Below are 72,089 nucleotides of genomic sequence, written 5' to 3'. Positions count from 1 at the left end.
GAGACAAGCCTAGTGCTAGGTATGGTGCAGGATTTTAGGCTGGCAGGGTGGGCCTGATTCTAGAGTGCACCTAGAGATAGAGTATACAGGGCAGACCTGGAGCCAGAATCTGTGGGGCTGGTCAGACCCTGGAGTGGGCCTGTAGCCAGAAGCTACAGGGGCCAAGCTGGTGCTGGGCCAGTTGGGAGCCTGAGGCTGCTGGGGTTGGCCTGAGGTGGATGGTCCTGGAGACTGAGTTTGCCAGGCAGGCCTGGAGTCTGAGATTGCAGAATCCAGCCTGACAACAGGGCAGGTCTGATGGCTCAGTCTGAGGGTAGGAGTTTGGGGTCTGGGGCCTTGGGGACCTGCTTGGTGCTGGGCTTTACTGGGGCAGGCCTAGTATTGGAGTCCAAGCCAAAGTCTGGTGCTCACTTTCCTCTCCTTCCCCCAATCAGACAGTACATCTCTCCACACTATGTCTGAGTTTGAAGGAGGGAACATGAGTAAAGTAAAACTGCCCTTCCTACCCTCTTCAAAGACTCTTCTCTGATTTCTGTGGTACAGCTAGGTACTGTCATCTATCATCTGGTTTCCTTAGTGATGATGACTGTGTTTTTGTGCACGAATAGTTGTTCAAATTGATGTTCCTGTTGCAGGAATGAGCACTGGAAAGTCCTATTCCACCTTCATGCTGACATCCAGTGAGCAGATAATATTTAAAAGAGTAAATAATATGGATACTTATTCAAATTTAATGCATAGTATAGATGTTCAAAACACTACTTCAATGAACTATTTTTCATTTATAAATAGTGGATAGAGGTTACTTTTTATTATAAAAAGTTGGGTTGGCAGTTCATGCTCTTAAGGCTGCTTTCAAGCATCTGTGATGCGGGCCCTTGTATGTGATTATTTTGCTTTTCTCAACTCATGGCTTCCACCTCAAGACAGCTATTATTTCCAGTCATTGTTTCAATGAAATTAACTTCTAAAAACCGTTTTATAGTAATATCAAAATATACAAATAGTAATAAAATAAAATACAAATGAATTGAATGGGGATGTTCAAGACTTCTACAATAGCCATTTCAAAACATTGCTGAGAGAAAGGTAGATATGTGAAATGGTAAAACTACTTTATTAATCAGAACAACACAATTAAGTATTTCCTCAGGAGAAATATAAAAAGTTGCCTAGTGATTGTTTATAGCAACTCTATTTATAATAGTCAAAGACTGGAAATAAACCCAGTGTCTATGACCAGAATATAAATAAACAACCTGTGTTATATCCTCACAATGGAATATTATTCAACATAAAAGAAAACAGATTGCTTACACACACAATAACTTGAATGAATCTCAAAAGTATTATGCTAAGTTAAATAAATCAGACTAGAAACTACATAATGTGTGATTCTGTTGATATAAATTCTAGAAAATGCAAATCAATATATGGTAACAAAAAGCAGACAGTGGTTTCTTGGGACAGAGGTTAAGGAACAGATAAATTTCACAGGGACAAGAGGTAACTTTTGAAGTTGATGACATTTTTTGTTATTTTACTTATGATGATACATTCTCAGAAAAAAAAATATGAAATTTCTCAAATTGTGTATTCGAGTAAGTATAATTTATTGAACTTCAAATATACTCCCCAAAGTTGTTGTGTATGTATGTGTGTGTTTGTATATTTATTGCAAAAAATGAATCTATAATAATGAATCTACATATAGAATGAATAATATTTATGTGTTAGAATGAATATTATTTATGTGTTAGGGTTCTCCAGAGAAACAGAACAAATAGGATATCTGTGTGTGTGTATATATACATACATATATACACATGTATATATACGCAAGTATATGTGCACACACACAGATATCCTATTTGTATATATGTATGTATATACATATACACACATAGATTGACATGTGTATGTATACACACATACACACACACACACACTCATATAGATTGATATGGTTTTGCTGTGTCCCCACCCAAATCTCATCTTAAATTATAGCCCCCATGTACTGTGGGAGGGTCCTGGTGGGAGACAATTGAATCGTGGGAACTGTTACCCCCATACTGTTCTCCGATCATTCACTGCTGGTAGTAAATAAGTCTCACGAGATCTGATGGTGTTATAAGGGGAAGCCCCTTTCACTTGGTTCTCATTCTCTCTTTTGCCTAACGCCAAGGTAAGGTGTGCCTTTCACCTTCTTCCATGATTGTGAGGCCTGCCAGCCACTTGTGAGCCTATTTACCCTCTTTTTCTTTAAAAATTACCTAGTTTTCAGTATCTTTTTCAGTGCATGAAAATGGACTAATACATAGATATATATCAGGAAAAGCTTATTATAGAAATTTGCCCACTTGATTATGGAGGCCATGGAGGGACTCATCCAAGTCTGAAAGACCGAGAACCAGGATTATTGCTGTTGTAACTCCTAGTCCAAAGCTGAAATGCTAAGAAGTGATGAGAGGGTATTGGAGGGAAAGGCACTGGACCAAATCCCAGAGTTTGAAGTCCTGAGAACCAGGAGCACCCATGTCCAAGCACAGGAAAAGATGGATGTTCCAACTCAAGGAGAGAGAGAGAGAGAATTCACCTTTCCTCTATCATTTTGTTCTATTTAGGCTCACAAGGGATTGGATGATGCCTGCCCACATTGGTGGTGGTAGATCTTCTTAGTCCACTGATTTAAATTCCAGTTTTATTCAGAAACACCCTCACAGACCCACCCAGAAATAATATTTTACCAGCCATTTGGGCATCCCTGAACCCAGTCAAGCTGACATTTAAAATTAACTATTACCATTTATTTCACAGATTTGTATCAATTATCTGTTGTTCAATTAGTTTTATACTGCTAGACTTTGAGGGAAAATGTGGAGAAATTCTTTAAAAATTATCTACTTTCACAAGGTTTTCAATATTCTTTAAAACTATATATAATTAAATAATCATTAAGATTTATTATAATAATTATATGAATAACATGCCAGTATTTATGAGAAGACTTAGAAAAGACATCTACTGTTTTTAGTACATTATAAATCACTTCTCTAAAAAAGCATATTAGTAGTAGTTAGTAATATGCTAAGCCTCTAAGTATAAGAGAAGCAAGGTGCTTTTTAGAAATTTATCAATCTCCTCCTGCTTACATTTTAGCATGCAAGAGAGCTTTAGGGGACTATGTGCCTAGAGAGGTTGTCTGGGATCGGATAGGCCATGAAAAAAGAAGATTAGATATTATCCAAACTAGAATCTTTAGAAAGAACTCATATTGGGCAAGATATTGATGCTTTAGGCTTATTTTTATGGCTGCACTATAGAGAATAGATAGGAAAGTGTAAGAGAATGGGGATAATATCTAGTTTGCCAGACATTTTGCAGTAATATAGGTAAGAAATGTGGTGTCTTGAACTAATCATTATTGTGTATATCAAAGAAGAACAAAGCAGAGGAATTATGGAGACATGTAAGCGGTGGTAGAATTGGTAAAACTGGTGATTGATGGAATATTAGAATTGAGGGGGAAGGCAGAGACATAGACTCTGAATTTCTGGGTTTTAGATTGAATAGATGGTGCTGCTACTCCCTAATATAGGAGAAAACATCGAAAGAAAGGGTGGACAGGAGAAGAGAAGGAAAGCAAATGCTTTTGAGGTGATAGACAATCCAGATCTGAGTATTTTGAGTCTAAGAAGCATTGAAACTTATCAACATTTTCTTTAGATAGTTTGACTATTGGGAATTAGAGGTGAAATGAACAAGAAAAAACAATGGACATACAGTATGAAAATTCAGTTTACGTGTCAGGAAAGTAAAAGGATTAAAGTGTTTTGTAAAAAGTAGAGTTGCTCACAGTGACAAAGGCTTTCATGAGAATTAAGATTCTAGAAGAGGGAGATGGAGATATGTAAAGTTAAATGTAGATAAAATGCATTGGAAATCTATAAATTTCAACATTTAAATGTTGATTACTATGAATTTATTATGGTATTGCAAGTTTCTCTGTATGCTTTCCTCCAGCTGGTCTCAGAAGTCTTCATGATAGAAGAGAAAACCAAAACCTAAATGAAAGTTGTGTGTGAGAATGTATGTGGGTGTGGGCTGGTGTGTTTGTCTAGAATTTTATGACAGAAACAGTAGGTCGAAAAATTGTGAAGATTGTCAAGAGTCATGGAAAAGTTGAGCCATAATACGATAATTTGTGCCATTACACAGAGTTCTTGGTTTCAAACATCAGAATGGAATTAGGCATTACATTTATTAAATGATACATCATACCTCATGGACTCTCTTAAAGTACCAGAAGTAACTCATGAGTAAGTTACTCAACAAGGAAAAGCACATAGAACAGCATAGAGATTGGCTTAAGGAAGAAGCTACTGCTGCTGGCATTCTGCATTGGGAATCTCATCAAACACATCATGTGTATTATAGATGAGCCAAGGGACTGGATAGTAGAAGCCCTGACATTGTTGTTCCCCTAAAGCTTGATATCTCCAATGCCTAAAGAAAGAATGAATTTTGTGTACCTCTGCTTTTTCATTTCTGAATCATAGAATTACATATATCTGCTAATTAGAAAGGTAAGTTTTGACTTCTACATTGATAAATGTGAATCATAACAGGATAAAATTCTCAAGCCAGAAAAGGAGTTCAAAAGATGCTTAATGACTACTATATGATAATTTCTATTCTACATTGATTTCTATGTAATTTTGTGAATTTACTTTTATTTCTTTCCATATATTGATAGGAAGCATTGCCTTCAGAATAATGAATTAATATTTTCACCCTTCGTAGGACTTGCCACACTGGTCTTTGCTAGCACCAGTGCCTGGAATGCAAACTTTGAGTCCCTTGTTAGTAGAAAGATGCACAGATGAGGCTATGTTGACTCAGTTGTTTAAATACATATTGCCAAACAAAATATTTGCAGCACTGATGCCAAGTTCCTCCTGACATTCACAATAATATTGAATTTGACTCAACCAAACAAGTACAACAATATGTGGAATAAAATTTCATCTAGGTTTTATCTGGCTTCAAGCTCTTTTAGGTTTAACACCTTTTTTGGTTTTCAATTTGAAACAGAATTTGGCTAAGTTTTGGTGATTGAAGCTGTAGAACCATTAAATTGAAAAGGTATGCTACTACTATTTAAAGCATCGTTTAGCTTAGTGCTAAATAGTCCTTAAAATTGTTCCAGTTTAAGTCTGCAAAAAGCTATACAAAACGCTCATTTTCTGGAGATCATTTTTCTTGAGGGTTGAAACTAAATTACTATGAAAGTATCTTCAATATTATTTAAATAAAATCTTTAGAACCTCATGGAATGTGTGTGAGTAATTCCTATATCTCTTCATTACATAATAACACTTAAACAGAAGTAGAAATTTTAATGATGTGACTTTTCTTTTCTTTTTTTTTTTTTTTTGAGATAGGGTCTTACTCTCTTGCCCAGGCTGGAGTGACACCATCTCGGTTCACTGCAACTTCTGCCTGTTAAACTCAAGCGATCCTGAAATCTCAGTCTCCTGAGTAGTTGGGACTACAGGCATGTGCCACTATGCCTGGCTAATTTTTTGTATATCTGTTAGAGATAGGGTTTCACCTTGTTGCCCGGACTGGTCTCAAACTCCTGGGCTCAAGTGATGCACCTGCCTCAGCCTCCCAATGTACTGGGATTACAGGAGTGAGCCATGATGCACAGTCAAAAAAGTGATTTTTATCTCAAAGTAATAGCTTTAGGTAAGCACACACAGAAACATACTTAGAAAAAATAATGAGATGCTAATAAAACCTATTTTCCCTACTTGTATGTATTTTCGTTACAGCATTTAAAGAAAAATATATCACAATCTGTTGTACACAGATATCACTCCAATTTGGACTCTGAATGCTTTGATTACACCTGTCTTTATATTTGTGCTTTCTACTACCTAGTAATATATCTCATAGTTAGTGGGGGTTTCACAAATGTTAAAAGAAGAGAGTCATGGAATAAAATGGAATGGAGGAGGAGCGTAAAGGAGAAATGCAAGGAAGCAACCTAGGAACAAATACATGTTTTAATATTTTCTCCCATTCACCATATAGAGAGTTAAGTATGCTAATTGTGTCATGGCAAACACTAATACCAGTATGTTATTATGGTATTGTAAATTAACAACTTTTTTTTTTAAGATATAAACCTGTGACACATATTTCCATATTTATATATTCAAAGTGAACCTAAGACTTGATATACAAGTTCACTTTGATTGGGGTTGGGGGTGGGCAGCCTGTAATCATTGGCTTAATTTATAGCCTAAAGAATGTGATTAGAGTGATAAGAAAGTAGAAAATATATGAAGAAGCAGGGCATTTAAATAGAGATAAGAAATAAAAGTGGAACATGATCATGATTCTCTGTGTGACATGGAGGGAATAAAGTTAAAAATACATCAGCTCAAAAAGTAATTATGTCACTATCTCGTTGTATGACCTTGGGTATATTACTTAATTTTCTAAATGGCTTTTTCTTCTTATATAAAATGCTGTTGCTAACACAATCTTCAAAGTGTTCTGAGAACTAAGTTAAAAAGCAGGCAAACAGTTGCTGATTACCATTTTATGTAGGAGCTGACAATTTTAAGATAGTTTTCCTTATATACCTGACTTTATCTCAATCAGTTTAGACTTAGTGATCTCTATGATTTTGGGGTAGAATGCCAGAAACAAAAAGAAAAAAAAGTTTAAACAGATACATCTCTAGGAACACCAATGAAAAAACAATAGGCTTCACCCCTATATTATTTAATTAATATTCATTTATTACCACCTATTACACTCCAGATTCTATTCCCATTATTTAGAATATATTACTGAACAAAGTAGCACAGATATCTGTCCTATCTGTTTCTATCTTTTAATATAGAAGTAAGGGATGAAAGTCACAAGTAACCATAGTAGATAGGTAAATTATACATTGTTAAAAATGGAGATAGGAGCAGTCTAAAGGAGATTTAACATGGTGTGTGTGGGGGAAGGAAATATGTAGTATTAAGTAGGTCAGGCAGGATTAGACCTAATTGAGAAGATACAATTTAAACCAAGAGTTAAAGAAAATGATGGAGTTAGTCAAATGAATACCTAGGGGAAGAGTGGGCCAGTCAGAGGAAATAGTTGGAGAAAATGCATTAAGATGAAAGTATTCTTAGTATACTGTGGTTACAGGAAGGAAGCTAGTGTAGTTGGAGATGAGTATGCAATGGATGAGAAGTTGATGATGAATTCAGAGGTAATGGGTAAACTGTAGAAGAATCTTATAGACCATTTCAGTGACTTCAGTATTTGTGGAATGAGGAGCCATTGTAAGATATTCTACAGGGCAGTGAATTATCCACTTACTCTGGTTGAATAATTCAGAGCAGACTATAAGGGGCCAAGCATGGGGGCAGGGGAAACTATTAAAATGCAATTTGCACTGATCCAAAGGAGAACTAAGAGGATTTGGGTCAGCATGGCAGTGATTGAGTAATGAGAACTGATTGTATTTAGCATGTATTTCGAATGTTGAGCAAATATTTTCTGATATATTTGACACAGAATATAAAATAGAGAAAACAGAAATGACTTCAAAATGTTAATAGTTTATTTCAAACAAGTAGAAAGAGGAAATTGGTATCAACCAATTGGAGAAAGGTTATTGGTAGAGCAGGTTTCGGCATAAAGAGCAAAAATTACCTCTTGGCTATGTTGAGTTTGAGGTATACATTAGATATCCAAGTGGAAATGTTGAGAATGGTGAAATACAGGATACAGGATTGCTACTGGAGAAAAAAAAACTGGGGAGTTAATAATATATAGGTTGTATTTAAAGCCATCAAGCTTGATTATATCACCAAAGATACAATTCCTTGTCTGATATTAACTTGTTGGAGAGGAATATGATGGATTATATATGATTTCAACATACAGGATCTAATGCCCAAGTAAAGAGATAGGTTTTAGATAGAATTATGGGTAACTAAACACAAAGAAAGTGCTTGTAGATATTTGTACGTATAGATGCATAGAAATTATAACAGGAGTCTATGGCATTGCTTTTAATTCTCCTGGTAAAATACAAAGTTGAGGATAAAAATGTGAAAGAACATACAGACTGCTTAGAGAAGAAAAGGAGTGAAATAGTGACTCTTCACAGTGGGAGAGAGAATTAGCAAAGTATTGCTTGAGAGCTAGGAAGCATTAAGAACCAATACACACACACATATGGTTTTGTATTTTCCCTCTAGCCTTGTGGAACTGACCAAAAGAAAACACAGAGTAGACAGAATTTAGGATTTAACCAAGTGTGTAAAACCCATGGGGCGAAAGAATCTTGGTATAGGCTTAAGCAAGAGAGGATCTGTAATGATTGACAATGGAATTTACAGTGGGTAAAGAGTAGAAGAGGACATCAAGGAGCAACAGTTAGTGAGTGGAAGAAATTCCACCTACACATCACCTATATCTATATCTATTTTTCTTTTTAAAAATATATTTCATTTCCTATCTTTTTTTTCATTTTATATCTCCATTTCTATTTCTATACCATCTATGTGTACTCCATGGGATTAGACAACATGAAGGGACAAAAAGAATGTAGGGCACCCTATATTAGGTCAATTGCACACCCTGCTTTTTTCCCAGTAGTTGAGCCAAATGATTGTGAGAGGCAGGGCACAGCAGGGGTGGGGAATGAGAACTCTCCCTTATAGATTTGAGGCATTCAAAAAAGAACAAATGTTCCCTCTCCTACAGATAGGTGGAAAACTATCATGTTTTACAGTGAGAAACACTCAATACATCTAGGTGTACGGGTCTTAGGCAGTTCACCACGTTTTCTCTTAGTCGTGGTGGAAGAAGGTAGCAAAGTGAATTTCAGGGCACCTGAGAGAAGCTTTATAATTGCCATGAAAGTCATGGGCATTGAAGGAGCCTTAAAAAATGAATTGACAATTGACACAGAAAAGTAGGGTCTGATGAGCATTCTCTGTATTGACAAAATACCAGGTTTTGTTACCCATTGCTCTAAATATCCAGTTTTGTGATATTATGTAAGCTTTCATGAACCCAGATGTAGTACAAGGGAAGATTAACTGTCAATTAAAAACATCAGCATTTGGAAGAGAATTAATGTTTACTTATAGAAAACAACTAAAAATTCTCAAATAACTTGTAGAACGAAACTCATATTAATCACTAATAGTGTAAAGCACCAGTGTATGTACATCATAGATGTTCAATAATAATCAGTTTTTATGAAGTTTATAATGGTTCAGAAGAGAATGTGGTAATAATAACTAAACCTAATATTGTAAAGTTGTGTAAAAATGCTAAGTAATTCAAACATGTTTCTTCCTATTTGACCCTCTCATTAATATTATATGGTAAAAAGAGATGCTGTCAATTTTCTCATTTTACATACCAAAAAGTAACCACACAATGCACAATCTTTCTTCCCATTCCATCAGAAAAAAAAAAAGAAAGAAAGAAAGAAAAGAAATTTCAAACAACCAAAGTGTCTCCCCGTACAAAGGAAAAAATATTTCTGATGAAACTAAATTTCCTTCACAGTAATATTTCAAGTAGAAATAGCTAGGCTTTCTAACAGAAATGTTGTAGCAAAGATTTTCGTATTAGTTGATGTATTAGTCAGAATTCTCCAGAGAAACAACCAACAGAAGAGATCTGAGACAGAAAGAAATATTTATTTTTAAAAATAGTCTCATGCAGTTGTGAAGCTAGCAGTTTGAAGATTCAGGTAATAATTGATGTTGCAGTCTTTATTCAAAGGGCTGGAAACTCAGGTATAAACTCTATGTTGCAGCTTGGAAGCAGTTTTGTTTTGTTTTGGTTTGGTTTCTGGAAACCTCAGTCTTTTCTCAAGCATTTCCTCTGATTGAATTGAGGCCCACCCACATCATGAAGGGTAATGTGCTTTATTCGATGTCTACTAATTTTAATTTTCATCACTTCTGAAGCAAAATACCTTCACCTCAACATCTAGGTTAGTATTACCCGGACAACCAAACACCCTTATCTAGCTTAGTTGGCACATAAGATTAGCCATATCATTTGGAACACTGAACTAAATGACATTTAAGATCACTTCTAATTTTGTGATTCTACATCCTACTTATTGGAGAAAAAAAAAATACCTGGCGATTATGTTTAGAAAGGCTGTTTAATTGACCCCCCAATATGTAGGCTTACAAAACGCCATTAACCTTATTGAACATACTGAGGCACAAAATTAAGTTAAAAATAAGTCAGGAAGTCAGAAATTATTGTCACATTTAACCCTTTTTTTCTAATTCAAATGTTCCATCTAACCAATGGCTTTTCACTGCTTTCTTTCTTGTGGCTTTTAAATCAGCCCAGTTCTCTCTAATCCCTCAACCTATAAGTAGCTGAAGAACTACTATCATCTTTCAAGGATAATTGCAGTGGTATTTGAATTGCTTTCTCTGCCTTCAATCTATTGCAATATTCCTATCAATGTTTTCTCAACACTAAAGCAGGAATGATATTTTAAAATTAAAATTTGATCATGTCTCTTTATTACAAAAATTCAATGAAATTCCATCACTCTTAGAATAATGTGCCAAATCCCAGAGCTCTCATGATCTAAGTCATCCTTATGAACACTCTGGTTTTATATTTTATTTTGTTACCATTCAAACTCAATATTTTATATACATAGATTTATGGGCTGCTCTGTAAGATGTGCTTTCTCTTCCTTCTAGGCTTAGATTTAGGGTATTTCTTCTATTTGAACGAGGTCCCTGTCACTCCCTGCAGGCCTACTCTGACTTTGCCTAAAAAGTTCTGATTAAGTAACCCAAGAAGGAGCTGAAAGCTTAGGTGCATTTTGATTTAGTAGTTTATATGATTTCTGTGACTGTTCTTTACTAACCTGATTTATTTTTTATTCAGAGACAGAAAAACAATGTTTTACTTGCCAAAAAAACTGCTAGGTTTAGAGGAAAAAGATCCACTAATATCAACAATATTAATCAAATGTAAGTTATCTGTGATGAGTTTTCATTGAAGATACTTTCCCCTTCTGTTTTGAAACATATATATCCTCTTATGAAAGAAAAATGGACTCAAACCCAATCCCCAATTAGGAAATTATTGGTAAAATATACTGGAGTTATCTTGGCATATGCTACGGTATTTTATGTGAAAATTATTAGAAAGAAAACACTGAAAATACAATATTCTTTTTTGCGTGGGGAAAAGTGATTTCAATGACAATACTTTCAGTACGTTTGAATTTAATGAAAACATGTTCATTAATTTTGGTTGCTATTACTTAAATTGTCTAACATCATTTTCCTGTAGCAGAATCAAATGGGTAATTTCAGACTAAAAATGGCATTCAACACTGATCTGAGACTGGAAATAGTGCTCAATCAATTTCTTCCTAGGCTTTCAAAATCAGTAAACTCTACCGTCTTAACACTATTCTTTCTAAATCAGATAAGAAGAATGGATTTTTCTTATAATGTATGAACCAAATAAAGAACTAAAAATGTAGTCATAGATTTTCCTTTGTCAATACAAATAAATACATGAATAAATGGGCAACACTTCCAAATGAGTCCATTGCCTATAGCAGTTTCAGCCAAATCATTCCATTGTAAGAACACAGTTGTAAATATTTTGTGATCACCTTATATTATTTAGCAAAATATATTTGAGAGATTTATCTTTGCATACCCATGATCTTAGAACATCTATCTGCAATTTGCCTATTTTGTCTTAAATACATTTTCATACTTTCCCTTCTTTCTTTGCTTAGTATTTTAGGAACAACCTTATCTAAGTTCCTTTGCCCTCTAGCAATGGGAGAAACTGGAAGAATAGAGGTCAAGTGTAGAGAAGAGGTAAGATTATTTCTGTGTTCTCAGAATATGTTTCCAGTGCCCTCACTGGTATCAGCTGTTTCTTCCTTATGATTCTAGCTCCTGCAAAATAGTCCTTTTCTCTGTGGTCCCAGATCCTGCTGAGGTTTTGCCTCTGCTATAGAGAAGCTTCAGGGCTCACATAACATCACTTCTTTCATGTGTCCCTCCAGTCCTAGGAGTGGTAGTGCTTCCTGCTGTTTCTAATCTCTTACTTACTTTCTCATACACTGAGTTCCTCTGGTCTTCAGTCACCCATGTAACCAATTCTGTGTTAAATTTTCTCTGATTGAGACACCTAGTGGGTTTCAAGTTTCTCTGCATACAAATAGGTTGTTGTTTCTTTTTCGGGCATAAAAAAAAGATTAGATAAATTCTAACATGATTCCGCTCATGAGAACAAATCCCTTTGATAAAGCAGTATTTCCAACTCAACCCTCCAAAAGGGTCCCAAGTTCATGGGAATTAAAAATGTTTATGCTTTGTATTACATATTAAGAAACCTACAAAGAAAATCTCATTACTATGCTCCTGAATGACACTACTATTTTATTCTCTGTGTGTTTAAAACTTAATATTTTAACATCAAGTAATGTCTTTAACTAATATATTTCTAGGGCCTTTTGTGTCCTCTGTAAGCACCAACATATGCATGTAGAATCTAAAGATATAGGAGACACAGTTTCTGCCCTAAAAACACGTGGTGGGAGAAAAACACACATGAACAGAAAATCAAAAAACAAAACTAAAAGAAAGAAAGAAACAAACAAACAAAAAACAGGATAATGAACAGAATGGAGATTTGCAGATGTAATATAGGAACATGTAATACATAAAACACAGCCAGAAAAGGCTTATAAAGGCCTCATAAAAGAGTTAAGTATCACTTAAGAATATATAATGCTATAATCAATATATATAACCTAAATATCTGTACTTGTGAATTACCTAGAATACACTTTCAACATATTTGTATATTTCCATGGAACCCTACAATAATTCATTTATCTGTTTACCTTAGTCACATCCAGAGACTCACACCAGATTCACACTGGTTAACTATCCTGTACATTCAATTCAATGATTCCCTGTAACAAATTTGTCCATATGCTCAATATTTTTTGTGTTCCCTCCATCTTTACCCCTTATTATAACTTGACTGTTGCTTTTTCTCACAACCCATTTCCCTAAAGACCTTGTATGTGAAGGCTATACTTTTACCCCTGACACTCTTGTAGTCCAGTGACTTGGTTTTGGATATGTTCTTTTCATTTGCCTCTTTGTGGTTTCTGAATTTCTTTTCTTGTCATTTTTCTACACTCTCTTTTATCTTCAATTTATTTCTCTTTTAGATCATTTATATTATTGTAGATATATACTTTAGTATTTTTAACTTTAGAAATTCCCTCCTTAACTCTGTATTTTCCTAAGTTTACCATTCTATATCTCTGATTTGTTTCATAGCAAAATGGGTTGAAAAAGTTATCCACATTTGGTTGTCCCTGCTTCTTACTTCACAAATCCTTAAACAAATTTTCCCTCAGTTTTGTTCCTGTAACTCCATTGAGGTTCTTCTTTTAGATTCTCCTTGATTTCTACCTTTCAAAATTCAATAATGAGTTCTTTTTCATATTTTTGAACCCTCAGATATATTTGGAAAAATTGATAATTTTATTTTATTTTGTCTTCAATTACCTTACACTACCTTGATTTTTGTACCTCACCAACTGTTCTTTCTCTATGTTAGCTCTTTCTTCATTCATGATCTATAAAATGAGGTCCATTTGAGGCTGGATTTTATTATTGTATCTATATGCTGTTCAGGGAGCACTCATTTTGGCTCTTGGATTTAAAAACAGCTCTGATCTATAATTAATTTCAACCTATAAGTCTATGCTTATAATCTATAATTTTATTCTGGATCTTGCATATAGACTTTTCTATAAATGTTCAGTTTGCATATTGAATTGCCCACTTGATATCTCATATTAGAGGTTGAAAGACACCTCCAACTTAACATGGGCCCAAAAGCCTTGTTGTGAAATTTTCAAAATATGCTCCTCTTTTAGTCTGAGAATACTGCCCCTTTAGAAAACTCTGTTATAATTCATATAGTTTATCTAGTCACAAGTTCATGTATTGTTTTGGAGAACTCTTTCTTTTATCCTTATAAATCCATGAGCACTTCATTTTGTCTTTAACTCCACAAAATATCTGGAGTTTATCCAACAAATTCTATCACCTAATCCTATCATGGGAACCTCAATCCTCGTGACTTCATCTAATCCTAATTACCTCCCAAACATCTTTTATCCAAATGCCCTCACATTGGGGATTAGGGCTTCAATATTTCAATTTCTGGAGGACAAAAATATGTTCAGTCCATATCAACATATTAAACATAAAAATAAATGTACCCATATTTTTATCCTTTCCTTTACATTGTAAGTTACATGAGAGCAAACAACATGTTTGTTCAATATATATATTTATTTGGTGCCAAATAAATGTCTGCTGAAAGAGTGAACAATTTAATGAGACATTAAAGTAATGTTTGAGTCCAAAATTGTAGATTAAAGCTACAGATGAAGGTTGATGTTATAATAGACATATGATGTTGCCAAGACAATATATTTGGGAGGAGAAAAATATAGTGAAAGATTTTGCAGTGGTACAAACTGAGAACAAACAATTTGAAGATTTAATTATAAGAATGATGAGTGTGTTCTTGTTACAAAAAGTCACAAGCTTTATTATTGTTGTTATTTTATTTTACTTTTGTCCTGTTGAGGCAATATTTAAGAACAAATAATCACTTATTGAATAGGGCAGGAAAACAGCCTGCTGCATGGCATGAGTGACTATGTCACCATCTTGAGGCAAAACCACCACAATGCCCAGTGTTTGACTCCTGCATCCCACGGTGTTCTTAAGCAAGGTCTTTTTCCCCAGAAGTAACAAGTCTCAGCATGGAAGTCTGAGATGTAACTAGCTGCACTTGTCTTTACCCTAAATGCTTGCTATCTAAAGGACATTCTCTAGAGGGCGATTGCAGAAATCCACCATATCACAACCACCCAAGATATCATTTCTGTTCATAAGTCCCTATTAAATATGTATTTCTGAGAAACTGACTTTTTTTTAGTATCTTTCTTCAGCATCTCAGCTCCCTCAGCCTTTGGGGGTAGATTTGAATATACCCATCATTTTTATGGTCTTAGCATGGTCCCCATATACTTCAAGTGGCCTGTTATAAATTAGGGGATGATGCTTAGCACCAATCTTTTCTAAGTGCCATGCAAAGAGAGAATAGAATAGAAGATAAAATAAGTTCAAATGGGGTCAGTTAGCCTCTGAAGCCAGGCTGAGATTTCAGGCTTTCTAAAATGTTTTTCAAGATAAAAAATAAATACACTCTGTTTTCAACTCAGGTTGGGAATGCAGCTTTTGCATTTATCTCCTGATGTTGTCTATTAGTTGCTTTTGCAACCTGAGACCTAGAATAAAAATGTGCCCTAAGGGCCTCTAAGCTTTTCTAAGAATCTACCCATCTCTGCAATGCTACCTGCTGCAGCTGCTAACTGCTTCAGTGAGAAAAAACACACATACACACCATATGAAATTACATCTCTTCTTCAAAAGTAAGTCTTACATTTTAGCTATTCGCATTTCACAAACATCTTCGGATAAGATACTGAGTGAGCAGTTAGAAGAAATGACATTCACAAATGTACTGCTAAAAATAGTTATTGCTTCTTATAATCAATGAGATTTTATTGCATTTGCAGAAGACCTGGGGTAAGAGGGCATATTGGTCAGGCTGATGTTTTACCATTTAAGACAGAAAAATAACATGATTTAACTTGTCTAATATTCTATTACTAAATGTATTCTACTTATAAAGATAAAACAGGCTGCATTTTTACCTCTGAATGAAAACAAAATGAGTTTGACTCTAAAATGATTTATACACCAATAATGAAATGCTTTTGTTAATTAACATTGGGTGATGTGTTACTACTGATACACGAACTAGTCATCAAAATAAATGCTTCTAAATAAGTAGTTAGGTAACCAAAAATGGAAAAACAAGAACAAAAGGATACACAACAAGATCACCATAGAGATGAGTCTTCCTTCCATGTGAACCACTTGTCACGATATCAGTATAATTTGGGATGCAGATTAAGAATGAGATTCTTTATCTTAAAATTAGGACATTCTGATAATTCTGTGGGTACCCAAAATATGTATTTTTTATAAGCATTCCAGATGATTTGTGTATTTGAGTATTATTATTGTCCCAGAGCATAAGACTACAGAAAGGTACAAAAAATAAAACACAATGTGGTAGATACTGGGTTGCTCTACTCACATACCCTCTGGAAGGTAGACACACGTATCTCCTAGTTAAAGTAGATATCAACTGCTGGTCAGTTATAACTTCATCCATTTAGAATTGCCCTTATCCTCAGGGATCTGCTTAAAACAATGGATCTGCTTAAACAATGTTATTACTCCTCCCAGGGTCGCCCTTGGATAATGTCTAGATGAGGAATGCAAAGATTCATCCCAGAGTGCATTAAAGAAGTATCACAGCTCCTATGCCTTCTGTTGAGATTAACTATGCCTCAGTTGTAACTGCATTGTTGAGTAGCTTCTGCCCAATGTTTTCGTCTGTAATTTCTCTCTTTTTTTGAGACAGAGTCTTGCCCTGTTACCAAGGCTGGAGTGCTGTGGCATTATCTCGGCTCAGCACAACCTCTGCCTCCCGGTTTCAAGTAATTCTGCCTCAGCCTCCTGAGTAACTGGGATTACAGGCACATACCACCACACCAGAATAATTTTTGTATTTTTAATAGAGACGGGATTTCACTATGTTGACCAGGCTGGTCTCAAACTCCTGACCTCGTGATCTGCCAGCCTCAGACTCCCAAAGTTCTGGGATTACAGGCGGGAGCCACAACACCTGGCCTCTTCCCTAATTTCTTACAACTATGTCTCCTACATTTGTCTTCTGTACTTTGTGAAGGTCTTCATTTCAGATTCTGTTTCCAGAGAACTGATCAAATAAACTCAACATCAACAACAGTACTCACTTGACTGCACTCTCTTCTAAACAAAAGGATAAAAAGATAAAATATAAACCTGTAAAAGTTTTAAATATATTTACAAATAGCATCTCTTATGTTGAAAAACTTAGGTACAAGGATATTAAGCCTTGTATCGTATTTATTTTTTTGTCTCCGTCATTGTGATCCCAGTGTTTTCCTGTTTTTTTTTCTTTCTTCCTTATTCTTTCTTCATGTTTATTCCATCTTTCTAGCCTTGTTCTGTTTTTCTTTTCTTAATTTCTTCTTTGCTGCATTGTTTCCTTCCTTCCTTTTGTTAAAGTTTTTGAAAAGTAGAAAGAACAGTTATCCAAAAAAAAAAAAAAAAAAAAAAAGGAATCTTCCCTTAGGAGAATTGCTTGGACCCAGGAGGTGGAGGTTGTAGTGAGTTGAGATCGCACCACTGTACTCCAGTCTGGGTGACAGATCGAGACTCTGTCTCATACAAACAAACAAAACATAAAAGTAAATAAATAGGAATCCTACCTTAAATGAACTTGCATTCTGTTATGGAGAAACAGACAATAATCACACAAACAAGTCACATAGATAGTATTTTAAATTCTGCTAAGTTCTCTGGGGGAAAAATAAAGTAAATAAAAGGGATAAAAGTACAAGGTTGGATCATTACTATTTTAAATAGAGTGGACAAAGCAAGACACCTTGTTTAAAACTTTTTTTTGAATAGAAACCTGAAGGAGACAAAAGTGAGAGATGTGCAGTTATCTGAGAGAAGAACATTCCAGGTAGAGAAAACTGAAATGCAAAGGCCCTCTGTAGTGGGGCGGGGGGGGGGGGCTGCATTTTGAGTATATTTGAGGAATATCAAGGATATGGGTTTCATCAGCACAAACCTATAGAAGAGTGATTTTAAGTGAGTTTAAAGAAATGGGCGAGAAACAGAGTTCACATTTTTAAGTTTTAAGCCATTGTAAGGGCTTTAACTTTTCCTCCAAGTGAGGTAAGATACTACTGGAGTATTTTGTACAGAGGTGTAATGTGATCTAACTCATGTTTTAAACGTATCATTTTGGCTCCTATAGTGAGAATAAAATGTTCTGGGTTATTTTTTAAAGATACCACCATGAATTCGAAGTAATAGTTGTTTATATCTTCCTGAATATCAAGCATATGTTCAAAATTCACTTCTGAAAAGTAGATTTTGAATCTTCAATTTCAGAACCCTAAATGCATTTAAATGTATCCTGGCATTTTGGCTTGTTCTTTCACACAGGATGAAAAAAGTCAAAAGAGATAACAACTCTCATCCTTACAACCAAAGCAAGACAAGTAAGTGAATGAGTCATAGTTTTCCTGAACCCATGAGCACACTGAGCAAACCCACGAGCAAACTGAGCAAACTGAGTTTACAGACTCCTCAGTAAACTTGGGAATAGAAGGGACTCTCCATAGAATGAACTCGTGAGTGGACTCTCTCTAGAACGGACTCTCCCTGAATGGACTCTCAAATAGAATTCGAGAATAGAATGGACTCTCCATAAAAAAATAAGAGATTCATGGCTGTTTTCGTGCCTGGCCGAACAGCAAGAGAAGAAATAATCTACCACAGACCCAAAGGAGAAGAAATAATCTACCACAGACACAAAGGAGAAGAAATAATCTACCACAGACACAAAGGTAGAGTTAAGTAACAAAATAACTAATATTTCATCTTTCTTTCTTTCTTTCTTTCTTTCTTTCTTTCTTTCTTTCTTTCTTTCTTTCTTTCTTTCTTTCTTTCTTTCTTTCCTTTCTCTCTCTCTCTTCCTTCCTTCCTTCCTTTTCTTCCTTTCTTCTTCTTTCTTTTTACTTTTCTTCTTTTCCTTCCTTTTCTTTCCTTTCCCTTCCCTTTCTTTTTTCTTTTTCCACAACATCTTACTCTGTTACCCAGGCTGGAGTGTAGTGGTGTACACTCAAGACTCATTGCAGCCTCAACCTCCCAGGCTCAAACCTTCCTCCCACCTCAGCCCCCTCTACCTCCCAACCTCTCCAGTGGCTGGGACTACAGGCATATTCCATCACACCTGGTTAATTAAATTTTTTTATACATGTAGAGAGTGTCCCACTGTGTTGGCTAGTTTCCAACTCCTGGTCTCAAGTGATCCTCCCGCCTCAGCTGCCCAAATTGCTGGGATTACCATTTCAAAAATTCTTAAATGCGTTTGTGGTTACAACATACGAGATGTTAGAAGAGCCTTGATCAAGTAGTTCATTTTTACCCATCCACCAACTATCTTCTATTAATATACCTTTAGTCCTACAAGCAGTATTCCAGAGATTGAGAGAGGAAAGAGTGATGTCTGGCACATAAGAGGTCTACTGGCTTACCTGGTACTGAAACTGAGGTGACAAAACAAGAGACCTGAGAGAAATCAACATGTTCCCAAGTGTTACATGTGAACAATAAACCTGAGATGTACCTTCTAAGGCTTTTCCAGAGCCAAGAAAGCTCTCAACATGTAAAGAATTCCTGGACATGACTGGGAGCAATGAGAACTTCCAGTGGTCCAGAAAGTTATCAGATGCAGTGTAGAGCATACACAGATATACTATAATTCATAAAGCTGGTGACTTAGCTGTAAATCACAAAATGGCACTGGAATTACACTAGTGATTATAGCATATAGTCCAAGAAGATAAAATTTTGATCTTGTTCTTAAACTTTGTGGAGCCAGTGGTGAAATAAGTCACACAAAGATGCAACAATGATTGAATCCAGCCCTTTATAGACTAACATATTCTATCCTGTCACCACTAATATTACAATAAAAATCCAGACACATGAAGGAGCATACCTTTTTCTGAAAGTGAACATTGCTTGCCTCAATCTCGATTGTTCTTTGATGCAAAATACCCAGCATGCACTTTGAATCAATAAGACATACAAAGGAACAGAAATATGTAACCCATTCTAAAGAAAAAACAGAGACAACAAAAGTAGATCCAGAAATGGCTTAACTTGTGACATTATCAGGGAGGAGCTTTAAAATAACAATTATATAAATATAGAAATATCTAGTGGAATTGGTGTTCAATATTTATCAAGTTATAGGGATTTGCAGCAGAGATGTAAAAATGCTATTACTTTATAATTCCGTATTTTAACATAAAAAAAGAGTATGTTAAAAATAGAATTAGTAAAAAACTAGAATTCTACGGTAGCCTTAACAGTAGAATAAATTTTGCAGTGGAAAAAATGAATGGACTTTTAGAAAAGTCAATACATGTACTAAAATTGAAACATAAAACAAATACAAAAAAAGATGAATGAAATAAAAGAATACAGAGAATCCAGTATTAGTGAGAAAATGTTAAGCAATCTAAAATGCCTGTGACCAGAGATAAAAAAGAAAGAGCTATACAAAAGATTAACTAAATTGCTGAAATTTTTCTAAGAATTAAAAAAATACATCAGTCTAAATCGAAGAAGCTCATGAGCCCTCAAAAAGGATAAATATGGAAAACAACATATAGAGATACATCATGTCAAACTGTGAAAACTAAAGATAAAGATAAATTCATAACATTGTTCATAAGGAAAATATATCTTACATACGGTAAATGAAAATAGTAAGGCACAGTTGACCTCACCAGAAAAAATAATGATGAATGACATTAAGACGATTTGTTGAGTATTAAAAACTAAGAAATATCAATTTAGAACTATATATATATAATGGTGTATTCTTTTAAAATGAAGGCAAAATATAAATAATTCAAAAGAAAATAAATAGCAAGATGACATACCTAAACCTACTTTTATCAATAATCGCATTAAATACAGATGGTCTAAAGAATCAATTGAAAGTCATAGATTACCATATGTAATGAAGCCCTATGTTTCTTACAAGAACCGTAATTTAAATGTAAAGACATAAATTAGTTAAAAGGAAACATGATACTAACACTTGTCTATCTGACAAAGTAACTTTTTTCTTTCTTTCTTTTTTGGCTGACTCAGATGTCAGGTGACTACAGTAGATTTCTAGCAAAGGGTATTACCAGAAAATAAGAATCTTCTTTTACTATGACAAAGTAGTTAATTTATCAAAAGGACACATAATCCTGAAATTTAGTGTATCTAATATCAGAGATGCAAAATAGACTGAAGCAACAATAGAATTGCAAGGAAAATAGACAAATCCCCAAGTGTAGTTAAAAATTTTAATACCCTTCTTTCAATTATTTGTAGAACAAGTTAACAAAATCAACAAGAATCAAGATTTTAACATCATCAACCAACTAGACCCACTGACATTTATGTAACACTTTACTCAATAATATCAGAATCCATATTTTCAAGAGCACAAAAAACATTTATCAAGATAGACAACACTTTGAGTAGTAAAACAAGTCTCAATAAATTGAAAAGTATTCAAGTCATACAAAACATGTTATCTGACACCCATGTAATTAAACTAGAAATAAATAACTCAACAATATTTATAAAATACACAGATCTTTGGAAACTAACACAATTGTAAATAATCCTTACCAAAGGGTGTACCAAAAAGGAATTTACAATGTAAAGATGAGATAAATGAAAACAAAAACACATATCAATATTTATGGGACAACACTAAAGCTGCAAATAGGAGAGACTTTTTAACATTGTCTTTGTCCATTTGTGCTGCAATAACAAAATATCATAAAATGTGTAATTTATAAACAACAGTATTTTTTCACAGTTCTGAAAACTGGGAAGTCTAGAACTATGAAAAATCTCAAGGAATCAGTTGATTTAATATCTGGAGAGGACTGCTTTCTATTTCCAACATGGCTCCTTGTTGTTATGTCTTTGAAAGGAGGTGAATACTGTGTCCTTATGTGGTAGACAGTATGGAAGGGTAAAAAAGGAGGTCTGGATAGCTCCCCCAGGCATTTTTTTAAATGATGCACTGATTGCACATGTAAAACCAGAACAGTCATGGCCTAAATGTCCCAGTACTTACTACTATTGCACTAGGGATTAAATTTCAACATAAATTTCGAAGGGAACACAACAATTAAAACCATAGCAGCATTGAGTACCTATATTAGAAGATGAGAAAAGTATCGTATTAATAACCTCAGCTTCCGCCTTAAGAAAGCAGACAATCAGATTATTCTGAAAATAAGTCAAAGAAAAGAAATAATAAATTTCAGAGTAAAAATCAATAAATCAAAACTTACAGATCAGACATGATAGCATAGATACATTACTCAATTCTCCTCTCCACTGAGTAACATTATAAATACTGCAAATAAAGAAAGAGGCAAACAAAGTTGAACTCTGAAAGGTACTAGGAATAAAGTGAACTGAGTTGACACTCCGTGAATGGAAGAAGAATGTAGCACCACACAATCTTATATCTTCCCACCACGTAGAAGTAGGGGATCTTGACCTGATCTTTCCCAACCAGCAACCAGTCAACAGAAGGCAGCTCAAGTAAGCTTATTTCTCCCCTATTCATAAACAGTGCTGTAGCAAGGAGAGCCTGAGAGTTCTTCCACATAGTAACTGCTGACTCAGGAAGTGTTCTTCATTACCCAAAGGCAGGGAAAGGATCCTACAACAAAGAGTCTGGTTCTGGAAATCTCTTTGCCTCTACAGGCCAAATACACTCCTCCTAGAGCAGAGACTAGAACGTAGGTAGGAAGTACCAGTATGAGGTGATTCTGCAACAGTAAGCACCCATGAGGAAATGTTCTTGGGTCTCTATAGGCAAAGGTGCTTCTACCACAACAAATATTAAGCTAGAGAATCCTCTTTATCTCCATGGGCCTGCAACTACCCTTTGCTATCAAGAGACACTCAGTAACTTGGCCTAGAAAAACACTTCTGCTTCTTCAGGCAGCACTAGTAGAGACCAGTGGCAACACTAGCATCAAGAGGTAAGTCAAAGAGACAAAAATAATACCATAAAAATCTCTAAAATTTAAACTATTTAGAATGACATCCCACAAAGTAGTCTAGGACTTTAATTCTAAACATAAACAGGATGGATATCTGTTAAAATACGAGATTTAATTAGGACCCAGAGTCTTTTAACTTAATATGCCAATAGTCTGTAATGTAATTGAAAACCATCCATCATACCAAGAATTATGAAAATCATAACTTGAAAAAGAAAAAAAAGGTAGACATGAATACAAAGACAAAACAGATATTGAAATTATGTTACAGGCATTTTAAACTAGCCATTATATAAATGCCTCAATTAATCATACACCCACTTAAAACAAATGAAAATATAGAACATTTCAGCAATTTGATGGAAATAGGAGGACTGAAAAATGCAATAAAAGACATAAGTTTAATAAGAAACAACTCTCTGGACAGTAACAGAGTAAACTGGAGATTGAATAGGATAGCATCAGTGAACTTGAGAATGAATCAATAGAATTCACCTAATCTGAATTATAGAGAAAATGGTAACTAAAAAAGACAAAGAAAAAAAAAAAAGAATATAGCCTCAGTGGCCTGTGGGGTAATAACAAAAATCCAAAATTTATATTACATAGGTTCCATAATAAAAGAAGAAAGAGAATTTGTTTGAAAAAATATTCAAAGAGTCACTGAAAATTTCTCAAATTTTTAACAAAAACAAACCTACAGAACCAAGAGCCTGAGCAAAACTCAAACCCAATAAACACAGAGATCCATCCCAATGAACAACAACTTAATCTTATAAAATTTAAAAACAAAGAAAAAATATTTTGTAGACAGCCAGAGAGAAATAACACTTCATCTGCGGGGCAAAACCAATTCTGATGATAGCACATTTCTCATTGTAAACCATGAAAGCCAGAAGAAAGTGGCAAAATGTCTTTTAAGATCTAAAAAAAAAAAAAAAAAAATCCTGTCAACTATAAATTCTATGTCTGGTGAAACTATCATTTTAGAATGAACAGGAAAGAAAGACATTTTCGGGCAAAGACAAGTGTTCGATATTTGAAGCAAAACTGATAGAGCTTAAAAGGAACTGGACAAATCCATAATTAGAGTTGGAGACTACATTAGTCACCCCAAGCAATGCACTTCTAAGGGCATACAAGTTCTGAAAAACATAATCACCAGTACCTAACTGATATGAATAAAACACTTCACATAACAAAAGAAAAATACACATTTTTAGGTGCCTATGGAATATTCACCAAAATAGTCTGTATTCTGAGTCATACGACTGTCAACGAAAGCAAAATTACTAATGCTATACAGAGTCTGTTCTCTGACCATATGGAATGCAACTAAACATCAGTAACAGAAAAACAATAGAAAAATGTATTGAAATGTCTAAATTAGAAAAGTCATTTCTAAAAAAATTATGTCTAAGAGTAATTCTTAAATTGAAAATGCACATAGAACTTAATGAAAATGAACATACAGCATATTAAAATATGTGGGATGCAGCTAAAGCAGTGCCAAGAGAGAAATTTATAGCATTAAATGTTTACATTATAAACGCATATAATCTTAGACTCTAAAAATCTAAGTTCTTACATCAAGAAATCAGTAAAAGAACAGAAAAATAAACTCAAAAACAGCCATATGGAAGTAGATAATAAAAGCAGCAATCAAAAGCAGAAATTGAAAATGGAAAAATAGTAGAGAAATTCAATGAAACAAAAAGTTAGTTATTTTTTTTAAAAAATCAATAACATGCTAGCAAGTCTGACCAAAAATTTAAGGAAAAAAAGACAGAGAAGATACAATCACCAATATCAGGAATAAAATGCACTTGGACATTCATCTCAGATAAATGAACTCTGATTTTCACATTAAAAATCTATTCAGAGCAGCTTTCCTCATAATAGCTCCAAACTCAGAACAGTTCAGCTATTCTTCAACAGGTGAATGGCTAAACAAAATTTGGTAAATACTGTATATACCATAGAATACTATTCAGCAATGAAATATTGAAATACAGCAACTTTTGTGAATAAAAAGAGAATTATACTGAGTAAAAAGAGCCAATTTCAATGATTCCAGTCATATAACATTTTGAAAATGATAGTTTTAGAAGGGAACTGATTAGTGGTGCTAAGGAGTTAGGAAGGGGGTAAGTTTGGAGAGAGAGAGAGAGAGAGAGAGAGAGGATTATAAAAGGACAACAGGAGGAATCCTTAATCCTTATGGCGCTGGAATTCTTCAGTATCATGATTATGGTGCTGCATGCATGAACCTATACATATAATAAGGTTGTATAGAGTTGAATACCTACACACACACAAACATACACCACATCTCTCTCTCTCTCTCTCTCTCTCTCACACACACACACACACACACACACACACGTTAAAAAAAAAAAAAAAAAGGAAACCTGGATAAGATAAATCGGTGGTATGAAAGTCGGTATCCTGGATTTGATATTGTACTACGGTTTTATAAACTTTTATCATTGGGAAAAAATGAGCAGATTATACACAGGACCTCTTCATATTATTTGTTAGAATTTCATCTGCATCTACACTTAAACCAATACAAATGTCAATTTAACCTCAATGATATTGAAAACAGAAAACCAATAGAAAAAAATAAATAAAACTAAAAGTTGTTTTTGTGAAGATCTATAAGTTTAATAAATCTATAGCCAGATTTATCTTGAAAAAGAGTAAGATATAAATTACCAATATCAAGGATAAATGACATTACTACATATTCTGAAAAATATCAAAAGAATATTAAGGTAATAATAGTACACACAGAAAGATGTCTGTGGTCAGAGAGGAAATAACTAAAACCTTTTTTTTTTTTTTAATATTGCTGTAACTGACAAAAGAAATGCCTGACAATAGATACATAGTATCACTTGTATTTTATCCTGGTGTTAAAAATAATAGTTTTTGTGTTTGAGCTCATAGTTAGAAAGACCAACATGCAAACAAGCAATACACACAACTATTATTGATATTGAGGTTTGAAACAAAATTATTTTATTCATCAGAAAAAAAGTGAAAATGATTCTTAACAGCAATGTGACGTGAATCTCAACAATGCATTTTATTTAGCTTTTTCTTTTCATATTCCACAATGTGTAGTTATGATTGATACCAAATGATATCTCAGAATATTTTAAGTTGCGGGAAAATCAACTTGAATTTAGGAGAAGAAAAAAGATTTGGGGTTCAGCATAAAGTGACTGGATTGGAGGAGGAGACTTAAAGTAGCCTGTTGTCAAAGTACAGCTTTAACGAGTGGGCTTACCTACAATGTATTTTGGAGGTAAATTCTAAAAGATTCAGTGATGGACAAGATATGGGAATTTTAACTGAAAGAAAGTAGGAAGGATGATGCCTGCTGCTTCTTGTCTATATAACTGGATGCATGGGCAGTACCATTCATTGAAAAAGAGATAAAGAATGTTTTTAGTTAAATACAAGTTATATCACATTATTAATACAAACTTTAAAAAAAAAGTACAGGAAACATAACTTTGCTTTACTGTAGTGGATCGTTTTTTACCTGATCCCAAATAAAATGAACCTTTATAAAACATCAATAGGCATTGGTATTTTTCAATTATAAAAACTGATATTATTGAAAAAATAATAAAACATTTTTGACATTGTTGAGCTTGGAAAAATGGCACAAAATAATGGCCCTGAAAGAAAACTTAAAAATGGTTGAAAGTATAATTGGTAAATAACTAAAGAGAAATATTAATGCTCAAAATGTTTTTTAAATGTGAAAATAAAACCATTGTTCTCAGAAAAAACTAAAGGAGCAAAGTAAAATGATCTACATTTTAAGGAAAATAAATTAAGAATTTAAAAATGTTTAATAAAGTTAACTGCAAAAATATTTCTGAAAGAAAACTCATCAATGTTAATATTATTTGCATTAAAATATTTGGTTTTATAGGCATGTAGTGAAAACACTCATTAGATAGAAAATGTCAGGGTCAAAATAATAGTACTCTTCATTTACCATCATTCTTTGAGTGCCTTCTGTGTATTAAGAATTAAACAAATAATGAGGGTACAAAAGTACATTTCATAGTGTGATGGTTAATTTTATGTCAACTTGACTGGGCTAAGTGATGCCCAGATAGCTGGTAAAACACTATTTCTAAATGTGTCTGTGAGGTATTTCAAGATGGATTAGCATTTGAATTGATAGATCGTATGTCAAGAAGATCACCCTTACTGGTACTAATGAGCATTATCTAAAGCCAAAAGAGAACAACAACAAAAAAAGTTAATGTATTATTCATAATTCTCTAGAGAAAGAGACTGTTAACAAAAGCATTATTCAATGATACTTCGTAAAGCATCGTCAGGAAGACTCTATTCAGGATCACGGCAATCAATGTATAGACCACTGCAATATGATTTTGCACTCAGGAAGAGAGATTGAGCTCAACTTAAAATACAGCATGAGCATGCAGGAATTTATAACCAAAAAGTAGTGTACTGTCACTGTATGAGAAATTACTACAATGAGACATCAGGGGTAATCAGAATTCTGGCTAAGCCAACCTAACGAGATTCTTGTTGAAGATAGTTCAGAATAATCAGACATCATCTGGGGGATGGTAGAGGATGAGAAAACTGATTAGATGTAAAAATGATCAGGTATCAGAGGTTGGGGGTTCTTGCTAAACTAACATACTAGGATTGTTTGCTAAAACTATATTTTACAAGGAAGAACACAGTTGGGCTTAGGAAAATGTTCAGGAGCCTGACTAAAGTTTGGCTAAAAAAGGAGTCTTTGTCAGAACCAATAAAATGTATGTGTGATCAGATAAAAGTATCCATTAAAGTAAAATAAACTTATGTTTCTGATTCTTCTTTTTTTAAGAAAAGTTTCTATTAATGACGCAATACCACTTTTACATAACCAAAAACATATGTGGGTGCGCGCACACACACACACACACACACAGACACATAAACAGAGATTTACTGTAGGAATCAGCTTACATGATTATAGAAGTTGAGAAGTCCCACAATCTGTAATCTGCAAGCTGCAGAACCAGGAATCATTCAGTCCAGTCTGATGACCTGAGAAATAGATGGCCAATAGTGCAAGTCTTAGTGTGAGTTTGAAGGCCCATGAACCAGGAGAACTGAATTCCAAAGGCAGGAGAGGATACATGTCCCAGCTCAAACAGAAAGAGAACTGTTTCCCTCCTCTGCCTTTTTGCTCTATTTGAGCCCTTAATAGATTGTATGATGCTCACCTACATTGATAAGGACAATCTTCTTTACTCAGCCTACCAAGTTAAAAGCTAACCTCTTTCTAAAACATCCTCACAGACACATCTAGAAGTAACATTTTATCAGCTACCTTGGCATTGCTTATCCCACTTAAGTTGACACATTAACCATTACTGGTATACACCTTGTCAGTTTGGCACCCATACACTTCTTTTTAAATTATACTTAATTTCTAAATAAAGACAATAACAAGATGATATTTTTACCTAACGAAAGCTCTATGTCAAATAAACAGTAGTTATCTGTAGGTGATATCAGGACCTTGCTCCAAATGCTGAAGACCTGTATCACCATTCACCTATGAGAGCCTGTCACAGGCTTCAAACCCCTATCTGCCACTGCCAACTTAAGCACTATTGGAACAGCTGGTTCAAATGGCACAAGTGGCAGAAAGGCTTGATAGTAGCCCGGACTAGTTGGTGAACCAACACTTGTTTGGGGCCTCACTCAAATATAGTAGCTTATCAGGTTATTTAGTCAATGAGTTGGAGTAACTCAAATTAGGAATATCTTGCATCCAAAATCCACATAGACCTACTAGGCTTTGTGATTCTTTCTTGGTTGTAAGAGGAACAGATTCCACAACTTCCCCTTCACTTTAGAAAAACTGTCTCAATATTCCCCATACCTTTGAACCCCTAGAAATTTAGAACTTTCAGTGAGGTAGAAGACTTTTAATTTTAAGTTGGGTTAATTTCCCACCCTCTGACAAACAAATGCCCTCACAATATATCTGGAATAGTTGCTACTTCTCAGCCACTAGACCTAATCAACATAATCTTATCAATGTAATTGACCAGTGTAATATCTTGCAGAAGGCAAAAAGCAGAAAAGATCCCTGTGAACTAAATTATGACACAGGGCTGGAGAGTTCATATAGCTCTGAGGTATGACAGTGGAATTATGTTGCTGGCCTTGTCAGCTAAAAGCAAACTCTGGTTCGTCCTAAGGACAGAGATGGAGAAAAAGATATTTGCCAGATCAATAGCTGCATCTCAGATCCCAAAGATTGTGTTAATTTGTTCAAGCAATGACATCACATGTGGTATACCAGCTACAATTGAAATCACCACTTAGATAAGCTTATGGCAATCCACTGTTATTCTCCAAGGTCTATTTCTTCCACACAGGCCAAATAGGAGACTTGAATGAAGATGTGGTGGGAATCATTACTTTTGCATCTTTCAAGTCCTTCATGTACAATCCCTTCAGTAATTATATATTGCTTTTGATTTATGATTTTGCTAGGTAGAGGCAGTCCTAATGGCTTCCATTTGGCCTGTCTCACCTTAATAGCCCTCACTCCACAGGAAAGGGAACCTATGTGGGAATTCTTAGAGCTGCAAAGTATACCTATTACAATTTTTCATTATGGAACTGGGGAAGTAATCGCAAGATGGGTTCACAGATTCACAGGACCCATTCTGAAATGGACCAGAGTTAAAACTCCATGGATCATTTGACCTCCATAAGCCCCTCCTCTAACTGGAAGCCACAGTGATGTTTTGGGTCTCCTGGGATCATGTCAGTTCAGTCAGTGTCCAGTAGTTTCCAAAGGTCTGAATATTTTATTTCCTAATGCACAGTTCCGCTGGTAAAAGGCTATAATTCCTTTTGGGGAAGGTTGGAAGAAAAATTCAGAGTACAAATTTTTGATAGTGTACTGGGCCCCATCTCAAAGGAACCCGGCCTCCCTTTTATTCAGTAGACTCCGGTTCCAGTTCTGGAAACTAACTAAATTCTGAGAATTAATTGAGGGGTTGTGTCTTTGTTTTTATGGTTTGAGCTAGAATTTTGTTCACATAACCTAGAAGTTTCCTGTTTATACAGATCAAGTAAGAATTTAGTAGCCTTTATATCTATTTCTCTTTGAAGAACACCATGATTAATTAGCCAAAGCCATAGATCTGCACAATCTGTTCTGACTGCTTCTTTGACTCTGATGTCCATTATGGTAACTACACCCACTTTTTAGTTGGCAGTTGTCATCATGTTGTCCTTGCCATCCCAGGATCCAATTATTCTCATCTCATTTAGGTTTTTTTCTATTGAGTGACTGTGGTTCCCACTACAAGTTCTGGCCTATGGAGAAGAGTAATCATAGAGCTTTTCAAGGATGTCAGAGCTCCCCTCAGATATTTATTTCTCAAGGTAGTGGTGACAGTTATTCTTTCTGTACCTTTTCAGTGTGGGAAAGTAGGTGTTAAATGATAAATCCACTTTAAAATTCCAAATTCCCTAAGGCTCAAACTCCTTTCTTTTATGTTAAGGCAGAGGATATTAGGCATTTCCAATTCACTAATGGTAGACCATGTTTTGATCTATGTTTTAGCCAAACAACCAACTGTTATTGTCCTAATTTCTAGAGCTATAACAGTGAATGCAGAATCTCTGCCTAGTGAGCTTTATATGAATAAATACCACCTGATCCAAATTTATAATTTGTCCCACCATTATCCTGTGCCCTTCATATTCACTTTCATACATGTTCCCTGGATTTCTCCTTGTCTAATTTAGGAAATGTAAGTACTTCTTTTGGAGTGTAGCACACCTCCCCATAGGACACACTTTGTACTTTACCATTAGTATCCTACTAGGAATGAAGTGTAGTTGTAGGTCTGTAAGCAAAGAGGGATAGTTGGGCTAAATCCTGAGGAGAATTAACATTGTCTTGTATGACAATTGCTTTAGAAGAGGTCAATATCATTTCTCAGGCAATTCAGCGTTATTCCCTTGAGATGGAAGGGCAGATATCAGTGTTGTGGGGAGGCTACTACAACTAGTGATGGGGAGGTCACTTCTGATGACAATAAGAGTCTGCTTCTTCTCGGGGTGGAGATATCACTTCCATTGGCAAAAAAAAAGAAAAAAAAAAAAGAAAAAAAACACTCTAATAAAATCTCATCACAATTTACAAAATCAATGTCACCAGCCTCATCAGGGTCTTCCCATATATTCCTTTCCCAACTATATGGTTTGGATGTTTGTCCATTCCAAAATTCATGTAGAAAAGTAATTACCAATGTTAGAGGTGGGGCCTGATGAGAAGTGGTTGGATCAAGGTGGTAAATACCTCAAGAACGGTTTGACACCATTCCCTTGGTGATAAGTGAGTTCTCGCACTGTTAGTTTACACAAAATTGTTTGTTTAAAAGTCCAGGACCTCCTGACCATCACCCCATTGCTCCCGCCCTTGCCATGTGATGTGCCTTCTCTTGCTTTACTTCTGCTATGATGGTAATCTCTCTGAGCTCCTCACCAGAAGCAGATGCCAATGCCATGCTTCCTGTATAGCCTATAGAACCAGGAGACCATTAAATCTCTTTTCTTTATAAATTACCCAGACCCAGGTACTCTTTAATAGTGGTGCAAAAACAAACTAATACACCAGCTTACAGGAACCCACTGTTTTCCAATAAATGTCCTCACTCTAACATTAGGCACCCTGCAAGTCTGGGTGTTCAACTTGCACTGTAATTCAGCCAATCATGAGATGATGTCCTGTGGTTGACTGTCAGTAATTTTAACCCTGTGACAGACTGCAAGAGGGAAGGATATCTTTCAAGGCACACCTGGGAGCTCTTAGGTCATGCTTGTCTAACCCACATACTGCAGGCTGCATGTGGCCCAGGATGACTTTGAATGCAGCCCAACACAAATTTATAAATTTTCTAAAACTTTATGAGATTTGTTCTGTGATTTAAAAAATCTCATCAGCAATCATTAGTGTATTTTGTGTGTGGCCCAAGATAATTCTGTTTGCAAAATGGCCCAGAGAAGGCAAGAGATTGGACACCCTTGTGACTTAGGTCATTTATGCCATGCTTGAACTGAGAATTTGAATTCCTGAGCTCATCGATCTTTTATCACTTTGTCCAGCAACATTAAGAGTAACCAAACAATGCCATTGTATTTCTTAGCTTTTAAAAAATACTTGAAAGTAGTATATAAATGTCACTTAGCTTTTTGCTTCTTACAAGTGGTTGATTAGGAGTATTCAATGCAGGTATGGCATAACTCGATAAAAAAGTTCATGCCACGAACTAACTGTACCTTTTTTCTACTAAAAATAGAGACTTTTGATTGTCTTTAGACCAAATGAGATTAGAGAGCCAGTTCCAGAAACCCCCAGAAACAATTCAGAAAACTTATTCTTAGTTTTTTTTGCCCTAGAACTACTCTGAGTATCAAAATCTGTATTAGGGTTCTTCGAAAAAAACAGAACCAATAGAATATAGATAGATTATAGATAGATGGATGGATGGATAGATAGATAAAAAAGAATTACTGTTAGATTGACTTACACAATTATGATGGCTGAGAAATTTGCCATTTGCCATCTACAAGCTAGTGATCTAGTTCAGTTAAACCAAGAGCACAGTTTTCTCTGCTTTTTGTTATATTTGAGCCATCAAGGGATTAGATGATGCCCACCCACATTGGTGAGGATGATCTTGTTTACCTAGTCTACTCATTAGAATGTTCATCTCTTCTGGAAACACCCTCAAAGACACACTAATAAATAATTTTTCACCAGCTATCTGGGCACTTCTTAGCCCAGTTAAGTTGACATATAAAATTAACCCTCAGTAAAGGAAAGGTGAATGTGCTCTTTGCTTGGGCTGAGGAACCCATCTTCTCATAGCATCAGGTATCAGCCCTCCTGTTTCTTGGGCCTTTGTACTTGGACTGTTGCTTACACTATTGGCTTCCCTGGTTCTCAGGTCTTCAGGTTTGGACTTGAACAACACTACTGACTTTCCTCAACCTACAGTTTGGAGAAGGAAGATGGTGGAACTTCTCAACCTCCATAATGATGTAAGTCAATCCCTCAACGAATGTCTTTCTGTATTCCTATTAACTCTTTCTGTATTCATATTAATAATATTAATAGGACATATATAACAATAATAATAATATTAATAGGATATACATGTATATCCTGCAATATTAATATCCTATTAATACTGTTTCTCTGGAAAATCTTGAATAATACACAGAGCATATTATTATGCCCTAACTCAGTTTGCTGTCTATTAAAAGATAAAAAGAATATTTAATGTTTAAAAAGTATATTATTAACACAAATAATAGTCTAGAGAGCTCCCATGGAGATATATTAGAGGATAGAAATGGTAGAGATAAATTTCATAATGATATGGTAATTTTTACCAGAATGTTATTGTCCTTTGTCTAGAGTACTCCCAAGGAATTTGGGGATACTCTTAAGGCACTCTTCCATGTTGCTATGTATGCCAATATTTTCCAATACAGGACAAACTTTCCAAATAGTACCTTGTAGCAAAACAGCAAATAAAACCAAACCAAATATTAATAGCTAAATTGTAATAATTGCTGTTTTGCTTTATTATCTCTAAATCCAACTCCACATCAGCCTTCTTTTGTCTCTGTGTTCTCATCTCTACCCTTATGCACATAGTGTAAATAAGCTTGAGTAACGAAAGTTTTAGTTTGCTCCTGACAATTTTAATATAAACTCAAGCTCTCAATAACTTGAAAAAATAGACAAATATTTGTACTCATCTTATTGAATTTATTTAATCTTAGAAATAGTGGTTGCTTTATTTTCTATCAGCTAATGAGGACAGTTTTCTTTGCAACCTCAAGCCTGTTGTTCATGCAAGTAATAATAATAATAACTGGTCCACATTCTACCAGCTTGGTGCTGGTAGAGATGAGATGAGGATGAAAGAAAGATTTCCTTATGGATTCTTTCTTGTGGCCTTTATGGTTAGAAATCCCAGCTTGCAGCTGAGCCAAAAGAACAAGTCATTTAAACTTCAGTAGTTGGTATAAGGATAGATAGACAATAGAAAAATATGAATATTGTTATTACCATCATAATTAGCTATGTAATCATGAACTTTATCTATAAAACAAAATCTGAGATAATTTCAGGCCTTAGGAGATTCTGTTTCTAGAATGTCAAAAGAAGTTCTATATAAATTTACCTGATGATTTCTCTAATATCTAGGGAACAAAATAAAAATAGATTACATTTTTTTCCTCCTGTCTTTTTGTCTTGCCATAACAATTGCTCTGCCTCAAGATTACTGCTAAATATAGTTGAGACATGGCACAGACACGAGTGTGTAGTACGAAGTTGGGGCAACTTAGCTTTTGGTTTTATTGTTGCTAGATTATGTGGTTAAAAAAACAAAGGAGATCAACAGGTTGATTTTTGTCTCACCTCTAGTTTTCAAAGCATGTAATGCCAGGGATCGAAATCTAAATGGAAGAGTATGTTTCTGCTATTTGTGTTATTATTCTAACATTTCTACTTCCTCATAAAATGGCACCTATGCTGCTGTGCTATAATGAAATAATAACAAGAAAAAACGTTCACAGTCATATCACCCTACCCTACTTCCTTTTATATTGTCAGCAATTAATTTTAAATTCTCCAGGCATATTTAAATCAAACATCCAGAATATTCAGCATCAATTTTCTATCATCATCTGATCTAAGTGCTTTAAAAAGAATGATTCCACCAGCTTCATTGCACAGATACATTTTCTAAAGTACTGAGAGATAAGTATTTTGTCTAATCGAAAAAAAAAATCAAAAAAGAGATAAGATAAAACCTCATGGGCCTTGCATTGCTAGTTTATTTCTCAACTACAATTAATGCTCATAATTCTTCCAATGGCATAGCAGCTACAGATTAGGAGTGGTGGTATGGCCTTAGGAATCAAGATAAAGTCATTTAAAATGAATCTAAAACCATTCTAGATATATTGAGGGTATTGCATATTTTAGAATAGTGTCTTTCCCCAAAATATATTAGACTAAAGGATTGTTTCCTATAGTTCAAATTTTATGCATTGCCTTATATGCGTTGAGCATACGCAATTAAAAGAATAGCTACAGAAAAAAAATAAATTGGAACGTTGGTGCTAGAAACATAACTTCAAAAGTCTAAGAAATATAATGACAGAATGACAGGAAAGACATCTCTCGAGCAACAAGATTAAGATTAAGACCAAAATGGAATAAAATTAGAAATCAATACAGATAAAAAATTTTCAAATTATACAAATACGGGGAAGTTAAACAACATGCCCTTGAATGACCAATGGATTAATAAAGAAGTTCAGAAAGTAATTAAAAAATTTTTGAAACAAATGAAAATAAAAACACAACATACTACAACCGACGGGATACAGCAAAAGCAGTACTAAGGGGTAAGTTTATAGCAATAAATACCTCCATCAGAAAAGCAGAAATATTTCAAATAAATAACCTAACACTGCAACTCAAGGAACTCAAAAAGCAACAGCAAATGAAATGAGGAAGATGGAGCAAGCTGGCTAAATAAAACTATCCAGTAATAGTTCCAACCACCCGAAGAACACAAAATGAACAACTATCCATGTAAGAAAGCACCTCCATGAGAGCCAAAATATCAGATCTCTCAAGAAAGATGGATACAAACAAGGCCAGACTGCGAAGACTGGAATAAATATCTAACACTTAAATGCCCAGACTTTGATTAAGGTCCATAAATTTTAAGAATATCCAGTAAAACATGACCTCACCAAACAGACAAAATAAGGCATCAGTGACCAATCCTGGAGTGATAGAGATTTATGACTTATCAGCTAGGGAATTCAAAATAACTGTCTTGAGGAAGTTCAATGAGCTTCAAGAAAACACAGGAAAAATTCAGAAATCTATCAGATAACTTTAATAGAAAGATGGAAATAATTTTTTCAAAATCAGGTAAAAATTCTAGAGCTAATAAATTTAATTGACAAACTAAAAAATGGGTTTCAACAGCAAAATTGATCAAGAAGAAGAAAATAATCTGAGTGTAAATGCAGGCTTTTTGAAAATACACAGTCAGAAGAGAAAAAATAGAAAAGAACAATGAAAAGCACCCATGAGATATAGAATATAACCACAAAAGGGCAAATTTAAGAGATATTGTCCTTCTGTCCTTGAAGAAGACATAGAGGAAGAAATTGGGGTAGAAGGTTTATTCAAAGAGATAACAGAGAACTTTCCAAACATAAAGTTATGAATATCCAGGTACAAGAAGGTCAAAGAAGACCGAGAAGATCCCACCCAAATAAAACGACCTCAAGATGTATTATAATCTAACTATCAAAAGTCAAGAACAAAGGAAAGATTCTAAAAGCATCAATTAAAAAGAAGCAACTAACATATAAAGGAGCTATGATACATTTTGCAGCAGACTTCTCAGCAGAAACTTTATAGGCTAGAAGAGAATGGAAAGACATAATCAAAGTGTGAAGGAAAAACAAACAAACAAAAACTTTTAAGTAAAATACTGTGTCCAGCAAAGCTTGCTTATCTTTCAAGCATGAAGGAGAAATAAAGACTACCTCCAGACAAACAAAAGCTGTGAAAATTCATCAACACTAGACCGGTTTTAAAATAAATGCTAAAGGGAATTCTTCAGTCAGAATAAAAATATATTAATATGCAACAAAGAATCATTTGATGGTATAAAATGCACTGCTAAAAGCCAGTAGAGAGACAAATACAGAATGCTCTAACACTGTAATTTAAATGGATAAACCAAATATATATGTAGTTTGAAGACTAAAAGACCAACTTAACAAAAACAATAACTATAACAATTTGTTGAGAGGTAGACAATAAACTAAAATATAGAGACTACAAAAGGTCCAGGCCGGGCGCAGTGGCTCATACCTGTAACCCCAGCACTTTGGGAGGCTGAGACGGGCCGATCATGAGGTCAGGAGATGGAGACCATCCTGGCTAACATGGTGAAACCCCGTCTCTACTAAAAATAAAAAAAAATAAAAAAAATAAAAAAATAAAAAAAAAAAAATTAGCCGGGCGTGGTGGCGGGCAGCTGTATTCCCAGCTACAGGGGAGGCTGAGGCAGGAGAATGGCGTGAATCCGGGGGGCGAAGCTTGCAGTGAGCCGAGATGGCGCCACTGCACTCAAGCCTGGGCCACAGAGTGAGATTCCATCTGATTAAAAAAAAAAAAAAAAAAAAGAAAGTCCAAAAGTGGGAAGGAATTGTAGAGTTTTTAGTTTTCTCTTGGCTTTTTTTTTTTTTCTCTAGTTCTTTATTAGTTTAGAATAACTAGTTAAAATACGTTTTTGCAAGCTTCATTGTAGCCATAAAGCAATGATAACATATACATAAAAAATAATAAGGCCGGGCGCGGTGGCTCAAGTCTGTAATCCCAGCACTTTGGGAGGCCGAGGCGGGTGGATCACGAGGACAGGAGATCGAGACTATCCTGGCTAACATGGTGAAACCCCGTCTCTACTAAAAATACAAAAAACTAGCCGGGCGTGGTGGCGGGCGCCTGTAGTCTCAGCTACTTGGGAGGCTGAGGCGGGAGAATGGTGTGAACCCGGGAGGCGGAGCTTGCAGTGAGCCGAGGTCACGCCACTGCACTCCAGCCTGGGAGACACAGCGAGACTCCGTCTCAAAAAAAAAAATAAATAAAAATAAAAATAAAAAGCAAGAAATTAAAACATTCTACCAGAAGAGAGCCCGGAGATCATGGTTGACAGGAGGCAGGACTAAATTGCAGCTCCCACTTGGACGGGCAGAACAGTGTGTGGAGACTCGCATTGTGAACTTTTGCTCCAGAGTGACTGCAGGAACACATTAGGAAAGCCAAGAGAACCCACAGATCCTCTAAAGGAAGAGGATTGCTCCTACAGGACCCGGGAAATGACTGAAATATTGTAAGTGCCCAAACTTCAGAAGTGGGAAAGGGAGATCCTCCACTCCTGAACACACACCCCCAAAGGGGAACCTGAAGGTCTAGATTAGATAAGGAGAAGATTTTGAATTTACCTAGTCAACTTAGAGAGCTGAGCAAAATACTGAGGTAGTGGACACAACAGGAAAATCCCCGTGGGCTCACTGGGTCTCCTAGCAAACCATTCCTGCCTCACCTCACAGCGGTCCTTGAAGAGGGTTGCCAGAGGCACTGGGAAAAGACCACAGGGAGAAGGAAACATCCAGCTAAACTTTGTAACAATTTGAACCACTCAAGAAGTCTCCTGGCCAGAACTTGGGAGAGAAAGTGAATCCAGTGCGCAGACTTCACAGGTGGGGGAAGAAGGAAAGCCCCAGATGGGAGGCCTGGGACAAGTTCTCAGCCTTGCTCACCCACTGCCTGGAAACAGACTGGGTGCTTTTGATGGAGGCATGGTTGGGAGTAGGGCTGGCCCTTTGGGTTGCATGGGATCTGGGTGAGGCCTATGACTGCCAGCTTTCCCCCATTTCCATGACAACCTGCATTACACAGCAGAGACAGCCATAAACCTCCTAGGAACATAACTCCATTGACCTGGGAACCTCACTCCCATTTCCCACAGCAGCCACAGCAAGACCCACTCAAGTGGAGTCTAGCTCATTCTGCCTAGCCCTGCCCTCACCTAATGGTCATTCCCCACCCACTCTGGTAACTGAAGACAAAGGGCATATATTCTTGGAAGTTTTGGGGCCCTGCCCACCACCTGTTCCTCCCCATACTATCACAGCTGATGCTGTCATGAAGGTGCCATCTCCTAGCAGGAGGCCAACCAGCACAAAAATAGTACACTAAGTAACCAAAGCTAAGGACCCTCACAGAGTCCATTTCAACCCCCTGCCACCACCAGAGCAGGTGCTGGTATCCACAATTGAGAGACCTACAGAGGGTTCATATCAAAGGACTCTATGCAGACAGTCCCCAGTACCAGCCTGGAGTCTGGTAGACTCGCTGGGTGGCTAGACCCAGAAGAGAGATAACAATCACTACAGCTCAACTCTCAGAAAGCCGCATCCTCAGGAAAAGGGGGAGAGTACTACATCAAGGAAACACCCCATGGGACAAAAGGAACTGAACTACAGCCTTGAGCCCTAGACCATACCTCTGACAGAAACTACCCAAATGAGAAGGAACCAGAAAACCAACTCTGGTAATATGACAAAACAAGGTTCTTTAACACCTCCAAAAAATCACACTAGCTCAGCAGCAATTGATCCAAAGCAAGAAGAAATCCCTGCTCTACCTGAAAGAGAATTCTGAAAGTTAGTTATTAAGCTAATCAGGGAGGTGCAAGACAAAGGCAAAGCTCAATGTAAGGAAATAAAAAACAAAATGAAACAAGAAGTGAAAGGATAAATATTCAATGAAATAATAGCATTAAAAAAAAAAAACTTCAGGAAACAGTAGACACACTTACAGAAATGCAAAATGCTCTGGAAAGTCTCAGTAATAGAATCAAACAAGCAGAAGAAAGAACTTCAGAACCTGAAGACAAGGTTTTTGAATTAACCCAATCCAACAAAGACAAAGAAAAATGAATAAGAAAATGGGAACAAAGCCTCCAAGAAGTCTGGGATTATGTTAAATGACCAAACCTAAGAATAATCTGCATTCTGAGGAATAAGAGAAATCTAAAAGTGTGGAAAATATATTTGAGGGAATAATTGAGGAAACCTTTTCCAGCTTTGCTAGAGAATTAGACATCCAAATATAAGAAGTCAAAGAACACCTGGAAAATTCATCACAAAAAGATTATCACCTAGGCACATTGTTGTCAGGTCTTCTAAAGTTAAGATGAAGGAACCTTAACAGTTGTGAGGCAAAGCACCAAGTAACCTGTAAAGGAAAACCTACCTGATTAACAATAGATTTCTCAGCAGAAACCCTACAAGCTAGAAGAGGCTGGGGATCAATCTTCAGCCTCCTCAAACAAAACAATTATCAGTCAAGAATTTTGTATCCAGTAAAATAAGTATCATATATGAGGACACATACACTCTTTTTCAGAAAAAAAAAAATGCTGAGAGAATTTGCCACTACCAAGCCAGCACTACAAGAACTCCTAAAAGAAACTCTACATCTTGAAACAAGTCCTGGAAACGCATTAAAAGACAACCTCTTTCAAGCATAAATCTCACAGGACATATAAAAGAAAAATGCAATTTAAAAAGCAAACAAAAAAACAAGGTATACAGGCAAAAATAGCATGATGAATAAATTGCTACCTTACATCTCAATACTAATGTTGAATGTAAATGGCCTAAATGGTTCACTTAAAAGATACAGAATTGAAGAATAAGATAAGAATTTACCAACCAATTATCTGCTGCTTTCAAGAGACACACCTAACACATAATGACTCAAATACACTTAAAAGGCAAAGTGATGTAAAAAAGACAGATCATGCAAATGGACACCAAAAGTGAGGAGGAGTAGCTATTCTTATATCAGACAAAACAAACTTTAAAGCAACAGCAGTTAAAAAAGACAAAGAGGGCCATTATATAATGGTTAAAGGCCTTATCCAACAGGAAAAATATCACAATTCTAAATATATATGCCCCTAACACTGGAGGTCCAAAATGTATAAAACAATTACTAATGGACCTAAGAAATGAGATAGACAGCAACACGAAAATAGTGGGGAACTTCAATACTTCATGGACATCACTAAGCAGGTCATCAAGACAGAAAATCAAAACAGAAAAAAATGCATTTAAATTATGCCCTGGAACAAAGGGACTTGACAGATATTTACAGAACATTCTACCCAAAAACCACAGATTATGTATTCCATTCAACAGCACATGTAACTGTCTTCAAGATAGTCCATATGGTAGTTCACAAATCAAGCCTCAATAAATTCAAAAAAATTGAAATTTTATCAAGCATTCTGTCAAACCATAATGGGATAAAACTGTAAATCAACTCCAGAAGGAACCTTCAGAACAATGCAAATACATGGAAATTAAATAACCTGCTCTTGAATAATCATTGCATCAAAAATGAAATCAAGATGGAAATTTAAAAATTCTTCAAACTGAAAGACAATAGTGACACAACCCATCAAAATTTCTGGCATACAGCAAAGGCAGTGCTAAGAGGAAAGTTCATAGACCTAAACACCTATATCAAAAAGACTGAAAGAGCACAAATGGACAATCTAAGGTCAAACTTCAAGGAACTAAAGAAACAGGAACAAACAAAACCCAAACTCAACAGAAGGAAGGAAATAGCCATGATCCAAGCAAAACTAAATGAAATTGGAAACAAAAAAAATATAAAAGATATATAAAAAATCCTGGTTCTTTGAAAAGATAAATAAAATTGATAGACCATTAGCAAGATTAACCAAGAAAAAAAAAGAGAAAATATAAATAAGCTCAATTAGAAACTTAATGGTAGATATTACAACTGACACCACAGAAATACAAAAGATCATTCAAGGCTACTATGAACAGCTTTATGCACATAAACTGGAAAATCTAGAGGAGATGGACAAATTCCTGGAAGGATACAACCTTCCTTAGCTTAAATCAGGAGGAATTAGACACTCTGAATAGACCAATAACAAGTAGTGACATTGAAATGGTAATAAAAAAAAATGCCAACAAATAAAAGTCAAGGACTAGATGAATTCACAGCAGAATTCTACCAGAAATTCAAAGAAGAGTTGGTACCAACTCTATTGACACAATTCCACAAGATAGAGAAAGAGGGAACCCTCCTTAAATCACTCTGTGAAGCCAGTATTACCCTAATACAAAAACCAGGAAAGGACATAACTAAAAAAGAAAACTGTAGACCAATATCTCTGATGAATATAGATGCTAAAATTCTTAACAAAATTCTAGCTAACCAAATCCAACAACATATCCAAAGGTAAGCCACCATGATCAAGTGGGTTTCATACCAGGGATGCAGGGACAGTTTAACATACACAAGTCAATTAATGTGATACATCTCATACACATAATCAAAACCAAAAATCACATGATCATCTCAATAGATGCAGAAAAAGCACTTGACAAAATCCAGCATCCTCTTATGATTAAAACTCTCAGCAAAATTGGCATATCAGGGACATAAATCAATGTAGTATAAGCCATCTATGACAAGCCCACAGCCAACATAATACTGAGTGGTGAAAAGTTGAAAGCATTCCCTCTAAAAACTGGAACAAGACAAAGATGCCCATTCTTACCTCTCCTCCAAATTGGTAAGGAGAAAGTCAAACTGTCACTGTTTGCTGAAGATATGATTGTTTACCTAGAAAACCCTAAAGACTCCTCCAGAAAGCTCTAGAACTGATAAAAGAATTTCAGCAAAGTTTCCAGGCACAAAATTAATGTACACAAATCAGTAGCTCTTCTATACAACAACAGCGACCAGGCTGAGAATCAAGTGGAGAACTCAACTCCTCTTACAATAGCTGAAAACAAAATAAAACAAAACAAAAAAACTATTTAGGTGTATACCTAACCAAAGAGGTGGAAGACCTCTATAAGGAGGTCTACAAAACATTGCTGAAAGAAATCGTAGATGACATGGACTAATGGAAACACATCCCATGCTCATGGACAGGTAGAATCAATATTGTAAGAATGACCATACTGCCAAAAACAACCTACAAATTCAATGTAATTACCATCAATATACCACCATCATTTTAGAGAGAATTAGAAAAAAAAAAAATTCTAAAGTTTATATAGAACAACAACAACAAAAAGAAAAGCCCACATAGCCAAAGCAAGACTAAGTAAAAGGGACAAATCTGTAGGCATCACATTACCTGATTTCAAACTGTACTATAAGGCCATAGTCACCAAAACAGCATGGCATAGGCATAAAAACAGGCACATAGACCAATGGAACAGAATAAAGAAGCCAGAAATAAGCCTAAATACTTATAGTCAACTGATCTTCAACAAAGCAAACAAAAACAAAAAGTGGGGAAAGGACAACCCATTCAACAAATGGTGGTGGGAAAATTGACAAGCCACATGTAGGAGAATGAAACTGGATCCTCATCTCTCACTTTATACAAAATCAACTCCAAATGGGACACATACTTGAATCTGAGACCTGAAACTATACGAATTCTAGAAGATAACATTGGAAAACCCCTTCTAGATATTGGTTTAGGCAAGGATTCATGACCAAGAACCCAAAAGCAAATGAGATAAAAGCAAAGATAAATAGCTGAGACTTAATTAAACTAAAGTGCTTTTGCACAGCAAAAGGAGCAGTCAGTAGAGTAAATAGGCAACCCACAGAGTGGGAGAAAATCTTCACAATCTGTACATCTGACAAAGGACTAATCCGGAATCTACAACAAACTCAAACAAATTAGCAAGGAAAATAAACAAACAATCCCATCAAAAAGTGGGATAAGAACACGAGTGGGCAGTTCTTAAAAGAAATACAAATGGCCAACAAACATGAAAAAATGCTTAACATCACTAATCATGAGGGAAATGCAAATCAAAACCACAATGCGATACTAAGTACTAATGAAATTATTCATAGAAATAGGAAAATTTCTACTATTTGTAGAAAACCACAAAAGAATTCAAATATTCAAAGTAATACTAAGAAAAAAGAATATAACTGCAGACATCAAACTATCTCACTTCAAAATATACTATTAGGTTGGTGGAAAAATAATTGCGTTTTTTGCCATTAAAAGTAATAATAAAAACCACAATTACTTTTGCACCAACCTAATAAAAAGCTTCAGTAACCAAAACAGCATATTATTATAAAAACAGACCCATAGAACAATGGAGTGGAATAGACAACATAGAAATAAATCCACTTATTTATAGCCAACTGATTTTTGATAAAGGCATCAAAAGCATACATTGTGGAGAGGACAGCCTCTTAAATAAATGGTTTTGTGAAAACTGGATATCTATATGTAGAAGAATAAAACTAGACTTCTCTCTCTCACCTTATAAAAATAAAAACCCAAATGGACTATAGGCTTAAAGGTAAAACCCAAAACTATAAAATTACTAGAATAAAACCTAGGGGAAATATTTCAGGACATTGGTCTAGGAAAAGATTTTATGTGTTAGACTAAAAACATGTACAACAAAAGCAAAAGTAGACAAATTGGACTATATCAAAATAAAAAGTTTCTGCCCAGCAAGGGAACCATCCACAGAATAAAGAGCAATCCACAGAATGGAAAAAAATAATTGCAAAGCATTTGTCCAACACGGGACTAACATTCAGAATGGACAAGAAACCCAAACAATCTAAGAGTCAAAAAGCAACAACAACAACAACAACAAAAAACCCATTTAAAAAACAGGCAAAGGATTGGAGTAGACATTTCTCAAAAATAGACATACAAACAGCAAACAAATGTATGAAAACATGCTTAACATCACTAATCATCAGAGAAATGTAAATCAAAACCACAATGATATATAATATCACTCTAGTTAGGATAGTTGTTATCAAAAATAACGAATGCTGTCAAGGATGCAGAGAAAAGGGAAATCTTATACACTGTTGGTGTGAATGTAAATTAGTAGAGCTCTTATGGAAATAATGTGAAGATTCCTCAAAACCTAAAACTAGAACTATCATATGATCCAACAATTTTACTTCCCGGTATATATCCAAAGGAAAGGAAATCGGTATATTGAAGAGATACCTGTATTCCCATATTTATTGTAGCATTATTCCCAATGGTCAAGGTGTGGAATCAGTATAAGTGTCCATCAAAAGATAAATGGATAAAGAAAATGTGGAATATTATTCAGGCATGAAAAATAATGAAATCCTGTCATTTATGGAAACATGGATGACCCTGGAGGACATTAGATTAAGTGAAGTAGGTCAAACAGAGAAAGATAACATGAATATGGTATTTTTGATAGCTTTGGTTAGAAAAACAATTTTTTGAAAATATGTTATCATATTTTTAAATTAAACTGCAGTAAAAATATTTGTAGCTATTCAATATTTCCAATTTTATTAATTTTATTTTTAAAAACAAAAAATAAATAGTACTTTCCTATTAAAGTTGCATACTGGAGATGTTGGAAAGAACTAAATCACAAGCTTTAAAAATCATAACATTTTTAGTTTTTTCACAATGTCAAATATACTTTTGAAACCGTGTTTATTTTCGTGTACGTTCATTTTGATGTCTTTTGGTAAAGGTCTCCCTTCTGATGAACAATGGCAAATATCACGCTTAAAACTCACGAGATTAGAGAAAAGGATGGTTAATAAAAATAAATCAGGAAAATAATATTACCGATAAAGATCTGCAATAACCTCTGAGAATATGAAGCTTATACAAATTTTGTACCCAAAAAAGAGATACAAATATTTCAAATAGTTAAGAAGTAATGGTGTGGCTGCCATGACAGGAATAAAGACTCATGTAAGCTATAAACATTCCTGATCTAGAGGGTCTTTCCACACTCTAGCCCCATACCTGCCAACAAACAAACAAACCAAAAATCCACATTGAAGGAAGAGTACAAAGAAACATCAAAGAGAACAGAATTTCTTACAGTTCACTTTCGTACCTACTCTCTCGCCATGACCTCCAACAATTTCCTCCCTCTGTGTCCATGTATACGTTTCTCACAGCAACAGGTGGACGTTATTTCATCTGCTCTTGAACCTGTGCAGGCCTTATGATTGGCCTTGATAATGAAATGTGTCACAGTATGGGACTTTCCATTCCAGCCTTAAAAGGACTGCCAGTTTTCACTTCATGCCTCTTAGAACTTAGTCATCACTCTGGGAGAAGCTCAAACATATAGAGGCCAAGCAGTTAAGGACAGAGGTGTTTCATTTCACATCCCCAGTTGAGACTCCATCTAATTCTCTGCACCAACAACCAGCTGTGCGAATGAGCCATTATGGGCATTCCAGCCAAGTCACTTAGTTTACTACAGCACACAGAATCCTCACAGAATCATGAAAAATAATAAAATTGCTATTCTTTAATCCACTAACTTATGTGTTTGTAAAATATATACACCAATAGTTAACCGAGAAAATCTTCTAGACCCACCTCCTATCAGAATTCATGAGTTTCAACTCTGAGAATCGTCAATCTTAAAATTTGATTGACTTTAAAATTTGATTCCTATCAGAATTCATGAGTTTCAACTCTGAGAATCGTCAATCTTAAAATTTGATTGACCTTCTTTAGTATTCCCACAATCTAACTGAAGACATTTGCGTAGTTAAATAAAAGAAATAGGATGCTATTTGAAAGCCACTGAGCAGGGAACTTGGCAAACAGTGATACATGACAATATTTCTCTCAATATCTTTGTAGTGTTATGGAAAGTTCATTATTGTAAACACAGGATGTTTTATGCATGCATTAAATTTGTATCTTGTAAGGAGTGCAGATGTTGAGAGACGAAAATCTGAAGTGATTTTTGAAAAATGATAAATGCTACAAAATTAAATACAATTAAAATTGGCTTTACAAAGAGAAAAGGCCACAGATGTACTTGGTAACCTCCAAGTGGTTCCACATAGGGTCAATTTAAGAGGAAAGCGGTAAGAATGAAAAAATGAGAAGTAAGAATGAAGTAGATTTTGAAAGACATTGTAAACTCAACTAATACATGCAGATCTTTTTATACAGGAATTAGCCATTTTCATGTTTCAAGTAGGTAGTTGTCATATTTGAGCCTGAGGAAAAAATTATTTTGTAAGAGTAACAGTATTAAATTGATATATAGCCCTTCCACTTGTGTTCATAAGAAAGTATCAGAGTCAGGAATTACTTTTCTGATATAAAAACCTGGAAAACATGATAAAGTATGTGGGAATATATATGTGTGTGTGTGTGTGTGTGTGTATGTGTGTATGTGTGTGTGTATATATATATATATATATATATATATATACACGCCGGCCAGCTAGGTGCAGTGGCTCACACCTGTAATCCCAGCATTTTGGGAAGCTAGATGAGTGGATCACTTAAGGTCAAGAGCTCAAGACCAGCCTGGCCAACATGGTGAAACATCATCTCTACTAAAAATACAAAAATTAGCTGGGCATGGTGGAGGGTGCCTGTAATCTCAGCTACTTGGGAGGTTGAGGCAGGAGAATTTCTTGAACCAGGGAGGCAGAGGTTGCAGTGAGCTGAGATTACACCATTGCACTCCCACTTGGGCAATATAGAGCGAGACTCAGCCTTTTATATATATATATATATATATATATATATATATAGAGAGAGAGAGAGAGAGAGAGAAAATTTTAAGTTTTCTCACATACTAAAATGTTACTAGTATTTGAGGTAATATGTATGATATTTGTTTAATTTAGTCATTCTTCAATATACACACATACTACATCTTCATATTGTACACCATAAATATATAAAATTTTTGGAAAAGGGAAAATGTTGTGTGTCAATTTGAAAAAAAGTAAAAAAAAAAAATTTGCAGATATCAACTAATAAGCAGCACTAGAATAGTATTTTCTAAAATAGGGAGCATACTGAACTCAGCTCTACCATTGCCAAGACTTTCTGCCTGGAGCCAATTTTCAGTATAAGATATAGGGAAATAGAACCTGGTATGCTCACTGAATTAAAGAGACAGAAATTTGAGTCCAGGGAAGCTGAACTGACTAGAATTTATAGGGTACAATTCCAAAGAGGGGAGAGCCAGGTAGACAAGGAATTTCATAATTTGCATAGGGTTCTGTGTGAGTCTTTAGCTATATGCCAACCTGCACATGCTTAAGCTAGAAATCCATGAGACTGGGCAAAAATTTGCAGCAAAAAAGAAAGAAAAGGAAAGAAATAACCAAAAAAAAAAAAAAAAAAAAAGGAAAGAAAAGGAAGAAAGGAAGGGAGGGTGGGAAAAAAGAAAGAAGAAAGAAAGGAAAAGAAAGAAGAAAGGTAAAGGGAAAGGAAAAAGGAAAGGGTAAGAAGAAAACCATAAGACAACTCTCAGAGCATAGGACTGGCTTAGAAACAGACATACAGACTGATGGAACAGAACAGAGAACCCAGAAACAAATCCACACACCTACAGTGAACTCGTTTTTATATAAAAGTGCCAATAATGTACACTGGGGAAAAGATAGTCTCTTCAATAAATGGTGCTGGGAAAACTGCATATCCATATAAAGAAGAATGAAAGTAGACCCCTATCTCTGGCCATATACAAACATAGAATTAAAATGTATTAAATATTTATATCTAAGGCCCAAAACCATGAAAATCCTACAAGAAAACTTTGAAGAAAATGTCCAGGACGTTGGTCTGGAAAAAAATACCCCATAAGCACAGCAACCAAAGCCAAAATAGACAAATGGTATCACATAAAGTTAAAAAGCTTCTGCGCAGAAAAGGAAGCAATCAACAGATTGAAGAGACAACATATAGAATAGAATGAGAGAAAAAATCTGCAAATTACCCATCTGACAAAGGATAAATAACCAGAATATATTTTATATATATGTATATATATAATCAGGAAGAACCTGATATTTATTAAAGCTTTAATACTGAAGGTCATTTTACATAGTTTATATCAACTTCATTCATTCATTCACACATATGGAATTAAAGATGGAAAAATAGAAGAAACACATGTTTTCACTCATATGAAGGAGTTAAAAAAGTTGAGTTCTTAGAAGCAGAGAATACAATTGTCATTATTAGAGGCTAGAAAAGGTCGGAGGGAGGGAAGCATAGGAGGGGGGCATTAAAGAATACAAAATGACAGCTAGATAGGAGTATTCTATTCTATAGCACTGTAGGGTGAATATACCTTAAAAATTTTATTTCCTAATTTCCAATAGCTAGAAAAGAAAATTTTGATTGTTCCCAACACAAAGAAATGATGACTATTTGGGGTAATGAATATGGTAATTACCCTGATTTGATCAAAACACATTGTATATATGTATCAATATATCACTCTGTATTCCACAAATACATGCAATTACCAAAAACAATTTGGAACTTTGTGGTAGAAACACAACTCTAAGAGACTGAGAAATATAATCATAGCAGTGGTCCCCAACCATGGGGAGTGTTCCACCTCAGATCATCAGGCATTAGATTCTCATAAGGAGCACACAACCTAGATCCCTTGCATGTGCAGTTCACAATAGAGTTTGCGCTCCTATGAAAATCAAAAGACACCACTGATTTGATGGGAGGTGGAGCTCAGGTGGTAAGGCTCCCTTGCCTGTCACTCACCTCCTGCTGTGCTGCCCAGTTCCTAGCAGGCCATGGACTTGTACTGGCCTGTGGTCCAGAGGTTGGAGAGCCTCAGTTGCAGGATCATAGAAAAAATATTTGTCAATCAACAAGGTTCACTTTTTTCTTTTGATATATATGTTGAAATATTCATTTATATAATTCTGATTTTATGTAAAAAGACTTCTAAATGGGGTTAGTAGCTAAATCTCTTCAGCTAGTTTACTACTTGGTAAGTAATTTATATTATCAATAAAGAATATCATTTCAAACTCTACTGGAATATTAATGTCACTAATTTTTAAACTCAATGATACCCTTTGAGGTACTACAGTAGCCCCATTCTACAGCCCTACAACAGTGAAACAATTTTCCCTAAGCTCACACTGCTTGTAAGGGACTATCTTGAAGTTTGAAGCCAGATTTACTTTGATTCTAGAACCTAGACAATCTCAATTATAATATCGTTCTATCTTAAATAGTCTCAAAATAAATAAAATTGAAGCATAAACAAGTAAAGGGATCATAAGTATACCATGTAGATGTAACACAAAAGAACTGTTAAAAACGTAAAACCATGAAATACATATTGCAGGAACAAAGTTGTTCCTGACAAAGAGATTAGATGTATCTGGGAAGAAAAATAGAGCATAATGATCAGCACATTATCTTATGAGGCAGAAGTTCTGGTTCCTGAGGTTCACCAGTTAATAAAATTTAGGACAAATCAAAACATGACAAAAGGGTAAATTTCAGGAAAGCTTAGAGTTGAACCCAGGAATATCATTCTACAGATGAAAAAACAAAAAAGGTCTCTGGAAGTTAAATGACTTCTCTATCTCCCTGAATATCTTCAATAATTATGTACAGAACCACTAGGCTCAGTTCATACATCTGTAAAACAGTGGGGAAATGCTAACCCTGTTTAGGTCTCAAGCCAAGCCTTAACATATGTTTTAAAAACAATTTATGTGTCCTCTAGAATACACTTATTACACTGTAAAATTGTAGTTTCTTTTACCGAGGATAAGTTATTTCTCTTGTAGCACAGGAGAGAAAATGTTTCTTCTATTTTTCCCCTTTTTAGGTAAATGTGTGAATGAATGAATGAAGTTGATGTAAAGTAAGTAAAATAACTTTCAGTAGTAAAACTTTAATACATATCAGGTTCTTCCTATGAATCTAAGAAATATGGTAAAGACTTCAGTTGTTCCATTTCCCTTCAAAAGCATGAAAGATCTTGTATCTGGTAGAAGACCCTATGAATGTAAGAAATGTGGTAACGCCTTTGGTTTTCTATTTCCCTTGAAAACATGGAAAGAGTCAGTGGAGAAAAGCCTTATGAATGCAAACATGTGGTAAGGCCTTTAGTTGTTTCAGTTCCATTTGAAGACGTGAAATAACTAATTTCTGAGAAAAACCCTATGAATATTGGAGTGTGGAAATACCTTCATCTCTTTGATATTCATTCAAAGCTACATGAAAACCCACATTGGAGATAGACCTTATAAATATAAACACATTCAGTTAAAACCCCAGTAGAGTGAAAAATACAGGAAATTTTTCTATTATAGCAATGGATTCAAAAGTCATTGTGCCAATCCACTGGTATGGATTTCTATATGTAAATGGGAAAGCCTGATGCAAATTAATTATTGTATAATACTAAAAAAGCACATAAGTGAAATGTTATACTAGTTATAAATATATTCTATTTATGAGTGGTTCATTGTTAAAGAGAGATTCTATATTTTGATTTTCATTTGTTTTGCACAAAATCATGAGGTGAGAATTTGGTAGATTCTCTGTAAATCACGGTATACAGAGTTTAGTAGGTAGAGGTTTTTTTTTTCCTTAAGTCAGTTAACAAAAGTCTTCTCTATTCACTTAAAAGTGTATTGGATCTCTGGGTGAATTGAAATGTATTTCTAATATGTAGGTGCTTTTCATTTTTGTGTAGTTATTTAATTGTTCTGTGATTGATGGGCAATTGAAAAATAAGATTTTGTTAATTGTTGGTGAGAGGAGGTGCCCGCTGGGCTTCCTGGGTCAAGTAGGGCTCAGAAAGCTGTGAAACTCACTCATTTCCTGCCTCAGGACTTACTTCGATCCTAGAGATGAATAATATTGAAGATATATGCTTAAAATATTCCTAATACTAGGATTTGTGCATGTGTTTTCTTCCCCAGAAAGCTATTAACAGCAAAAATTTTGTTGTAAGCTTCCCTCTATCCTTCTGTCCCTCTCTCCCTTCCCTCTCCCCCAAAACTAAAGTTAAAAGGAATGTTAACTGCCCGTTTTCCTGTGACCAGCGGACCTTACCTATCCTCTCAATTCCAATTCCTTGCAAACATATTTTGTAAAGTCCTGTAAGATCCTGTCTCTTTTGCCATACCACTGCAAGGTCATAAAGTTGATAAAACCTAAGTTGCAATTCCGGTTTTCCTCAGGATCTAAGACATGTCACAAATGATTAATTGCCTTTGTTTCTTTCTCTGGTAACATCTTCTCGCCACACGTTATTTCCCGCCTTAAAGAGTTTAAAAGGCAATCACATAATCTAACTCTGACTCCCCTTTCAGGACCCCTTCCACGCTGTGGAAGCTTTGTACTTTCACTCTGTTCAATAAAGCCTGCAGCTCTCTCTCTCTCTCTCTCTCTCTCTCTCTCTCTCTCTCTCTCTCGGTCCTTGTCTCTATCACTTGCCGGGATCAGCCGCCACATCAATTCTTTGGCGTGGCTAGGCAAGAACCTTGGGCTTTACATTGGAATGTTCTTACTGGCTTTATTTATGTGTCAAATTTTGACTATCTCACTCATTATATATATTACATATATATAGCAACTCATTACATAAATTACATCTATATAATGATTATCTGTCACCCATTATATGTAATATATATTATATATATCAAATGTTGAATATCTGTCACACATTATATAATATATATTATAAATATCACATTTTGAATATCTGTCACACATTATATAATATATATTATATTTATCAAATTTTGATTCTGTTACCCATTGTATATATATAATATGTATATTACATATTATATAAAATAATAATGTAATTATGTATATAATATATATAAAATGGGTGATAGATCATCAAAATTTGATATATGATTTACATATATATATTATACATAAAATATATATAAGCCAGTTAAGAATATATATATAAAGACAGTAAGAATATATATGTACACACACATATATATAGATTTCTCAAAAATTAGTTATTTCATGTCTTTATAGGAAACTGAAACAACTAAAAGCCTTACTTCTTGTTTACATTCATAAGGCTTCTCTCCACTGGGTCTTTCCATATTTCAAGGGCTAAAGAAAAACAGAAGGCTTTACCACATTTCTTACATTCATAGGTTTTTTTTTTTTTTTTTTTTGCGCCAGATATAAGATGTTTTATGCTTTTGAACAGAAATGAAACAACAGAAGTTACACACACATATATATATAAACCAATACATACTTATGATAAATATGTATCTCACATATTACTATGTATAATATATATTACACTTTTTTAATGGGATGAACTATTCTTTTTGTTGAAAAGATATTTATTCTGTTTTCTTTGCTAATAAATGTTATCAAAAACGTTTTAAAAATTTAAAATATAAAAACAAATATTAGGTTTTTGTAAATTACATCTTTCAGCATAATGAGATGTTACTTATCATCCTGCACTTTAGTGAGAAAATTTGATTCTCAGGACTTCCTTAAGTAACAATAAATTCATTTACTTTCATGAAAGCTTTAGGACAATTAAGACTAGGATTCCTATGAAATCTATTTTGCTTTTAAAGCTATAACAAATTTTTTTTTTCATATACATAGGTATAAACACACATGGTGTAAAATTGGTAACTTATAAACTTTAAACTTATTGCAGTATATTGGAAGAAATTGTATGGACTTGAGACAAAAGAACTTGAATGCCTAGAGAGACATACACATTCAGGCATAAACACAGACATAAACAAAAATCTACCCCATCATTACAAAGTATTTAATTCATCAAGTTTGGTATATTGTATTAATAGATTCAATTAACTAATTATTTGTCAACTTCTGGTTCTATCACTTGGTCTAATTTTTTAATCACATCTATAGGCATAATGATGTAGATAAATTGCTTTATGACTTTTTTATTGACTCAGTCTTGCTCTTTCCTATTAACAAGAAGTTACAGTTCTTTTTTTTTTTTTCTTTTGGATCCTAGAATTTAGAAACAATGTCTTGAACCCTACTTTGCTAAAAGGAAAAATGAGTTAAGTGCACTTAACAGTGATTGAACCAGACAGTCCTGTATAAAATCATGGCAAAAGTGCATTCAAAATCGGTAGATAATTGTACAAGCACATTGTACAGAATACATAAGTGGAGCCTTGGTGGTCAAAGAGTAGAAGCAGACCAATTAGGCTAAGTATCCAACTAAATTGGTTTTAATTGTGTAATTGAAAAGTGATTACAAAGAATCATAAAGGTTTAAACTGAAAGAGCTTTTAATTTAAATCTGACAATAAAACTATGTTATTTAGATATGGTAAATAACATATTCTAGAAAGAAGTTTTCTAGAAATTCAAAATCTTCCTTGTGTATATATTTGGATTCTTTCTGGGTTTCTCTCTTGTTAAGCACATTTCCAAGCTTTTAATTAATAAAAGAAGCATATATATTTAAATAATATATGAACATTACAAATTTATTTGGAAATCTTTTCTTAATCACTGTGTTTCCAGTGAAATAATCTCATCCATTCATTCACTATTTTTGGTGAACAATTTAGATAATTTAAAAAAAGGAACATGAAACATTGACCTAAATAATTTCATCCATTCACTCATTGCTTTTGATGAATAATTGAGAACACTTAAGGAGAACTGGGTATCCACCTCAATGAATAATATTCATTATCCCCTCAGCTAAAATATATTACTTGCAATCGATGCTACTTACACTTCATATTTGTAGTAAGACTTGATTCCTGTGTTGATTCTGTTCAATAATATAAGACTTTAGACACTGCTAAAAGAAACTGTAGCAATAAAGGGGGAAGGAAATTGCTCTTTCAAGAACCTATTCAGGAGACCAAACCCATACTTTGCCCTTCCGCCAACCATTCTTTCAGGCATCAAGATAGCCCTTAAAATACAGACATAGAAGATCAAGAGGCACCATGCATGGCTTCATCAAAAGCATCATGCGTTCAAACTCAGCTTCTCCCTAGGCTAAATGCATTCCCTTTATGAGACTACAACTTTCACATTGGCTTTGAAAGAACTATTCGGTCTTTGGATAAATGGAATAGGGTAGAAAAGAGTAGTTTCTGTTGCTCCAATTCTTTTAGCCCCTAATTCTTTGCAAGGCTGAGAACGGACCAGAGAATGCTAGATTATGAGGTGTCTGGCTGCAGACAAAAGATGAGCCTCCTAGGCCCTAAGCAATGAACCTCCCATCACATGCACACACCCTACACAGATTGTGTTCTCTCAGTGTTTCTGGAATAATTCCATGAGGCCCTATTAAGAGTTTGCTTAATCAGAGAAAATATCAAAGCGTTTAATTGTTTGCAATTCTTCTGAAGTTGCAGAAACCAACAGCCAATTAGTACTCAAAGTTCTCTTTTCAGATGGGAAACTAATCTCTTTTTAATAGAAACTTTTCCTACTTTTTTTTTTTCTTGGAAACACACTTTGCAACCCAAATCACATTTAGAATACAATGAAACAGAATATGAAATGATATTTTTCTGCAAACTATCATCTTTTCTGGTTCATTTTCAAGATCTTTGATATTTACATATGACCTTTCCATTTTTATTAACAGTTTATTGGATTTTTGCATTCCAGCCAGCAGAAGAGAAAGGTAATTTACAGAAAGATTTGACAGTTATACACACAGCTATAAACTTCAGTCCATTAACTTATTTCTTGTGTAACCTTTAGTCAGTTCTACCAAAACATCCATATAAGCACGTGCCTTTTTTCCTTTATGTTAAAAAGGTCTCATTATAGGGCCCTATGTATACAATGTCAAAAGGAAAGAAAACCATTTTATAGTGTCTCCTAATGGTTGACAGATGTTTATGACTTTTAATTTTTAAGGAACACAAGTAAAAATCAAATATATTTCTGTGTTGCTCAGATTTCTATTCCATGCGAATGGAAACATATTTGACATCTTTTGTTTGGTTAATGTATAATTATATATTTGATAATGGTAATATTGTTTTAACTATTTAAATAGTGGCTTAGAATAGTCACATAAAATTCATTGCATTTTGTGAAGCAATACATAACGTTATTTCTTTGTAAAACATAGGAAAATAATTCTAAAAGTTTATGTTAAAGATTATATTTAAGCCTTAAACTTTGCTAAAATATGTCTTAAAAATATAGTCGTTTTTAGCTTCTTGAAACCCTCACGTTGATAAACTTTTGCATAAATATAAGGACAAAATTGCATTCCAGCAAAATGAAAATGTTGTATATTATTTGGCTTTTGCACAGAATGAATGTTTCTAATTAAATATTAATATCTAAATGCATGGCATAGCACTCTAAATGGATTTTTGTACCACTATGCCCTGAGTCATTTCTTTTTGAAAAAAGGCACCAAAGAGAAGCTGTAAAACAAAAAAGGGGAATCAGAACAGAAGAAAACTGTACTTTAAAAAAATAAGAATCTTGTTTTATTATTTGTAAAATATCATAAATTGGAGGGCTTTCTCCAAAACAATTGAAAGCCAAATACTGTATATTCATATCACCTTCACTATAGAAAAAAATTAAAAACGTAAAATCTAAACATTTATTTCAAAAAATAAGATGAACTATGTGTAGTGGCAGGTCTGTGGTCTTGGCTACTCGAGAGACTGAGGTGGGAGGACTGCATGAGTTTAGGGGTTCAAGGCCAGTCTTGGAAACATGACCCCTATGTCTTAAAAAATATGGTATGCATATATTTGAGAAAAAAATGGAATTAGTAGTAAAAATAAACTGTAAGAGATCTCAATTTGTCTCTATATCCTTTGTATGTAGGAAGGAAGTGATAACTGAAATATACTGATTAAACCTGAAAATTAGTAAGTAACTAAGTTAGATCCAGTTGAGTTTTATAAACATCGGACTAGGAAAGTGTGCACTAATAAATTGTTAGTGATCGTAGCATGCTGAAGAGTTTCTACAAGGTCCATAAAGTGGGCATAAAATGCATAAGATAGTAAATTATTTTCCAGAAAATGAGTTAAACTTGGTGCTTTCTGGAATTCTCAGGGAAACTGATTCCTGTTTATACCTTTACCTTATAGAGTTGTGAAGAAGTAAGTTAGACTGGCATATTTCTGTGTTGTGTATTAAACAATAATGCCAGTTGACCTTATGAAAGAGAAATGAGAGACACATTTACTCAAGAATAGTTTTTCACTGTACTTCATCTCTTTTATTTCTGCTTGCCCTCTTAAAGAAATGGAAAAGTTCCATAGTGCCATCTGGTGTCAATTAAGGAAACAGCTTCCTTCAAGCATTGTCTGCTGGAATATTCCTCCAAGCCCCAAGCTCAGATTGTTGTTCATAAAAGCTGAAAAGGACTTAAATCTGATTATGCAATGTATGTTTATGTTCACTTTTACCCTATTATCTTTCTCCAGAAAAATTAAATTATTTTCTTTCTCCAGAGAAGGGTATGTATACTTATTAGTTTATATTTAAGCTTAAGAAAAAACCACTTGTGTGTGTGGAGATTATATATATTATATATATATATATATATATAAAGGAATAGGACATATGTGTATGTATGTATGTCATAAATCTTTACCGAATTCCTTACTGGTGTGCTATCAAGCTTTCTTAAAAGCTATGATTATATATTATGTTATTATTTACAAAGTTATGATTTCTATATTATATTATATAAATCATACATATATATAAGACTTAGGATATATATATGTGTATATATGTCCTAAATCTTTTCCAAGTAAAGTTATGATTTCAAGATACATCCATTCAGATCTCCCATTTTAATTTTAAATTGTCATTACTTCTATGCCAATTTGCAATACAAAATTAACAACAACAGTCTCTGATTTTTTTCTACAAAGTTTGCTGTAGTGTGTGTGTGTTTGTGCATGATCATACAAATATTTGAATTGCAAAATCAAATGGAAACTTTCATGAAATGCAATAGAGTTGCAGGTATTTTACGTACTCTGTCACAAACCTCTTGTTGATTTTTATTTCAGCATATTCTATTTTTGACAATATTTATTATTGTGTGTAGAGTTCCATAAAAACACTTCTGTTGTTTTTCTTTTCTTACATTATGCTATGCTGATGTTTTCCTTAATTGCTAACCCTTTATTCTGTCTTCATTCGGGGTATCACGCGAGACTTTTTATCTACACTTTTTGTCTCACTGCCTCCCTAGTTATTTGAAGGATGTTGAGACTCAGAAAACAATACCCCCAAATGAAAGCCTCAGAAGCAAAATTTTCTCTGACCTCTGTGTCCTCCTCTCTTCCAGTTCCATTCTTTCTAGGGCCAGCCATAGAATCTAGAGTCCCTCTTCCCCAGTGTGGGTCATTGAAACTGGAGCCCTTTCATCCCAAAACAAGCCATAAAACCTAAAAATTTCACTCCAACTTTTCATCCAATTTCTACAAATTATCTGACCAATCTTGTTTGACCATAGTTCATAAGATTCCTATTTCAGAGAGGCCCTTGCCTCACACCCAGAAGGAAGTGCTTAGAGAGGCCAAGAAGAATGCAGACACATAGGCTTTGCTGGGTTTCCCAACTCGGTCTATTAACATTATACCATACTCATTTTGTCCAGTCATATTTCTACATGGTTTTCCATACTTCGCTGAAGCTAAGCAAAAATGGCCAATTTCCCCTGTATCTTTGGGTCTTGATTTTGAAGGCTCCTGTGGATACATTTTAAATAAATTTAATGCCTTTTCTCCAATTAATCTACCTTTTGCCAGCTGAATTTCAGGGATCCTTCAGAGGGCAAAGGGGAACATTCCCTTTTGCCCCTACAAGGCTAATACTCTGTTATGCATTCTGTCACTTTCTGATACTACATGCATCACAAATTAAACATTGGATATGATGTAAGTGACTTCTAAGGTTCCTTTTAAGGCTAACATTTTAATTTCTGACTTGACTTTGTCAGATATTACTAAAAAGAAAGAGTCTTCCATTTAGTCGTGTTCCATTATTGGAATGCTAAGCATGTGGGAGTTATTTATATCCTATTGCTCAAGGTCATCACCAAGGTCTGATTGCAAAAATTCAAAAAATTGCAACCTCGGGCATAAATGGGTTAAATCCAGTAAGACAGAAAACGCCAAATTCATAGTTCCTCCTGTTTTATAACATTTAAATAAAGTCACTGTTTTTCTCTAAATATAGTACTGATTTTTTTTGTGTGTAAACTCTCTAAATTTTATTACTGTTAGAGAAACCATGTAATAATTAATCATTTTATATATAGTACATACCCCTGTGTGTGTTTTATGCGTTTCTAAGAAAAAAATTTACATAAGTCAACCATAGGAAAATAACAATTTTTGCAGGCTCAACATGTTTTCAAAATTAATATTTATCTCTGGAAAGGCTTCTGACCAGTTACTTTGTAAATGTGGACTGAACCACATAAAGAGCATTAATCACTATTTGCACCTTTCTCTACATATAAAAAGAAACCACAATGGCTTATTTCAACATTGCTTAGATAAATTATATCTGAGGCTGAAAATGTAAATGAATGGTTCTCAAAACACTAACCCTCACAAGCCATGTGGTTCCTCTGTTAGTATTGTTTAGAAACCTTAAACCATTATGACCTGATCAAATACTGAACACTTAAATGAGTCAAGTGTAACTAACTGAAATATTAAAGTACTGAACAGTTATAAACTTGGCTTGCTTTCGTTTTCAAAACACCCATGGACTAATCATGCAAACCAATTAGCAAACTCCAAACAAGTGAGTAAATACTTCAAAATGAATAGCATATAATTATTTGTGATATATACTCAAATGACTCGTAAATGTCAGTAAAGCAAAATTGTGTGAGAGAATTTTTTTAAAAATCTATAAAATACTGATTTCTAAATTAGGTCTTAAATAAAGAGTTGAGCTGGGAGACATTACAAGTAGTTCATTCAAACTTGTTAAGAATGGAGCATTCAGTCAAAGCTAGATTCTGTAGGTGGGAGTACATGTAGAGTATTCAGGAAAACTGAGGAGAACTACCTAATTATAGCAGAAAGTTAATTTTAGCAGAACAACAAATGTGCTCATGTGGCGTTTCTCATGGGACCACTGAGGTGATCTGGAAAGAGAAATGACCTATTTTTCATATTTAAAATATCTTCTCTTTGTGTCCTTTCAGCAAAATAGTAATCCTGGTTGAAAGCATTTTGTCACTAAAGCACTTTTGTAGGTATGTGCCGCAAAGGCACATGCATCCCATTAAGCAGCATCAGGAGAAAAATCTGAGAGACATGGATCACAGATGTGTGGGAAGAGAAAGTTGAGTGTTGACTTTAATGGCTAGAGCTATATTTACTGGCATCCAGAAGTGAGCTGTGGGGGCTAATAGATGAAGGATAATGATCACAAGTGTTATTATAGCCCACGTATTAGTGATGACTAATCCCTGTTACTAATCTAGAGAGATATTGTATCACAGAGTGAAGTTAGTCTGTTCCCTGGCTTGCTCTTAAACAAAAAACAAAAAACAAATAAACAACAACAACAACAACAACAAGCCGTGGAACAGTTATTCAAGGACATCAATCAGTATACATATTAATACTCAATTAAGATGATTAGGATATGCAAGTTACAAATGATTAGGATATGCAAGTTACAAATCCTTGCCAAAGTTGCCACTTTGAAAAATAATAACATGTATTTTAGTACATAAGTAATTGTAAATGGTATTTTTCTGGTGAAGATAGGAATAAAATAATTATTTCTTAGCCTGTGCCAATGTTATTTCAGCACAAGGATTTATTTATGGGTACAAGGGAATAACAATGGAAGATAGAAGGTACTGGTTCAAGAAAAGTCTCTGAGGCATTTATATTTTGATACTAAGACCCAAAAATGAAGACTATATGCCAATGCTGAAAGATGTACTATAATTCACTTTAATGCAGAGCATAATGCAAAACTCTGTCTTCATATACAGAAAGTACTGAAAAATGAGGAAATAAGACTGGTGATGTCGTTGGCTATATATTTATCATTGTATTTATTAAATGAAAGTATGCAACCTTGTTAGCAATAAGGATCAGAGTCAATTTGAAAGACATTCATAAGGCAATACAAATTACATGCATATGTACATTAAAAACCAGAATCGCATTCTTTGTCTTATTCAATTGGTGAAATGTTTGTCCTTTAGGGAAATGAAATTCAAGTATTTCCATGATGTAGGACTATGCTACTCTGGAGTTCCTTTCTGATTGGAAATATAAAGGTGACAACTCTTGAATTCTAGAGAGGGTTGCACTATATGTTTAGAATAATGGAGAAGTTGTGGAAATATTCCAAATCAGCTTGGAATGTTAAAGCAACATAATTTGCTTCAAATCTCCATTATCCAAAGAATATAAACTGAACTGACAGCTGCCTCTGGAGGCTGATAAATTTTAAACTTTTCATCACTCGCCTTTGGTCCATCTTTCCTGAAATAATTCAAGCTACAGTTAACCATCCAAGCAATCATTTATATTCTTAGACTCACTCAGAAAATGCTCATGTATAATCAACCTAATTCTTAAGAATGTTTTAAAGGCATAATGATACTGAATATTTTAAACTAGATCATAATACTGTACTGTGTTGCAATGCTATAACACCTTTCAAATTAGATTCATGGGCCACTAAAACTCATTATTTAAAGATTAGAAGTCTCTGTTGTAGATCAGCGTTTTATAGATGAGGATATGGTATCAATCTAGACAAAGAAGCTTATTTAAAATTACAGAGCACTGGAAACCAAGAAGAAAAGGGTATAGATATTTTTAGAAATTGTACCTGTCCTTCAAAGTGTATTTATAATGTTTTATCTATTAACCTTATTCCCACTAAATCAAGAGGGATTTCAAACACATTTGCAACTTTCACCAGCAACTACACCTCTCGTCTTCTACACTGTGAGCCAGCATTTGCTTTATAACCTCTCAAGCCTCACATTGTGCCAGACTTCCTGTATTTCTTGGGACTTTCGCTATTGTAGACTTCTCTATGTTCCTTGATCATACCATCTCTTGAGTCCGCCTCATCATTTCTTTCTGGAAAAACAACACTTATATTTCTTCTTTATAAATTAGGCCTTCATTTATGTATTATTATCATTAAAGAATCTTCCTTTGACACTCCCAAACTAAGTTATACACCCCTCTGTAATACATTTTTATCTCAAACTGCCCCTTTAAAAACATCTTCAGGCTGGGTCTATTATAATCCCTTGGGCCACTGTGACTGAAGCAGAAATTAAGGTTTATTAATACTAGGTGAAGAAAGATATCATAGATGACTGAGATAACAAGAAGGTCAGACAAGTAACAATGATATTTTAGATGTCCTTTCTCTACTGCTTCTGTTTTGTTTCATGCTGGTGAGCTGAGGGAGAAAGCAATGTACAAGGGAGCCTACTGAGTGGGATTAAAGTTGGTTAAACACAGGGTTAAGTATGCATTTTCTTCTTTGAAGTGAAACCTACAGAGATCTTCATGGGAACTTGACACCCTTTGGGCCCATTGAAGTTATTAGTCCAGAAGAGCTCACTCCACACTAGATCGTGAATCAAGAAAGAGGAAGGCACATTTTGAGGTTTTTGAGGTTTTTCCAGGGCTGCTGTTTTTGCAGGGCTGCTGCAACATTTTCTCTGCCTAGTATTAGAACAAAGGAGAGATAATAATGGAAGTTAGACAAATGGAAGTAAAAATATTGCTTTCTTTATTAATAATTTTTTATAATTAAGCCTTAGTTTTCATAAATATTGCAAACTTCAGTTATTCAGGCAAAGGCAAATGTAATTTTTAAGTCTAGCCACAAAGACAGTACCTGTACTGTTAAGTGTAAAAGTGGCTAAGGACTGATGGAAATGCAGGCTTTTGCGGGAAAGACTTACTCTGAGTTACACATGCCTGGTTTTTCTCCCAAACTTTTCAGTTAGAATTCCTTCTCAGGTAAAAACTAAGTGAGGAAATAAACTAAGTGAGGAAATAAAGTGTTACTCCAGAAGCTTCTCTCTTCATTGAAACATGATGGAAAAGAGTTTTAAATCCCTCCCAAATATCCTTGCCAGGTAGCTCTATAAGCAGAATACATAATAAATCACACCCTTTTTCTCACCTTGGTTTCTTTTTTGGTCTATTAATTAAGGATAAGTTAGGCAGGTTTGAATAACATTCTGTATGTTTACTTGTAATAAACACTTTACATTATAAATAAAATGGAACATGATGAGTTGGAACTACTTATTTTCATTTGAAATCTTCACTCTTCTTCAATATTACAATTATTTGTGGAAGTAGCTGCCTACTGCCGATACATTTCTTTGTCCCCTTTATTCTCTGTAAAACAATTAGACCAAATGTAGATTCTAGGTTTAGTTCTTTTGTATTAGCTCTTTTGACAATTGTTTATTTTCCAGTTTCAGACCCCACAGTGCTCTCTGGAATAACTAGTGTCTGTCTGTCTGCCTGTCTGCCTCTCTTTACTTATATCTGCTCTCATTTTACAAATCTTTAAATTTCAAAAATTTTTCTGTAACATTTCCTTTGCCCTACCAATTTATTAGGTTATATACCAAATCTAGTCATCTTCTATTATTCAAAGTATATCTTTCATTACATAAGTCCACCATCTTGAGAGTAATCTTGCAAATTATAAAATATGAGGTAAAAAGCATTTTAGAAATTATCTAATCTTATCAATTATTTTTCAAATATGGAAACTGAGGCACAGAGAAAATAACTGGTTTGTTCCTTATAGTTTGGCTATTTATCATTAGTACCTAGATTAGTTGGTGTTGCTAGGATACACAAGTAACTTGAATATGCTAGTATGACTTAATTCTTGTCTATTTGTTGTAATTATAAATGTATTCTAACACTCAACTTAGTAAAATGGAACCATTCAACCGTCACCTTCAATGTAGCTTGAGGAAACTCTTCACAAACATATTAAAATGAACCATTAATTTTCTACAATTTATATATCAGTTCAAACCTTTTTCTGGTCTGCTACATTATAAGTTTTGATGTCAATGGCAAAATATTGTTTCTTAGTCTCCAAAACTACACTGAAACAATATGAAATGCATTGGTTCTTGCAGTCATTGCGGTCCAATTGTATTGCTCTAAAACCTGTCCTCTATGCTCACCATATCAGATATCCTGCCATTTTGGCACAGGTTAACTGAGCACCTAGGTGGAATTTTCTTTGCAGTATTCTTTGTGTCCTAAAACTAGAGACTTTGAACCACAGGACTTGTAGGGTCCAACCCCACAGGGTCGGTGGGTTTTTCTCCCCATGTGCGGAGACCAGAGATTGTAGGAATAAAGAAACAAGACAAAGAGATAAAAGAAAAAAACAGCTGGGCCCAGGGGACCACTACCACCAAGACATGGAGACCGGTAGTGGCCCCGAATGCCTGGCTGTGCTGATATTTATTGGATACAAGACAAAGGGGCAGGGTAGGGAGTGTGAGTCATCTCCAATGATTGACAAGGTCACGTGAGTCACATGTCCACGGGACAGGGGGCCCTTCCCTGTTTGGCAGCAGAGGCGGAGAGAAAGAGAGGAGAGAGAGAGACAGCTTACTCCATTATTTCTGCGTATCAGAGACTTTTAGTACTTTCACTAATTTGCTACTGTTATCTAAAAGGCAGAGCCAGGTGTACAGGATGGAACATAAAGGTGGACTAGGAGCGTGACCAGTGAAGCACAGCATCACAGGGAGACGGAGAGGGTTAGGCCTCCGGGTAACTGCCGGTGGGCCTAACTGATGTCAGGCCCTCCACAAGAGGTGGAGGAGTAGAGTCTTCTCTGAACTCCTCTGGGGAGAGGGAGACTCCCTTACCCAGTCCGCTAAGTAGCGGGTGCTTTTCCTTGACACTGACACTACCACTAGACCACCACGGTCTGCTTGGTAATGGGCATCTACCCAGACGCTGGCATTACCGCTAGACCAAGGAGTCCTCTGGTGGCCCTGCCCGGGCATAACAGAAGGCTCACACTCCTGTCTTCTGGTCACTTCTCACTATGTCCCCTCAGCTCCTGTCTCTGTATGGCCTGGTTTTTCCTAAGTTATAATTGTAGAGCAAGGATTATTATAATACTGAAATAAAGAGTAATCGCTACAAACTAACGATTATATTCATATATAATCATATCTATGATCTGTATCTAGTATGACTATTCTTATTTTATATATTTTGTTATACTGGAACAGTTCGGATCTATTGCCTTGGCATCTGGGTGGCAACTATTGCTGGAAATCCTTGATTTCTACAAAGTTCCGGCCTTTTTTTTTTTTTTTTTGGTCTTCATTGTTGATGTTTTCCTGGAGGAGGAGGGTGGGTGGCTTATAAAAGCATCACTTACCCCTTGCTAATTTACACACCTGAATGATGTTACCCACATAATTTTATGTATTATCTCTATAATACAGCACATTACAAAAGGCTAATAAGAGCATGGCTAATATCATTGGTGTTTACACATTGCTACATACAAGTATAATTTCTGTGATGCATTAAATTATACTCATAAACCCAACTCCATTTGGAAAACAGTTTTAATAAGTGAATAAAATACAATTAAAATTATGACAATATAATTAAACAGTTGGGAACCTGAAACTTCACTTGCCAATCTTCATCTCTATAGGCCCAATTCTCTACATCTCACTTAAGTTGCTATTTATAATTAGCCAAATGATACGTAAGAAGTGTAAGGCGTGTCCTCTGCCCACAGGTGTTATGACTCAACATTCAGATTTGCTAAATGGGAACATATCATATGGCCAGCATTCTCTGCTAGCTACTCCCCAATTCTGTTTATGTTCACAACAAAACTTCTCTATATAAAGTAGTCTAAACTCAACTCTCTCCCATTTTTCTTTTTTTTTTCCTAAGCCTCTCATTAGTGCTTTCCTCTAGCTGTTCCACAGAAAATGCTCTTGCTAAGTTTATTAATATCATTCATTTTGCTATGTCTGATGGTCAAGTCTAAGTCCTTGAAGTATTTGACACAGCTGACTACTCTTTTATTCTAGAAATACTTTCTTCAGCTGGCTTCAATATTGTATTTTATTCCACCTATCTCACTTGCCTTTTTAGTATCCTTCCTTGTGTTTTCTCAGGTTCCTATTTGTTATTGGGGTATCTCAGGGTTCAATCCCTGCATCTCTACTCTAAATTCACTTATTTTCCTGATAAAATCATTCAAGCACAGCTTTAAATATCATCTATGCATAATACTGATGGCTCCCAACTTTATATTTCCCATGCAGACATTTCTCTTCATCTCCAGACTCATGTTCAAGAGCTGATGAATGATCAATTCAGCAAATATTTATCTCTACTTCCATTCCTAAAAAGTTTCAAATGTTTACCTGTCTAAAACCAAATACATGATTCACATTCCCTAAAACCTGCTACTACAATCTTCTTAAACTATGTGAATGTTAACTTTAATATTCCTGAAGAAAAAAACCTTGGAATTATCCATGGCTCCCCTCTTTCTTTTATATGCCACATGCAATTGTCAGGAAAACCTGTGGTATCTACTTTCAAAATATATCTAGAAGCAAGTCATTTCTCACCACTACAACCCTGGTTCAAAATGTCATCACTTCTCACTGTTTGTTTCACTGAAAATAAAATTCAAAAACTTTAAAGTTACAATAAAGCCTTAAACGATCTGAATCTGTCTTAGATTTCTAACTTGTTTCTTCTTATTACTCTCTATTTTGCTTACTCTGTTTGTGTGGGTCTGAAAACTCTAGCACAGTCCCAGTTCATGGCTTTTGTACTTGATATTTTCTCTTTCTTTAACCAAAGATGGATTAATGGGTGGGTATCCAGGGCAATCCCACACAAACCCACATTTAAAAGAGGACTACCGAATTTTAGTTTAATGCTTTATGGTCCCTCTATTGAAATTGTCAATAATTGTATTTTTGAATTTGTGTTTTATAAAAAGTCCAGTAGGAAAATGGAGCAATGTTATGGTCTGGGGGTCTTGGCTTACATGAGATCCTACCTACTCCCTTTCCCCTGCAAGTAAATTCTCAATGATACACTTTTCTGCCCACACTCAGCAATCACTGTTAACTCTTTGCTTCCACTGGGGACTTGGATGGAGAAATGGGGAGAGTGAGTGCACAAAGCCAAGAAGCTGGGCCCCAGTGACCCCTGAGGGCCTATACTTGCCCAATAAGTATCTCATGCCCATAGAATTCTGTAATTAAATAGTGAATTTTAAATTGACAGACCGCTAGCAAGACTAATAAAGAAGAAAAGAGAGAAGAATCAAATCGACGCAATTAAAAATGATAAAGGGGATATCACCACCAATCCCACAGAAATACAAACTACCATCAGAGAATACTATAAACACCTCTACGCAAATAAACTGGAAAATCTAGAAGAAATGGATAATTTCCTGGACGCTTACACTCTTCCAAGACTAAACCAGGAAGAAGTTGAATCCCTGAATAGACCAATAGCAGGCTCTGAAATTGAGGCAATAATTAATAGCCTACCAACCAAAAAAAGTCCAGGACCAGATGGATTCACAGCTGAATTCTACCAGAGGTACAAGGAGGAGTTGGTACCATTCCTTCTGAAACTATTCCAATCAATAGAAAAAGAGGGAATCCTCCCTAACTCATTTTATGAGGCCAACATCATCCTGATACCAAAGCCTGGCAGAGACACAACAAAAAAAGAGAATTTTCGACCAATATCCCTGATGAACATCGATGCAAAAATCCTCAATAAAATACTGGCAAACCGGATTCAGCAACACATCAAAAAGCTTATCCACCATGATCAAGTGGGCTTCATCCCTGGGATGCAAGGCTGGTTCAACATTCGCAAATCAATAAACATAATCCAGCATATAAACAGAACCAAAGACAAGAACCACATGATTATCTCAATAGATGCAGAAAAGGCTTTTGACAAAATTCAACAGCCCTTCATGCTAAAAACGCTCAATAAATTCGGTATTGATGGAACGTACCTCAAAATAATAAGAGCTATTTATGACAAACCCACAGCCAATATCATACTGAATAGGCAAAAACTGGAAAAATTCCCTTTGAAAACTGGCACAAGACAGGGATGCCCTCTCTCACCACTCCTATTCAACATAGTGCTGGAAGTTCTGGCTAGGGCAATTAGGCAAGAGAAAGAAATCAAGGGTATTCAGTTAGGAAAAGAAGAAGTCAAATTGTCCCTGTTTGCAGATGACATGATTGTATATTTAGAAAACCCCATTGTCTCAGCCCAAAATCTCCTTAAGCTGATAAGCAACTTCAGCAAAGTCTCAGGATGCAAAATTAATGTGCAAAAATCACAAGCATTCTTATACACCAGTAACAGACAAACAGAGAGCCAAATCAGGAATGAACTTCCATTCACAATTGCTTCAAAGAGAATAAAATACCTAGGAATCCAACTTACAAGGGATGTAAAGGACCTCTTCAAGGAGAACTACAAACCACTGCTCAGTGAAATAAAAGAGGACACAAACAAATGGAAGAACATACCATGCTCATGGATAGGAAGAATCAATATCGTGAAAATGGCCATACTGCCCAAGGTAATTTATAGATTCAATGCCATCCCCATCAAGCTACCAATGAGTTTCTTCACAGAATTGGAAAAAACTGCTTTAAAGTTCATATGGAACCAAAAAAGAGCCCGCATCTCCAAGACAATCCTAAGTCAAAAGAACAAAGCTGGAGGCATCACGCTACCTGACTTCAAACTATACTACAAGGCTACAGTAACCAAAACAGCATGGTACTGGTACCAAAACAGAGATATAGACCAATGGAACAGAACAGAGTCCTCAGAAATAATACCACACATCTACAACCATCTGATCTTTGACAAACCTGAGAGAAACAAGAAATGGGGAAAGGATTTCCTATTTAATAAATGGTGCTGGGAAAATTGGCTAGCCATAAGTAGAAAGCTGAAACTGGATCCTTTCCTTACTCCTTATACGAAAATTAATTCAAGATGGATTAGAGACTTAAATGTTAGACCTAATACCATAAAAATCCTAGAGGAAAACCTAGGTAGTACCATTCAGGACATAGGCATGGGCAAAGACTTCATGTCTAAAACACCAAAAGCAACGGCAGCAAAAGCCAAAATTGACAAATGGGATCTCATTAAACTAAAGAGCTTCTGCACAGCAAAAGAAACTACCATCAGAGTGAACAGGCAACCTACAGAATGGGAGAAAATTTTTGCAATCTACTCATCTGACAAAGGGCTAATATCCAGAACCTACAAAGAACTCCAACAAATTTACAAGAAAAAAACAAACAACCCCATCAAAAAGTGGGCAAAGGATATGAACAGACATTTCTCAAAAGAAGACATTCATACAGCCAACAGACACATGAAAAAATGCTCCTCATCACTGGCCATCAGAGAAATGCAAATCAAAACCACAATGAGATACCATCTCACACCAGTTAGAATGGCGATCATTAAAAAGTCAGGAAACAACAGGTGCTGGAGAGGATGTGGAGAAATAGGAACGCTTTTACACTGTTGGTGGGATTGTAAACTAGTTCAACCATTATGGAAAACAGTATGGCGATTCCTCAAGGATCTAGAACTAGATGTACCATATGACCCAGCCATCCCATTACTGGGTATATACCCAAAGGATTATAAATTATGCTGCTATAAAGACACATGCACACGTATGTTTATTGCGGCACTATTCACAATAGCAAAGACTTGGAATCAACCCAAATGTCCATCAGTGACAGATTGGATTAAGAAAATGTGGCACATATACACCATGGAATACTATGCAGCCATCAAAAAGGATGAGTTTGTGTCCTTTGTAGGGACATGGATGCAGCTGGAAACCATCATTCTTAGCAAACTATCACAAGAACAGAAAACCAAACACCGCATGTTCTCACTCATAGGTGGGAACTGAACAATGAGATCACTTGGACTCAGGAAGGGGAACATCACACACCGGGGCCTATCATGGGGAGGGGGGAGGGGGGAGGGATTGCATTGGGAGTTATACCTGATGTAAATGACGAGTTGATGGGTGCAGCACACCAACATGGCACAAGTATACATATGTAACAAACCTGCACGTTATGCACATGTACCCTACAACTTAAAGTATAATAATAATAAATTAATTAAAAAAAAAAAAAAGGCCGGGCGCGGTGGCTCACGCCTGTAATCCCAGCACTTTGGGAGGCCGAGGCGGGCGGATCACAAGGTCAGGAGATCGAGACCACGGTGAAACCCCGTCTCTACTAAAAATACAAAAAATTAGCCGGGCGCGGTTGTGGGCGCCTGTAGTCCCAGCTACTCGGGAGGCTGAGGCAGGAGAATGGCGTGAACCCGGGAGGCGGAGCTTGCAGTGAGCCGAGATCGCGCCACTGCACTCCAGCCTGGGCGACAGAGCGAGACTCCGTCTCAAAAAAAAAAAAAAAAAAAAAAAAAAAAAAAAAAAAAAAAAAAAAAAAAAATTCATGACAAGTTGAGACAAATATGTGATAAAGGAAGAAGTTACTTTCCTGCTTTTGAACAAGAGTTCCCCAACTTTCATTTTTCACTCACTCAACAAATTATGTAGCCATCCCTGCTTATAACATTGTATTTACAGAAATATACATGAATAATTCATTCACTTTCTTTATTTTTTTTTTTGCTCAGAAAGGACCCTTACATCAAAATTTTCAATGACCACTCTTTTAAGAATCAACTTTTCCTCCAAACACACACTTTCAACCTCAGGAACTCAAACTATTCCTTAAATTTCTCTCCAGAGTATTTATCATTATATAGCACGCCATGTAGTTTATTTATTTATTTATTTATTTTTCTTCATCTGTGTCTCTCTACCCAGTATCAGTCCTGTGAATTAACATTTTGATCATTTCTCTTGGTTTTAAAATAATCACGTGCTCGTGGAATCTGATTACCCTATTTTTATAGCAAATCTTTGCAGTTGAGGTCTCTTGTGTTTAACCTGTGAAAGTACTACCAATTGTCAAGGGCAATTTATCCAACAAACAACTTTACGGCTATCCATTAATTGGTTCCAACTATAGAGCACAGAGGATTAAGGCCTGGCCAGACTGACACATAGCAAGTCAAATAGAGTGTATCTCGTTCCACCATTTCAACTTAACAAAAAACAAAGCTGAAAAGAACATGTTTGTCCTGGTTTATAGCAACAAATATTTTTTAAAAAGAGGCAACTCTTTCTTTTATAGGATATGCATATAAAGACATCCTATTTATCTAAACTATAGAATGTATTTTAAAAGTATATTTTGTTTATATGTATATATGAATTCACACATTTACACATTTTAGCCAAGTTTTAAAAGCAAATCTATTTTGTTTGGTTCATCCTTTGTAAATGAATGTGTGTTTTTGCTATTGCAGTGGTATTTTGTGTGAGATTTCCAATTCTATTGAAATAATCAGGCCTTAGAGAAGGAACAAAATTATGGAGCAATGAACCATGTTAGAAATTATTCTGTATATTTCATGATATTACGTAGAAAGCTATTTGATTCTACTATGTTTTTAATTTAAACTCTTTAATTCAAAATTAAAATCATAATTGAAATTTCTTCCATATGATTTAATAACAAAAGCACAAAAAGCTTTAATGCATTTAGAAAACTACAATGGGCAGTAGCACAAATGGAAACATTTAAAAGTTTGGACTAAAGTAATTGTAAGAATCTTGACGAGCCACCCCTCACAAGACAACATTGAAAATTGGAAAGCGAGTCCTACTTTAATTCATTACCTCAAAATGTATTTACTGAACATATAGTATGTGTCAAGTACTCTCCTGTATACTTGGAACATAACAATAAAAAAACAGAACAAAGATCTTGGCCTCCTACATCATGCAATGAACTGAAACAGGTGAAAGTGATTACTAGAAGAAAGCAACATTTGGAAGGAGAGTTGAAAGAGGCTAAATGCACAGTACATGCATTGCAAGAAATCTGCTGAACAAAACAAATTACCTAACACTTCCAGAATGACTCACTGCCTTGGGGAAATACATAACAGAACACAAAGAAGAGGAAAAAAATCAGTGAAAACTGCAATCATAACAACTACAAGATAAATGATACTGAAAAAGAGAAACTCAGTAAAAATATTGTAATAGAACCAATCCCATGCAGCACACAAATTAGATTTCTCAAGAAGTCAGAGAGGAAAAGCCAAATGTTGACAAGGAAAATGATGAGCCAGGATCAATCATCCATTTTAAACAACAGGCTTTCCTGTGATTCTCTAATTTTCAGAATAAATGTCTTTAAAAGACTTAAGTCATAAAAGTAAAATAAATTTCACTGACTAGACAATCAACTACCTGAAAATGAATAAAGCTCAGTTGAGAATGCACAGTAAACTTGGTGCCCAAATAAATTTTACAAGAAAATAATTCATAAATACTTTTCCTTAAGTGTCAATTTAAATGTACATATAGGACCT

At 35.0% G+C, this 72,089-nt stretch overlaps 1 long non-coding RNA gene across 1 annotated transcript; it reads left to right on the top strand.

The window, feature by feature from the left end:
* Positions 1-18,294: 18,294 nt before the first annotated feature.
* Positions 18,295-56,952, top strand: LOC105487770 (uncharacterized). Its single transcript, XR_011620616.1, has 5 exons — positions 18,295-18,688; positions 32,980-33,073; positions 50,354-50,389; positions 55,130-55,168; positions 56,768-56,952. It is a non-coding gene; the product is annotated as an uncharacterized lncRNA (long non-coding RNA).
* Positions 56,953-72,089: the final 15,137 nt, after the last annotated feature.

The sequence above is a fragment of the Macaca nemestrina genome, chromosome 3 (genome assembly GCF_043159975.1).
Source record: "Macaca nemestrina isolate mMacNem1 chromosome 3, mMacNem.hap1, whole genome shotgun sequence".
NCBI lineage: Eukaryota > Metazoa > Chordata > Mammalia > Primates > Cercopithecidae > Macaca > Macaca nemestrina.
Note: the sequence above shows the minus strand (reverse complement) of the source record. Positions and strands in the feature narration are given on the sequence as shown.